We start from the raw sequence: 68,866 nt of genomic DNA on the forward strand, positions 1-68,866 counted from the left end.
AGACCCGTGTACGTTCGCTGTTCCGTCTTAAACGCAAACGCTACGGAAGTGCTACGGAAATGGTACGGTAATGCTACGGAAGTGCTACGGAAATGGTACGGTAATGCTACGGAAATGGTACGGAAATGCTACGGTAATGCTACGGAAGTGCTACGGAAATGCTACGGTAATGCTACGGAAATGCTACGGTTGACGCTCACAAATAATCGACCGTTTCTGAATAAATTATCTGGTTCTTATAAAAAGCGGATCCTAGACGAAGCGAACACGTAGAAACGACAGTGCAATGGTGTTTGATGGAGTGAATGTTGTATCGGGAAGTGGAAGAACGTTTTATCAAATTGTACTACTATAGAAAACCTCCGTATGCAAAAAACTTTACAACTTTTAGAAACCGGAAATATTAAGGTCATATAAGGATCTTTCAAATTTAGGAAAATTTATTATTCTCGACAACAAAAGACGATAGTATTTAATTTTAAAATAAAATCACTCTCTACACTAGCGCTGCGGTCGCGTATGTGTTGTCTCTGTGTGTCCGAACTTTATTGTTTTGTTTTTATGTATTGATCTATATTTTCACTGCATTTATTCACTGCATTTGTACTGATAAACCGTAAGGTTTAAGAAATCAACTAATTGAATTGAAAAACTTGTATCAAAGTGTTAATTTAGGTACAGGTAAACAGATCAAGATTTCTGAACACAGATTGACCAGGCTATGAAAAGACCCCCTATAGGGCTAATTGTAAAAAGGAGAAACTGACCAGGTGTGGTGATGACTTATACACCTGAGCCCGATGGCTTCTAATCAAGTGTATATCCATGGCCATCAGGTGAAGTTGACGGTGGTGGGGAGGGAGATTAGTACCCATGGCAACAGGTTAGGGGGACAATTAATTATATAAGTCAAGTACATGTACATGTCTGGCAAGTCTATATATAACAATCACTGGTACATATTACTGGTGTGTATGCATTGACGATTTGTTTAAAAGTCTGATGTCGGATCAAAGGAAACTCTGGCAAGGGAGGGATAAAAACTAAAAACAAGACATCAATAATTATATACTTAAGAACATACAATGTACATGTGCAATCAGATACGTGTATATCACACGTCTGCAATGGAGCGGACTCTGTACTGTGTTTACTTGATAATGGATAACACTGAAAATCTTTATTAATGGACTTGTGTTGTGATCTAACCTTCAGTTGATTGACAATCAGTAAACATTTGCACTCAAGGAGAAGTGAGGAGTGCACGATAATTAGTTCACAACTGTTTTTTTTTTTAACTTATTGTCACAAAGGACATAACCAGGTAATACATTGTTTCAATATATAAAGACTTCAACAGTGTAGAGTGAAGAATCTACCTTTGAAATTAATTTGATGTTGTATGCGATCATTTTAATCATTTACATGCTTCTATTAAAACACATCAGTTTGTGTCAGAGGCCTAATAATGGCTGACTCAGGTGTACATGTACTTCATGTAAATATTTTGTCGGACAAAATATTAATATTTTAATTTTTTATTGAATGTTAATTCACTAAAGTTTTGGCTTTTACATTGTGTTTCGAAACTTGAAAGTTTCTTTTACAGTACATGTCATCTATATGGTTTATACATTGTATGTTCTGTCGACAGATCTTGAGACATGTACAAATAAATGTACATGTCAAGGCTACATGTACATTACATTGAAGCCAAACATCTGGGAAAGGCCTGTTGCCAATGGCCAACTGGGCGCAATATGCAACCCTACAGCCTTGAGGACATGCATCCTACCACACCTTACCTGTAAGATGCTGATCAGTCTAGCTCTTTTGTGTCTGGCACATGGTATACCTGGCCAGGTGACCTGTCCCCAATTAACCCCCGGGGTCCTATTATGGCTCATTCTCACTGAGCCAACATATAGAAATTTACCTGTATTACCAGGCCAACATGTCAAATTTTACACCTGAGTGAGTTTAAACTAGAGCAGTAGCCTGTTCTTACTTTCATGAGAGAAAATATAAAAATGTCAAATTGAATATGACTTATAAAATGATGACTCAAATGATTCACCCTCTCTTTTACATTTTTTTTTTTTTCAAAACTTTCTTTTTTGCCGATGATGGTAAATTTTGTAAAGCAGCACGTTATATTCAAGACTTCTATCCGATATTGACAGAGTCTACGACGGGTGTAAAACTTTAAAATGTACGTTTTATATAAAAAGAAATATTGTTATATAACGTTTAGCAACAAAAGATATACAACTGAGTATCCCGACAGCTTGGGTGAGGAATCTCTAAAGAAAGAAACACATGCTAAAGACTTAGGTGTATGGGTCACTCCGAATCTTAACTTTTTATTTCATGTTAGATAAGTGGTTGGTAAGGTCATGCCAATCTACATATTTGGATTTTCAAAATGTTATTCGCTCTCTGTACATTAGTGCAGTCAGTTAGATTACTGCTCTGAAATATGGTCACCATAGCAAGAAACACTCGTAAACCAGATTGAAGTTGTACAGGTTTTATTTCTTATTTTATTATTTTTTTATTTCTATGTTTTAAATCAAAATTAAACGATAATAGTCTATATTACATGTAAATTTGTACACAATTCAACTTACCTAGTCTGGTATGAAGGCATTAATACATATATATTTATTCAAATCTGTACATAGTCTGCTTAATCGAACTTTTACAAGATACTACTTTTTAGTTCCACATCTTTTTTTTTTTACTAGGTCGAGTATCTCAACCTTGCTTTATCCCTGTAAATGCTGGATTATTGTAAGAAATTGTAATGTTCTTAAAAGAGTCCTAATTAATTTTAACTACCTTCGTCATGTTCCCGACAGTTTTTTAACGTTTCACTTGAGAGATTTATGTCGAACGAAGATTTGTTTTCAGAATTAGGTCTCTTGTTTACTGTTCATAACAAGACTTACTTGATTGTCTGGATGATTTCTATTTTGGACATCAGTTCTATTTCACATGTGTATGCACTTTATATACCGTATTTGCTCTTACTATGTAATTAATTTACTCTTGTTATACTTTATCAGAGACATATATATATCACACATGTAATATATACGTCTCTGATTTTATCAATTTGTTATCAATTCTGTGATTAGACATTTGGGTTTTAAAATTGAAATAAATAATGAATAACTCCAAAGATCACGATGACATTCTCATTAAAGTTGTACGTTTTATGAATCAGTTGATAGCCTTACCTGTAGGCTATAATTATCTCTTATTGTTCTACCTTTCACACCTATATCACTTGGTCCACAAAATACCTTACCTTTAGTTTACCTGTATACAATTCAACATGCTGTGTTGTTTGTATCATTGCTGACAATTAAGTCTAACTACCCTAGTTTACCTGTGTGATACTGTCTGGAGCATTTGTACCCTATACATGTAGCCTGACCAGTGCATATTATATGAAACTGTTTTAAAGGTTAGACTATAGCACAGTAAAGGTAATATTGTTTATTTAACACGATCTTCATCTTGGTTTCCATCGTAATGCGTCGACTACTACTAGGACCCGCCATTTTTTATTACACTAAGATCGATGGACCATGTGACTTGACTTGTTTTTTGTGAGAGTGTTATTTTTTCTATACAAAGATACAGACAGATTTATAGCCGTATCTATGTAATTCTCACCTCCTTACATGTATAAAATTATTTGCTGTCGCTACATTTCTTTTTTGACGTTCGGTAAGTATATTTAACTAAATTTCGTTTCGATAAAAAATACATTCCGCAAAATTTTCTACCAAACGGTTATGAGACGGTCTGTGAGAGAAAATAGGTAAACGCAAATGCTACGGTAATGCTACGGTGAGTGGACGCAAACGGTACGGAAATGGTACGGAAATGGTACGGTAATGCTACGGAAATGCTACGGAAATGGTACGGTTATGCTACGGTAATACTACGGAAATGGTACGGTAATGCTACGGAAACGCTACGCTTAAATCGGAACTGCGAACGTACACGGGTCTGTAAAAGGTCATAATTATAAACGAAGTTCTAAATGATTTGTCTTTTTTTTCTAAAAAAATCTCTTCTTTGATTACGTGTATGTAATATAATCCTATGAATATTATGTTTTTGTACCTGGATTGTTTATTCATATATATGTACGTGTGATACAATGTTAATGTTCCTCATGTAACACATTTCCATGTGTTATAGTATCCAAATAAAACTGTGTGTATGGAGACCACGTGGTTAAAATCGCGTCATTTACAAATCATGATTGGAGTTAATCAATGTGATATAGATAAATCCTCTATACACAGGACAAATACCGGTCGTGTACAGTGTAGTTAACGTTATAGAAATGTTTTCACCTGCTGTTAACATCTGCCAATCACAGATTTTGATTACAATAGCGAGTATACCTGTATCGCAATGACCCCATCGGACCCCTACGGCTTTTTTTTTTACCTGCGGGCAGAATGTTGTTACATAAGGATTTAGCCTATGCTCCATGTTTACTAGTCTACCTGTATCTCACCTCTTACATTTAGGTCTTTTAGAATAAGGCACCTGCCGTTTTCCTTTTGAGGCCGTAATAGCGGAAGTAAAACCCGTTAAATCCGTATGCGATGATAGTTGTATTAATCATTTTTAAATCATATATATATTTCAGATTAAAATAGGTACGTAATTTGTATTGTTGAAAGTTATACATTTATAATATGTACGTATTGTTTTTTTTTATGGTGAGTGTAGGACAAAAGCCCCCCCCCCCCCTCCCCCCGACATTAGCCCCCCCCCCCCCCCCCCCCCCCCCCCGGACATTAGCCCCTAGGACAAAAGCCCCTCCGGACGAAAGCCCCCCCGGACATTAGCCCCCCCCCCCCCCCCCCGGACAGAAGCCCCTTCTTTAGAAATTTAGCTGGTATACTTTATATAAATCTGTACTTTTGAAAAACAGAAATTATATATATATATATTGTTGTTTTTATCTCTGAAACAACATATCAAGATATACACATGCATTGAAATAAGAGCAATTACTTTCACTATATCTTTATAAATATATATATCCCCCCTCTCCTCTCTCTCTCTCCCGCTAAACCAATTTGTAAACATGTTAAAAAATAATATTATATTAAAATATTATATTATGCCATCTTGCTGTATTTTTTTCATGTATACTTGTGTCGGGAAAGGTGGTTTTTGCCCAATCCCTTATATACATATAAGTTACAATAAAAATATGTTTAAATAAAAAATCAGGGTAACTATTTATGTCAGGTTTCGTAAGAAAATAGAACACTCAGTATCCACATTTTTAATTTCAACACATCTTATTGACGAGATGTTAAGGGTAATAGGTAGTGGTGTAACATTGAAAGTTTTAAAAAAATGATAATTTGTTGCATGATTGTATAACATACACATTTTATATATCAAAACGATTGTTAATTGAAGCTGTACACAAATATTAAATGAAATAGTAAAAAATATGGTGGGAAATTGAAAATACTTACTTTTTGTGTCTTGAATAGGATTGAAGCATACGAAATTGTAAAGTGTTGCAACTGTGAAAATAAAAAGTTGATATTATATTTCAGAGGCTATTAAAACCATAAGGCTATATAAAATATTCAAATAACAAGAAACAATTATAAACCTCTTGTGTTATCCTATTGCAAAAATTGTTCTTATACTTATTATTATATTTCTGGTATATTTCTTCACTATTGTAATATCATACTTAACCATTTCTTTAATACATGTACTATGTAATAATGTCCACATAATTGACAATACAATAGTTTAAAATTGAAACATAAACATCACAATTATCATGTATAAGATGTGTTTTTTAAATATGTGTGTCAATTTTAAATCTTGCTTATATTTGTACCTTTACATTCATTGATTTATTACTTATAAATCAATGAATTTCACTGCTGAAGCCATGAAGTCACCATAAAGGTTGTCTACTTCATAAGCTTCCTCCTCCCCCTCGTATAACACCTCATACACTGCATTCTTTGCGCCGTCTTTTCCTTTCAACACATCCGTCACGCTTCCAGTATACCACTTTTTAGTGCCACTATCATCAACCACTATGTAAAGGCTACATAAACATGGCACATTCTATTAAACAATATGTAAATGTGCAGTGTTCAAATACTTATAAATACATAAATGTTTAATACGAAACCTTGCACTGCTGTTGGAAGAGGAAGGACCAGGACTTGCTGGGGAATGCTTGTCACTTCTGTCGCATGTCTTTTTTGTCTTGTTGGCCGTCTGGGTTTTCCTCCTTTGCTCTTGATAGTTTCTTTCTTTTCAAACTGTAAAAAAAGTCAATATATATTATATTATACTGAAAATTATCATCATAAATTTTTTGCAATCAATCTTGTTACATTTTCATGACAGACTTGCATTGTATCAATTTAAAACAAAAATAAGTACACTTACCTTACCTATGAATTTCTACTCTTGTCTGAAATTCTTTTCTGTTCCCCATAATTATGAGAAATATATCCAATGCCAAATTATTTTGTTTTTCATTCATGAATATGAAAATGTGTAGCTTACCTTACCTTAATAAATGATACTGGTATATTATACAGGTTCCCTTGACAAGTGGTTGTTGGTTACCATATTTATCAAACTTGATGAAATTAATTTACAAACTTTCAAAAGACGGACATTTAGCTAAGTGTTTTTTCTACTTTGTAAATTAAGTAACAAGAGTTTCATAAATATGATAACAAACAGTTTATACAGTTTTCTATCTAATGACTAATAAACCTACCCAGAGTCCAGGTTCTCTAATACTAATAAACCTACCCATAGTCCAGGTTCTCTAATTCCTGTAGTAGTTTTATGCCTTGGAGATGCCAATTCTGGTAATATGGCTTTAAAGTAAAAACTTTTCAGTTTTGGCAGCATTGTATTGGTCCATAATTGTTTGTCGACGTAAATCCTTTCCACGTGAAGTTGGTATGGATTTGTCGTGCGTACAATAAAATCTACCCAACAGTAGTTTGCTATATTCATTTGTCCCTGTATCTGGTAGTAGTAGTTGTGGTTTTCTTTTAAGGTAAGTTTTGAATTCACAGTCTCTAAGCAAAATGACTTCATTTCCTTACTTGCTTCATTTAGATTTATTGGCTTTTGATGAAGCAAGTTTTTGATCTCAATCAATCCAGTCTCACCATTTTTCTCTGTAACTTTTCCATCTGGACTGGTTGCTAAATATGGGTGTTCCTTACTGATTACTAACCCTACTGGTTCATGGCTTACAATTTTGTTATGGCTTGTTTTCATGTAATTCTTGTATTCCAATATGGTAATTCCTTCTTCTCGAATTCCGCGTCTGGTGTGACAATTACTAAATGGTTGCCCATGAACAAGCCTTTCCACAGCTTTAGTAACCGGTTAAGTGGGGTCTTTCTTCGTAATCAAACCGAAGTTGGATGATGTGATCCTTTTACTTCGTTCGGATTTCCAGACTTGTGATTCTGATTGCGATTTGGTTTCTTTCTCAATAAGAGCTATCTGTTGGACCGGCAAATCTACATGTTTCTGGACATAATCCGTACACTTATTGTGAAGTTCTTCTTGCGTAATATCGGATACACATTCAAGGACATCTGGTCCATATTCTCTTTTGGCCCTTTTTGATGAGGATTGCTTCCAATTTTCATATTTTCTTTTATATCTCTTTGCTTTATTTTCTGGTTTTTCTTTGGATCTTTTAGTTGAATTCAAAGCATTCTCCCTACTTTGGTACACTCTTTTGAAGTGGTTTCCTGGTTTGGAGGTTGTGCACTTTTCCCATACAATAGGAGACCACTGTGGACCGAAGTTTTTCCTTAAACATCCTCCAAAACATCTGGTATTCCATGATCCCCTATTACATCTGTTGACGTATTTTCCACCATCAAACTTCGCTCGAATGGACATGAAGGATTCCGCAAGGTTGGTAGTGAAATTTCCTATCAGTTGACTACTCTTGGCAGCTATTCTGTTAAGCAGACGAGAAATGTCATGCAACATTAATTTGTCAAGGAATGATGAATAGGACACGTCACCACGCGACTCTTCCTCTGCTTCCAAGGATGTAGTGTCATGCCATATATCTGACAGCTCCTGCAAAATGTTGGTAGTTTCCAATACATCAGATGGTGATGAAGATGAATTTGAAGATGGAGATGGAGATAAAGGTGCAGCTGAAGTTGAAGGCGCAGTTGAAGATGAAGGCGCAGTTGAAGTAGAGGACGTAGAAGTAAGACATGAAGTTGGATTTTTGGACTTACAAAAATCAGTACAATTTGAGTGATCCCCAAAGATATGGTGTACTGAATTAATAATGTCATGCTTCAATAGCTTCACTTTCTGATTGTGGCTCATTGTATTGTCATTTGACCTTAGTCTGATGGCACATCTGACTGAACTTGTAAGACGAAGTCTCACGCGTTTTGTCAGTTTGTATTTCCCTTTGTATTGGGGGTTTTCATCAACCAGTTTTTCAAGATTTGAACGCAGACATTTACAGATATGATTAGCACATTCTAATTTAGTAATGTCTCTACCCCAAACCGGCACATTTTCTTGAAGTTTTTGAAAAACAGAACTATCACCATCTGCTATTACCTTGGTGTATCTAACCCCGTGCAAGCTTTCAGCTTTCATAAAACCTTCCAGAATCATATCAGACTCCATGGCTTGTGAGGATTCAGTCCAATTTCTGAAACACCGATGAGGTTTTGGAACGGTATTGGATGTGGATGTCATACTGCAAATAGAACTATGCTTGTTCCTAACACCTAAATACAACAGTTTACCGGTCTCTGCCCCAATTATAACGGCACAACCTCCCATAGCATTGTATGTGTACTTATGTGTCCTTTTACTCCACCCGCCATCACATATGACAGTAATGCACGGTATCCCATTGCTATAATGGCCCTTTTCCATCGCAATCCGCCTTTCTTCTGCTCCGGCCTCTAACAAGTCTTGGGTGGCCACATTCTGCCACATATCTCCAATTTCTTGCTCAAGTTTACTGAAAGTCTTCTGTGTCATTCCTGGACTATCAAGGGTACCCATCATCTCATTGAGCCTAGACAAACCTCCACCAGTTGCCATGTTGGCCCTCACAGCTCTCATATTAATGTCATAATGGTGACTGGTTGGGGTGTGTAACACGGGGCTAGTTTTGAAATCAAATTTCTTTTTACATCCCTGACATTCCACCAATATTTGGCTTGCAAGGCCAAATGTAGCAATCTCTTTGACTAAACGAATGGGAGATACATCTTGGGATACTAATCTGCCCGCTTCTTGGCATAGAACAGTGTGTTTTGTGATGTCAGCAATGTGATTTTGCAACATTTGCAAATTGATGAGTCTATATCCTTCATTTGCAACATTAGAAACTCTGGCAAATTTGAACTTCAAACTACTCTCACATGATGTCCGGGTTAATTTGTACAAGTCAGACTGACAGTTAGATGTAAACAACAGTGTTCTATTTCTGTGTGGTGTAACATTTTTGGCTATTTTGTATTTACGCAGAATTATTTTTCTGAACACCTTCAATATGACTAATAAATTTGATTTGGTATTGACTTTCACTTTGTATGTTTGCTTTCGTAAACCATATAAAACCTTCCTTTGTGCACCCTTGGATCCTCCTGGAAGTCCAAATCTTTTCTTTTTTGATATTGACTTGTTAGCCATGGCTAATTACATAGTTGTAACACGCGTACGAAAAACATCTCCCACTACCTCTGTGTGCCTCCATATTTTTTTGTGACGTGTGTCATGCAAATAATTACAACAAAACGTGCATAAAAATATATTCTTTACTCACCTATTTTCATATATAAACATGTAATTTGTTCCAGTGCCTGTGTATTCCAAAAACAATTATGATAAAAAAGCATCTTACCTTCGTAGACGAAGTTCCCCGAATCGTGGAAACTAAGTAAGTTGTGTTCACACTCTTACAATATTTCACAAATTTAACCTATATATTGAAAGATCGGAAAACCGGACGATTGTCTATCTGTTGATATTAAATTAAGCTAAAGGATAGCGTATAACAAATAAATGATCAACGATATAATACTTACAAACTCAATGAAAACTAGGTGAACTTCGAAGCAATGGCAACTACCGGGACCGAATGGCTGCTCAGGGAGCAGTTTGAGAAATAGCGTTCTGAGCGAGGAATTCGGCGATGTTTTCACGGATTATTGTGTTTTGGATGTAACAATTCGTATTGAGTGGCACGGTAGGTTAAAGATGAATGTTTTCTGATGACGGTCGCATGTAATGTGCGCCGTGTCAGTTTGAATAAATGTGTTTTTTAGTCGATTGAAGTGAGATGGGGTGCCGTTTCGCTCGTGGCGTAGTTGCCAACCTTCCCTCTTACACATTACACATACCGCTGTCATATCAAAAAAAGATCGAAAGTGATATTTTCTATGCAAGCGCCTGTGGGTTCGATCCCTAGCGGAGGCAGTGATTTAAATTTGATTAATCATGCGCTCTGTTACATATATATACAATATCCATGTGGAGCCTCTCCATGGGAAGACCTGCATGGTAGGACCCTAAAGCGGCCCGGTGCTTCACTCTAACCTTCTTGGATCGGTTGCAGACCTGACAGGATTTAACATAATTCCTACAATCCTCAGACATCCCATACCAGATATCTGAATTCTTCAGTCGCTCCAAAGTTTTTGAACGACCGGGATGTCCAGCTGATTCAGCATCATGACACTGCTTGAGTGCTACATGCGTCAATCCTTGAGGTACCATGAACAAGTGTTTCACCTCGAAGGGGTCCTCCCAGCGATAGTACAGGATTCCCTGTCGGGATACAATCTGTGATCTGCAGGTCCACCAATGTCGAACAGCTGAGCTAGAAAGATACAGGTCCTGCTTGGTTGGAATAGAATCTGACTCCAGCCAATCTGAAACCCTCCGGAGATCAGAGTCCTCCCTCTGTTTATTGTGTAGCTCTTCCGAGGTATATGCATCCATCCAGTTGGAACTGGGTGGAATAGCATCCTCAGGGACTTGTACCTGCCGGATAGTGAGAGGAACGACATAATCTATATCTTCCTCAAAAGACTGCCACTGTTGGCGAGCTCTCGTACAATATGGACACCCACCACAGGGATAAAGCATTTAACGAAACTGAGGGGGAGTAATGCTCACAGGGAGATAGCAGATCTGGTATCCTTGATGAGCCATCGGCATCCGCACGGCACTTACCAGGACGATGCTGTATCGTCATGCTATATTGTGACAACTCCTCGATCCATCGGGCTAACTGTCCTTCAATATGCTTAAAATTCAGTATCCAGGTCAAGCTGTTATGGTCAGTTCTGATAACGAAAGGCCGTCCAAGTAGGTAATGGCGGAAATGTCTGGTAAAGGTTATGATTGCCAGTAGTTCCTTCCTTGTGGTGCAGTATTTCCTCTGCGGAGGAGTCAAAGTTTTGCTGGCGAAGCTGATCACCATTTCCTTCCCATCCTGCACCTGACTCAACTCAGCACCAAGAGCCCTGTCGGAAGCATCCGTGTCGAGGATGAAAGTGCCATCGGTCCGCGGAAAGGCCAGCGTAACAGCATCACACAAGACTGTTTTCACCTTGTCAAAAGCTTGCTGCTGTTCGTCTGCCCAATGCCATTCCCTTTTCTTACCAGTAAGCTGGTGAAGGGGCCATATTATATCTGCAAGATGTTCCAAATGATCCCGATGATAGTTAATGAATCCCAGGAAGGATTCTAACTCTTTCTTATTCTTTGGAGTGGGCCAGCTTTCCACACAATTTACATGCTCCGGATTTACAGATATCCCATCGGCAGAGACTATCTTTCCCAGGAATTTGACACGACGCTGGAATAGGTAGCACTTGGAGGGTTTAATCTTCAGGTTATACTGTCTGAATCTCTGGAAAATCTTCTCTAGATTAGATAAATGATTATCAAAGTCTTATCCGAGAACCATTATATCATCCAGATAAGAGAGGCATTCCTTCCATGACAAACCTGATAGCATCAGTTGCACCACTCTACTGAAGGTGGCTGGGCTATTACATAAACCGAAAGGGAGTCTCTTGTGCTCATACAAGCCATATTTGGTTATAAATGCCGTTTTGTGGCGGTCTTCCTCAGTAATTTCCACCTGCCAGTACCCAGATGCCATGTCCAGCGTGCTCATGAAGACTGTATCCCTGAGGGTATCAATGCACTCTGAAATATTGGGAAGGGGGAATGCATCCTTCACAGTGACCTCGTGTAGAGCTCGATAATCTATACAGTACCGAAGTCCACCATCCTTCTTCCTCACCAGGACTGGAGCCGAAGCCCATTCGGAAGACGAAGGCTGAATGACATCCCTGTCTAACATCTGTTGAAGGTGGTTTTGCTCTTCTTTCTCAAATCCGAGAGGGGTCCTACGCAATGGTTGCCGTATCGGTTTGGCGTCCCCAGTATCGATTCGGTGCTTAATATCCCCATTGAACTTGCCCAGATCCAGATCATCCTTAGCAAAGATATCTTGGAATTCTGACAGAAGCTGGCCTAATTTATGTTGTTCTGGTGGCGACAATTCCTTTGTGGACCTGGCATAGAGTGCCTCGAGATGAGAGGGCATTACTGGCTCCCCAGTAGAATCCACGCCCAAACTACGAATGGTAAATTCCTCCACAGAGTCATCCACTATTCCCTCCAACCCTATGCCGATGCCCAAGTATGTTCCCTTCTCGATTGTTACAAAACTGGAGGTCGGATTCCGGATCATTGGCTTCATGAACCCTTCAGGGTTTAGCAACTGATTTGGAGACATCTCCGTGGCACCGCTCCGTTCCGGCTGAAATACCATATCCTCGGTACCCGGGGAGTCTGCCTTTACTTCTACAAATTTTGCAGAGAACGGGGGTATGACTGTACGCCTTACAGCCATTATTCGTTGAACCTGCCAAGGAGGCACAGAGGATCTCCCATCACCATAACACAAAGGAACATCTTGATCCTGCAAGATGAGATTCATATTGACCAAATCGATAATGGCCTCACAATCTCGCAGCAGATCCATTCCAATCAGGATCTGGTCAGAGATGTCTGCTACAACAAAATCTCGAAGCAGCTTAACCTTTCCCAACTTAACGGGAACCTGCCTCACCAGCTGGGCAACTAGTCTGGAGTTCTTCCCCACCCCACAAAGCGTGATCCTTTCAGGATTGTCGACGTCCAATCCCAAACGTTGGCAAGTGGAGACATTCATTACAGAAACCTGAGCGGCGGTGTCTACAACCGCTTGTAGTCCTATATCAGCAGGGTCTGTGCCCAGTGACACCGAAACATACAGTGTTGGACGATTAACCTTTTTGTCCTTGTCATAAAGATTTACTTCCAATAACTTAGGTGGCGGTTGGCCAGTGTCTTCATCTTGGGATAAGGGTTGGCCTACTGCCTTACCTCTTGGGTGTTTAAAGACCCGCCTCTTATTGGTGAAGGTGATCTGTTAAAGTCTTTCTGAGGGGATTTATTCGGACAGTCTCTGGCGAAATGCCCTTCTTTGCCACACTGGAAACAATTATTTCCTCTGGGTCGGTTTGGACTAGAGGATCGTGATGGAGAGATATATCGTCCAGAGCTTGTTTTTTGTTCCCTGAGGATGCCTAAAATCTGTTCGATGGAGACCTTAGTGTCCTCTACTGCTTTTTCTGTCCTACTCAATCTCTGGTCAAGCTGGGCAATAGTTGGCCCTGTGGCGGTGACAGATCTCACCTGCACGTGACTCCCTTCTCTATCATCCTCAAAGCTGACCTGCCGCACTTCTGACTTCCTACCACCAAGAATAAGGCGTTGGTTTGTGGAGGCCAGTTTGACAAGCGTCATAGCCTGGTCTAGGTTAACTGGGTCCTTGTCCATAGCAGAAAGAGCTGCTTGCTTCTCAGTGCAACCTCGTAGAAAGGTATCAACAGCAATTAACTAAAGAAAATCCTCAGGAGCAGCTGGGTAGCCATCAAGTACCAGTTCTTGAATCCTCTCTGCAAACTCTTGGAAGCTTTCCTCCAGAGACTGTCTAGTGTCCTGCAGCTGCCTCCTCACAAGATTTGGGGGGTCCTTGGTACTAAACCTTTCCTCCATCTTATTACAAATCGACTGGAAATCTAGTTGCGTAGCGCGTGGCCTGGTTGTGAAAAATTTAAGGGCACTGCCTCTGAGGCATTCTATGAGTTTGTCCAACTTTTGGACATTAGACCAATTGTACCGGTTAGCAATGTGAGTAAACTGTAGGAAGTATGGCCGCCAGTCACTTTTGCCATCATACAAAGCCATTTTAGGCGGGGGAGGGCCTTCCATCCTAAAACTGGATTTGCCTGAGTTCCTAGGCGTACCCTCATTTGAGGAAACCCGATTCCTCCTATACCTTCCACCTGGAGCTAGCTTCTCAACCATATCCCCAAAATCAGGAAGTCCTTCTGTGGCTGGGGGTTTTGTATCTTCCACCTCCTCCTTACTCCACAACGCCTCCAATTCTTCCTGATGTTGTTTGTGCTGCTTTCTCATCTTATCTGCAAATTCTTTCCTCAATTTTTCCATTTGAAGCTGATGGTAATGCTCCCTTTCCTTATTCTCATTCTCAATTCTAGCCAGGGTTGTCTCATATTTGGCAACAATGGCCTCTGTGTCTTTTGTCAATGCAGCTGCTTGATCCAATTTACCCTCCTCCTCCTCCGAGTCTACAGCATCGAATGTTATTACATCTGGGTCCAGATGGTACAAAAATGTATTAAAACAGAGATAACCCGAATTGCAGTTGTGATCATACACAGTGCAATGTCAGACAGCTGCAGCTGCAGTTACAGCTTCGATCAAAAACGAATACAAAAAACCTGCCATGTGACATATATGCAAAATCAATGAAATTAGTTCTTTGATGGTCTGAAATATCTCGGCTAAGCTATGCTCATTGACCTGCTGTCTGTCGCGCATATTGCACACAAGGTCGTGTGTCATTTGGATAGATATATCTGTGTGTATCAGTATAGAAGTCCATCACTTTGATGTGGCGTATGGTCTCATATATATGTATTGAACATGTTTTTATATCTCGATTATCAAGAAATATATTCATTTCTTACGTTTGTAGTGATGTGAAACTGGATACTTATCTGACAAAAAAATCAGTCGTGTGCATTTCAAAATATCAATGGGCTATTGAATTTATTTTTATGTGATGGAGGCACGTTTTGAATAGTTTGTTAATCTTTTTTGTTTGTTTTTTTACTTTTTTTTTCTTGCTTTTTTTTTTTCAAAGTTATATTTTGTTAAATCTTTATTTCAGATTATCGATTGTCTTCTGTTGTAAGAATCAACATAAACATTAGCATTATCCCTGCCAGGTGTATGACGGGGACAATAACATCAAAACGTCACGAATCCTCTCAGCTGTATCAATACAGAACTCTTTTATCCCAGAAAAACCAAAAATCACATCCGCGACATCATACGTGTGATATGACTGGTCATCCTCCTTTGTGGAGAGCTCTCAGTCCCACCCATCGAAGACGAGCCTAATAGATGAATCTTCTTAAGAGCTCAGGTTGACATGTAGCCTATGGTTTATTGTAAACGCCCAACAGGAATATAATCCGGAAACTTGTGTTTTATACCGATAAAGTATGTGTTACAAACACATGTACTGTACAGATTTTTACGATGGGTTTTGAATTTCTTCGATTTTTTTTCCATCTATGTATTGATTTATTTTCCCTCTGAATTTGATATAAAATGTGTGTATTTGATTTCTATACGACGGTATACGTAGATTATAATATGAGGATACATTCTTCATCGGATTTTATGACTTCATTTTGGGCATATTTTATTTTACGACCCAATGCAAAATCATAATGGTAGAAATAAAACAAGAAAGACAAACATAATTCATATTACTTATAGAACTCGAATTCCAACGACTATAATGTGTATGTTAAAGGTCTATGGTATTTACTTGATCAAATATAATTAAAACATGAATCATATAGATAGATTTCTAACCGTTCAATAATGTCTAGTTGTTAAGCTAATATTTCGCGGTTGCTCCAGTCGGAGAAGTTCTCAGTTAATAAATTCCATGCAAACACGCCTTCTCAACATTGCTTTTCTTCGCGTTATGTTAAAACGCCGTGGATATACGGAAATTAAATCCATCGCGAAGATTACCAAATCTACTGTAATGTGAAATTAAAAACATTTACCGATAACGTAATGTCAAAAATAACCGTAATATCCTATAACAGAACATGCTGTTTGACGTCACGGGTCACACTCATATTTTGCTCAGTTGTCATCGTTGTAAGCTTCGCAACTTGTAGATATGTACATATGTATGCAAAATAGATAAATGTTGGTGGTTTGATCTCTTAATCTTCCGTATGCTGCATAAACTGATGGTTTTGTTTTCTATTATTCATGTAGTTAGTCGAATTGACATCCAAACTTAAATATTTCATCAACTACGTCTTCCCCCTTGTTATTGACACCAGCGAATATCAAATCTGAGAACTACTTTTTATTTGAAAATGGTCACCTTTAGGTGGAAACAGGCCAAATTGCGTCATGTTCCTCTTTCATACGATCCAGCTAACATGTACATGTATGTATGTACACCAAAAAGACAAAACAACTTAGAAATATATCAGAATACTCAATCTAATTAAAACCAGATGTACATTTGCATTTTGCACTACGCTACTCTCCGTATGAACATTTTTAGATACAAGATGTTGTTTAAAAAATAACTTTGTGTTTAACCTTTTTCTATGATTATACTTTAAGATCCATAAAATGTATTTTTGTTAAACTAAACTTCATTACTTACGCTACCAAATTACTCTTGATTTGATACTTACACAAGCAGAAAACAACTCAAGCAAGTGAATACGAAAAACATTTTGTAAACGTTACATTACATTCTGCGAACGTTTCTGATGAAATAAATATGAGTTCCTTCTTATTCATCGTTATATTAAAAAAAAAAGATTGCAGGATTTCTTGTGTCCATGTTACGGGAGCGGGATCGCTGGCAGAGCGGGTTTGCTGGCCCACCGGAGCGGGATCGCTGGCTGAGCGGGTTTGCTGGCCCGCCGGAGCGGGATCGCTGGCTGAGCGGGGTTGCTGCCTTGTCAGAGCGGAATCGCTGCGTGAGCGGGATCGCAGCGACATCGCTTGCGCGGGATTACGGCGGGATTGCAGCGGGGTTTTAATCCCCATCGCTCGACGGGCGCAAACGCGCTGTGAGCGTTTGGGTACCAAATCACCCTCCTCGTACTGTACTATATGATATTTCAGCAATTATGTTATATTAACTCTTTCCATGCCGGAAGCATTGCAAAAAAAAAAAAAAAGAAATAGACTACGCATACTCACTTTTTATATATACATGTAATGTTCATAAAGAAAATATGAGAAAGTCTACATTGCGCTAATTTAGTATAACTTTGTGCATTGTTGTAATGCACGAACGCTGACCGTGTCAAAGTATTAATTTATTGCGTCAATTACTATTATATACAGGACGGTGTCCTGAGATTCCTTTAACTATTATTGACTGTATCAAAATATTATAGAAAACGACTGGCACTGAAGCATATTTTACACCTTTATCAGTTTCATGTGAACTATGAACTCATTAACTTGATCACATTATGAATTTATTAACAACAATATTTCTACTTAAAAGTAAAAGTTTTATCTTTCACTCTTAATAATCTCATATGTAGTATCTGCAAGAGAAACATTACTTCTACCTACACATAATTTGTTTCATTACAGAGTGCGACCACTGACAATGGGATTCATTACCGGGGTCATTGTTTTCATCTTCATTGACTTCACCTACCAAACTGCAATTTTAAGTCGCAAGCTGCACAGGTTGGCCCTTGAATTGAGGAAAACAAACTATGGTTTTGAGAACGTGGAACTGGACACATCGTATGCAGAGATGTATAATCCTGAGCAAACTTCAGCAAAACCATACCAAGGAATACCTACACGTGTTGTAATGTTTATACAGCACTGGTGGTTAATACGTCATCAAATTTATGTTCACATTTACAGAATGTTTGGACATATTATTCAAGGTAAAACCGAGTCTTGATGTCAAATCAATGTTCCTTGGATACATCCCCTTTCCCTAGCGAGTTACTTACTAAGCGTATGATTTGAGCTTGCTGCCTTGCCATTTGCGGATCAATTATCGTTTATGAATACAATCGATAATAGTGTTTAATGCCGTTACCTTAATATGCTGCAGCAGTAAAGAATTGAGCATTTTTATTCAAACATTATCGCTTTTTTTACATTGTTATAATGCGATACTGTGATTTAGGATATTCTGTGGTGTGAGCATTTTTTTCTTTTGTTTTTGACAAACATTATCAGTCCAAGGTTTTCTTACTTGTGTTTATTAAATTAGAATCGATTGTATTGTACTCCTCAATTGTGTGACAACAATTTTTATATGTTTTCATGTGGCGGAGTTCCACTTGCGTCAACAGAAAACGCGAGTATTATGTTAATTATATTCTTATTTAACAGCTCTTATTTATGTACTTTCCTGTTCCCAGTTTCCAGTTAATTTGAGCTGTTCTCCTGTTGAAACCTTGGCAAAATATTGCCATTTCTTAGTAGTAGATCAATGCTAGATAAGAAAATGATGAATGCTAGATAAGAAAATGACTAATAATATGAAAGTAAACAATTATTTTTTGTAAAGCATATTATCAGAAAAATTAAAAAATTGTTCTTGAATATCTGTACCATGCAATTTATTATATCAATTCAATACAATGTCCTAAATGTGATCTTTGTGTTTGTCTTCTATTTGATAATAGGAACTAATTGTCCATTCATCTAATGAAGTCAATATATTTCTTACGAGTTATGTCCCCTGAATATGTAACTAAATATTGTGGAGCTCTACAGTAGTGGAGATAAATATTAAGACTGTCAGAATACATCTGTGGCTAGAAATATTTACAGTGTTCATTAAAAAATTACCTCAACAAAAAGCCCATCCTTTCCACCCATTTTATGGCTAGTTAGGCAATTTGATTGTCTTGCACTTTGCTGTCCTTTTTTCCTTATTTTTTTGTATTTTTAGATTAGCTGTATTTCTATTAATATTCGTCATGGCTTCAACCTGGTTGTCTTTAACCTGGAGTTTTACTGGAAGTGACAGTCAAGACTGTATCTAATTTTTGATAGTGTTATGTAGCGGCTTTTATTTGTGGGATTTCCTGTACCCAGTTTCCACTTATATCAGCTGCTTTCTTTGGGCGGAGTTTCACTTGCGTCGGCAGAAAATGCGAGTATTGTGTTAATTATAATCTTATTTAACAGCTTTTATATATGGAATGTCATGTTTCAAGTTAAGTTGAGCTGTTATCTTGTTGAAGCCTTGGCCATATATTGCCAATTCTTAGTAGCAGATAAATGCTATATAAGAAAATAATGAATGCTAGATAAGAAAATGACTAATAAAGAAAGTAAACAAATATCTTTTTGTAAAGCATATTATCGGAAAATTTAAGAATTTTTCTTGAAAATCTGTACCATGCAATTTATTCTATCAATTCAATATAATGTCCTGAATGTGATCTTTGTGTTTGTCTTCTATTTGATAATTTGGTTGATTGTATTGTACTCCTCAGTTGTGTAAATATATAGCATTTATCACTCGAAGAGATTCTGTCAGTCTTTTCAAATACCACCCCTAAGTTGATAATACAGAAAGGTCTCCCATGTAAACTCTTACAATTTAGTGACATTTATCTGGCATTGAAAAGGAAACAACGCTGATGTGTTTAAAGTATGGGCGGTATAATTGTGGTGAAAGTTTCTATATAGATATATGTAATAGTAACCTTAGCATGAATTCAATATCAAAATACACAAAATAATTACTTGGAGAAAATGATGGAAACAAAAGAAGAAATTAGGAAAATTAAACCGGGTCAAAACAAACGACAAAAAGTAAAGGAAGGTCACTTACATTCTAATCCAATTGGTAAATTTTGAGCCCTGACTAATTTTATGAAAAGATGCGTAAAAATATGCATATATTATTACAAAAGCGGCCTATTACATGTATCTAGATAACATCAAAATTGAAAATAGGCGCAACAGTATGGCTGTTACCGTTTATTTTTTTGTTCCATTTCTTTTCTCTTTTATACTTAAAAAAAGACTGCGGGTTTTCTGAATTATGATTAAAAACCTGACGAAGAACCGTCGGCAATCTCCACTTAAACCATGTGTTCTATGTGTTCCCCTTTAAATTATATCACGACGAGCATGCATGATGCCGTGTGAAAACCTATAAGCATCAGAATCATTGTTTCTTGTGCATTTTGAACAACAAAATCTTGGTTGAGAAAGTGGAAAGACAAACGAACAAGTTTGCAATAACAGTACAGTAAAGTAACATGAAACAGTTTTATGATATGAAACAATAAAGAGAAATTTCAGCATTGCTAAAAGAACATTCTAGCTTTTCAAAAAGAAGTGCTTCAAATCGCGTCACGTTAGTTGGTGCCTTTTGTATATACATGCAGATAATCTTCTTAGAATGTTTGAATTTTTAAAAATAATAATAATAATACTAAATCCGAATTTGACCTCAATTTTTACCTTGCGGGTGTCGTCGATGCAGCAGAAGACGCATATATTTCCGGAACCCTAGATATCATTTTCCTTTTTTTAAATGACTCCATGCAATTCTATTTCTTTTCTTTTTTTTTCCGTATTAACTATCACTTGTTGATCATAAGTTTTCTTGCAAAAGTGTGTAATCAGTTCCAGCATTTGTAACTTCACGTCCACTGGCAAAGGAAATAAATTAATGACTAGAAATTAGATTCAATGTTGATCACGCTTTTAAATCAATTGTTCTTCATACATATTGGAATTTATTAAATATAAACGTGTATATGAAATTGACGATTTGATATCGTGATCAAATATTACTGGATTCATTCTTTTTCTATCCAGACCGGTAACAATTGTTTTCTAAGACATTGAAATAACGACACTGAGAAAATAACATTTTATTTCTAGAAATTGGATATACTAAGATATCAATATCTTAATTAGAAATGTTTATTACTGACAAAAGACCCAGCAAGCTAGGATATTGCTTAACGTTATAGTAATACATGGGTATTAATGAAGATTCCAATACAATATCACCAGTTTTATAGGAGCGCCAGAAAACATAAAATCTCTAGACACTTCCGACAGTGTTAACGTCAACAATAGCAGGTTACCTTACCAGTATCAGATAGATTCATTCGAATGAGAAAATCAGATACCAGATAATTTCTTGAAATATTATCTTTGATGTTATTGCAAGCAAGGGGGAGGGTGAGTTACGGATATATCACTATATATATAATGATGATAAAATGTGAGGGTACATTAGAAAGAAGATTGACCGTAAATGTACGTGTGGAGTGTTCCGAATTGCTGGCAATCAAGAGTCATGACCAGGTGAGAACGTGAAAATTTAATACATTTAATCAACGTTTGAATTCATATTAATAGTAACACTGATTTAGAATGTCAGTTTCTATGATCTTTTAGATGTATGTTTAATATATTAGTTAGCTTTTAAGATAAATACCCTATGGATAATAACTAAATATGATACATTTATGAGGTTAATACACACCTTTTATATTTTAATTCCTATTCTGTTCAGTTTGGGTTTTCTAGCAGGATTTCACTCGTCTGCTAAGTCTTTGAAAGACAAAATGACTAATTATTGCAATATTCATTATTTCTTAATACTTTATAAATTACAGTAATTTTACAAAGTAGTATTGTTACAGTGCGTGTTTCTTGTTTTATTTGTATATACCGTTCATTGTTCGTCGAAAATGGTATCCCTTCAAGTAAGATTTCTGAAAATTCTTTGTATGATATATCTAGCTAGAAAGGGTAATATCAAGATGAAATCAATTATTTACTATAGCTCAATATGATTAACGATACGGAGCTGCTATTTCAAGAGGAGCAAGGTTTTCCGACTGGTCGTTCCGAAATGTGATCATTATGATTCATTTGCGTTCACAAGTAATTATCCCTGGTTATCCAGCCTTTATCTAAACAACAATTTCTTTCTCAACACCTTGGGGAGCATGTTGTTGATTTAATCCGAGTACTTTTAACTTCGAAAAAAATACATTGTAAACATGTATTTGAGTTATAAGGCGCATTTTGCAGTTTTTACATTCATATTTTACCTATCATCAAACAAATTGAGGGATAAAACAATTGAGAAAAAACAACAACAAACAAACAAACAATTAAATAAGCTGCCCCACTGAAAACTGTTTTGTGTCCATTTAATTCAATAGCACATGCCGCATTGCAAAATGTGACTTTGGAAGCGATAAAGATGCCATGGAAACGGATGATATAAAAGAGAAAATCAAGTCTGTGAATGATGAAATCAATGTTGCATATGAGAAGTCAACAGTTAAAACAATTACTCTGGATGACGGAATCATTCGCAGACAGGTAACACAAGTTTGAGTTTTCATTATTGTGGCCAAAGTACGAATTCGCTTTCTCTACAACTTATGTAGTACCGATCTGTAAGATAAAACGATAAGTTATAACTGTAGGTCACATTAGGGTAAATCAAGGTTTGACGACTTGGTGCCGTAGATCGTCAGTTCGCGGCCTAGTCAGTTGTCTTCTTTTGTCATTTGTGTTACTAAGCTATTTAAGGAATGAAATTTATTTTTTTACATTCATGAGATATGTCCAGAAGTCAATGTTATTATGACCTTATAAATGTTAAAAAATGAATTTCATTCCTTAAATTTACATTATGATTATTCTCTATTTTTTTTCTTAAAGCCCCTATGATAAAAAGAGCAATTTTTATGATTTTACCCGGGAGAAAGGTCGGAGAGAGAACAGCTGTTTTCACGGGAAAGTGTCAGGCAGTTCTTGGCACGGTCTTAGCAAACGTCATTACAACGACACAATCAAAATGTAGTTCCATCTACGACACTTATTCTGTGAGATTTTCGGGGTGATTTTTATGTTTTGAAAAATCCGACGGCGGAGAGTACTACCCGCGGAAACATGGTCCCCGGTATTACTACACACAGTGATGAGGCCAATGTTGTTATGGAACATGAATACAATTTCGCCAATGCTTTCAAGCCTATTTAATGTAAATATATATACAAATGTATACACTATACTTTTGAATGCCTCAAATTTTATGTAGTTGTAAGTTGTCGGTCTTTGTTTTATGACGTCAGTGCTGTTCTGACGTCATACTAATTATGACGTCATATAAGTATTCAAAATATTAAACAGTCTGAAGACCTCAAATATATCTTCTTCTACGAGGACACTGTTATTTATTTTACTTTAAATATATATTTGTTTGTTGGACGCTTGACTGCTTGTTTATTTCTGCCAATGAGGTTAGAGACAAACATTGATGACCATTAACATATCGATTGCTATATTTGTGCAAAATAGTCGATATTGTGAGCAAATGAACAGCTTGGGAACAATGCATTTCATTTGGCATCTGTCACTCATTTGTTTAGCAACATTTATCTCCATAAAATGTCATTGTTTGAAATGCAAATATACGTGAGATTAATATATTATTCGCAACACATGTCATGTAACATGCAATGGTCATACTTAATGTAAAGTATCATAGTTTTAAAACATACGTCATGAGAATAAAGAATGCTATATTACCGTAAAATACGTCATATAGGAACACCATGAGACATCGCGTTTATCAAACGTCACGTAGGCATACCAAAAGCACCCCAATAATGTAGGAAACAACATATAAAAAGGCAAGAATAAAATAATAATATACATACAACATGACAACTTAATATTCGTCATAGTAATTTGTCATAGTAACATGCCATAATAGCATATCATAGTAACAAGCCATAATAACATGTAATAGTAGCATGTTATAGTTTCATGTCATAGTAACAGGTAATAGTAACATGTCATCGTAGCATGTCATAATAACATGTCATAGTATCATGACAAAGTAACAAAATATCTTAATCTATAGTAGCCTGTCGTAGTAACACGTCATGGTAACATGTCATAATAACATGTCATATTAACATGACAGAGTAAAATATCATAGTAGCATGTCATAGTAACATGCTACAGTATATTATTATATAATGTGTATTTATCCATATTCTCATTGGCTAAATCGCTAACACGTGACTTTTGATAAATAGCGATATTAACTGGTTTCCAAAGCAAAACCAGTTAATATAAAAAAAACAGTTAATAACACCGGCGCTAAAAATAGATTATGAAAAACCAGTTAATAACACCTCCGCTAAAAATAGATTCTGGAAATACCCTACCGGAAGTTACGTAATACCATAGTAACGCATAGGAAATGGCTGCGTCTGCTGTTTCGCCGGATTCGAGTCCTAAAAAATGTGGTTTGCGTCTCTAAACGATGAGAACATTAACAGGTTAATGACAGAAAATGATTCCATAAACACAAGAAGAGCGACAGACTCGGCTGTAAAAAAAATTAAGGAATATTTAAAAGAAAAGAACATGGCAGAGGACGTTGAGACTTTGGACTTTGAGATGAGTACGTTTATCATTTCATCATACATGTATATACTTTGATTATATAATAAAACAGTTATGGACTTTTTACTTGGTTAATATGCTCTGATATTAACCAGAATGTAACCATATTGACCTCGGCTTCGCCTCGGTCAATATTAGTTCCATTCTGGTTAATATCAGAGCATATTAACCAAGTAGGCCAAAAAGTCCATAATTGTATAATATCATAGTACCATGTCATAATATGTTATAGTAACATGTTATATTAGCATGTCATAATAACGTGTCATAATGTCATGTCATAGTAACATGGTATAACATGTCATAGTAACATGACAAAATTACATTCCATAGTAACATGTCATAGTAACACGTCATAATAACATGGCATAGTAATGTTCAATACGTCATGGTAACAAGCCAAAGTAACATTACATGCGCTGTATAAAAAGGCAATGTAATGTAAGAACAATTACTATAAACATACCAAAGCAACGTGGTCAGCATCATGCTAACATGGCATAGTAGTGTAATGTACTAGTACACTAATAAAGATGTCACAGTAATGTTAAATACTCAGTAAACAAATCACGTCACTTAACATGTCATAGTAACGTTAAACAGTTTATTGTCACAGTAAGTAAATAAACGTTACATATTTTTACATAACGACTGTGACATTTCCCCTACAGAGACGTCAGAGAACAACATTTACGCCATACCAGTTGTCCAAAATGGAGTCTCTCTTCTCAAAATCCCATTACCCAGATATATTCCTCCGCGAGCAGCTGGCGTCCAACATCAGCCTGTGCGAGGCTCGAATACAGGTAATGAATCAGTTGATTGTGATATGTTATAGACAAGCTAAATCTATGAAAACACAATGTAAAAAGAAGTAACTTTAATTTATTGTTTACTTTACAGTAGAAATGTATAGGATTTGAAGGTAATTCATACTAAAACAATCGCTATAGGGATGATATAAATCAATATCAAAATCATCGAGAAAATCCTTGTCGGACAAGTCGTTACATGCATTATGGATATTTCAATGGGTACTGGTAGGTAGAACGTTACATTTGTAGATTCAGTAGCAGTTTGTACATCAAGTCACAACCTAGATACTGCAGTATGTCGTCGATGAGATTGCTTATATATATCGTCACCAAAAATGTGAGTAAAATTTTATGAATTTTTACACTTGTGTATCACTTATAAAAAAATATTTGTTCTTGCTATTGTAGGTTTGGTTCCAAAACCGTCGAGCAAAATGGCGAAAAGACCTGCGAAATTCCAAGATTCCCACCTTCACGCATAGAGGGCGCTCGTGCGAGTTGAACAGAATTATAAGTGATATGCATTTCCCGCTTCCCGTAGATTCCCGAGGCCTAACAAGTATCCAATCACATTTCCACTTGACCAGAAGTCAATACGATCGGCTAGCCCCTTCCGGCTACTTCAGCTCTTTCCAGCCTCAAATAGAAATCCCAATGAGGAGGTAAGAGGCAATTTGTGACAACATTTATTTATGACGTCGTAATGTTATTGTTACTTATTTGTTTTACAATTTCCAATAATGTGTTTGGATTTCTCGACAGAAGAGAACAGCTACGTAACTTAATAACAAACACGTACATTGATACACTGCATTGAGACAATTATCCGTCAGAACATGGTAGTCGTTGATGTGTATCAGTGTCTAACGGGAAAAGAAGCATACTTTGCTTTACTTCATGACTTAATGAATACAATAATAACTATATATATACATCTTGTAAGCGAAATCTGATACACTTTTGATAAAAACTATACAAAATTACATTGGCGAAAAGTTTCATTTTCGACATCATGTGCAAGACAAAAAAAGTTTCAAAAATAGACTTTGGTTAGCGCCACCTAGAGAGAGTACATTGACAGATGATATAAAAAAATACCTCACTGACTGCCGTGACATTTGTAGTCCTAGCTTTGGTGGAGGGATTCTAAAAATATGACGCGTATTACATAAACGCCATAGTAAGGCAATCGAAGTGTACCTAGGGAAAGTGGGATTAGTGACTTTTACATGGTAAGCTGGGGGTATTTAATAAGACTTAATTAGAAAAAGTATCATTATGAAATACAAACGTTAAAGACTATTGACCAAACCAAAAAGTTCGACGCTCTCTAACTACCCGTGTCGATTTGTGTTGTTTCTGGAAGCTGAGAAACGGACCGCTCCGTGTTCTCATTGTTATGTCCTTGGCAAGGCCTTTTTCCCCTAATTGCTCTGGATTGCATGCGACGGGCATCCCTATGTTGTTTCGTGCGGCAGTCACCAACTACTAGTTTAGTCTGTGTATATTTTCTCTAAGGTCAATATGAAAGGATGCATGCATCAACAGAAAACCATATAAATCGATACTTAGATAAGGAAGTGAAAACAGTTATAAATGTGTTAACTTTATCTATCTAATTAATTTAAATTTAATCCTTTTTTTTTTTTGCAGGACCGGAAGTGATCCTTTCCATCGATGCAATGTAGCCGAATATGAACGGCACCCGTGCATCGGATGTTCTTGTCCGCCGAAGGGGAAGTAACTCTATCTACCGTTCGTAGAAACGGCATCGACAGAGAACATGGCTTGATGTCCGGTGTATCTCATACTAGAAAATGAAATAGCGCCTTAGCAAATTCGCTAGATACAGTAGATGTTTTCCATAGTTAAGACGCTATGTATATTTCAATGAAATAAACACACTTTAATAAACATTATATTGCCATTTTACGTCGTTTTTATTATTTCGTCAAAGAGAGACTCCGTCATTCTAAAAAGAACCGCAATTTTGTTAATCTGAAACGATAAAACATCAGAATATCATTCCAGTCTTTTTTTCTTAAACACATGGGAAATAGGACCAGAGGCCAGCATATGTTACTATTGTGGACACACCGCGACGCGCATTCGCGGATATCTGGCTAAAAGTGAACACATTACCTATAGAGTATATAGAGACATTTAAAGATACCATTTCTGAATAGGAAAAAAATGTATTTCTTTGATCACTAACTTTGAAACTGCTTCATTACGAATATATTAAGTCGAAAGTTAGTAATGTCAATTTTAGTTTGAAACCTATTCCTAAATCTCCTTCATTAGTTGTTTTTTTAAGAACAAAACGATTATTTTGACAACTTCAATGTTAAATAAAAACATTAAACACAAATCTCGAAACTTAAGGGTAGTGCCACTTTCCAATACCTTGATATCTATTTAAAAAAAAAAAAAAACCCAAACAAACAAACAAAAATAAATAACTGCGTCAATTTAAGGTGAAATGGAACATAATTTTAGTTCTCGAAAACTTGGGAGACGTAACAAACGATATATCATAAAAAAAAAACTGCATTTATTTCAATAATTTTCTAGAGGAAACTCCTTAACTTAACATCTATTCCGATAGACGTTCCCGGGTTCGATCCCTAGCGGGGGCAGTTTTAAATTTAAATCACTGCCTCCGCTAGGGATCGAACCCGGGACCGCTGGCTTACTAGTCTTACGCTCAACCGATCGAGCTAAAGAGAAGATCTCTCTCTAGCCGAGCGGTGTATTGCGGCTAGTATTTACCAGGGTTACAAATACACGTCATGTCATGTTTTGAAAATAGGAACCATGATACGACAACGCAATCACCAGGAATCGTTCAAGTATACACTGTAGTAGATGTCGAACCTCGCATAGCACCGGAATATGTGTCCCGACGAGATCACCATGGTATCCATCATATACACAAATCTCTTTAACTTACTGACCAATCTCTTTGTCATTTGACATACCACTAAAATATGTTTAAACTAAACACCCATTCAAGAGTCATCGCCATTCATTGCATTATCCATACCTGTAGCATAATATAGTATGGTGTACATGTATATGTATATAGATTTCGAATCAAAACGTACAATATATTAAACTCCACCAAAAAGTATTGTAGATAGCAAAACATTAGAAACATGACTATGGTTCTTTTTCATTTTATTTTTTTTCTCTCTTTATTGATGTCTAATGTTTCGGACAATGTAAATACACTTAGGTAATATTGATAAACTTTCATTATAAAGGTATTGTATCTAGAGTTAGGTCAACGTCTAAACGGTCACTTTGGAACATATAAATAGTTTGACTCTAGTCTAATTAACTCTAACGTGTGTCATCTGTTGGTGTCTTTTCATTAAAACTATTTCTGATCCACTGTGGACCGCGAGTTATCTCTCTTCATACATAGCTTAAGTGTGTGACAGATTGACTTGTGCACCCCGATAGTGTAAAGGTTCTTGTCCAAAAACACACTCAATAAAAACGATGTCTCGCTCTTTATAAGATAAGTAAAGTTAAAATATCAACATACACGAATCTCTACAAAATAACGATCGCGTTATAAATGTAGAGAATTTAGATTAGAACGAAGGAATGGTGTTTTTTTTTTTAATCTTTTATATAAGTAACAACTCTCACCTCAAGACCATAATTTAATCATAATTCCATAGTTTAATAAAATTCATTTTGAGTATATAATCATTTCGATGGGGGAGAGTGGGTAAGGGAGGCGGATGAATTTGGAGTAAAATGCGATGAGCTAGTTGAAATAAAATCGTTTGAACTTTGAACATACTTGTATATGCGTGTTTTTCGGATTGTGATTTGGGCGGAATGACAGTCCTTCGGAATCTAACTTCTGTATAAAATTTACACAAACTAAGCATGTTTACATGTATTTGTTGATTTTTTTTATATAAAGAACCTACAATAGTCTGTATATTGTCATTTCCTCCACAAGTATCAATACTCATAACACAAGGTCTCTAAAGGTACAAACGACAAGCCACTGTTTACAACCTTTAAAAACTGGCACTTGCCAATAAAGATGAAGCACACAACGACAAACAAGCTATATTTTCAAGCGAATTTATTTGAATAATTAATAAATATCCAACAAAATCATAATTGCTTAATTTGAACGCCATCTCGTTTTGTCTCTCTCTCTCTCTCTTTCTTTCCTTTTTATCTTCTTTTGACTTTCAAGCAAATTATTTATTAAGATGATTGATAAATATATCCAACTAAATTATAATTGCTTAATTTCAACGCCATCTCGTTTTGTCTCTCTCTTTCTTTCTTTCCTTTTTTATATTCTTTTGACTTTCAAGCGAATCAATATCCAACTAAATTATAATTGCTTGATATGAACTCCATCTCGTTTTGTCTCTCACAGTTACAGACATTGCATTTCCGACCATCACATCACGAGGACTGTCTTCCGTCCGGAAAACTTCACCGATATCTACCTAAAACCACACGGACGATTCCTTTAGTTCCATTTGAGAGACCATTATGCAGCCAACTGATATCACAGTGTCGTCTCCCGAAGCTATATTCGGAAGGTTTTCCGTCACCTACTTAACACCACAGGCTCAATTCGGAAGACAACGTGAATCCCGCCATCTTTTTAGCAACAATGGGTTGACTTTTCAGCTCTATTCAATAGACTACACTGTCATATACTTTAAGTCAGAGGGTCGTCTCCCTTAGCTCCATTCGGAAGACTTTCCGGTCATCCACTAAACATATCACAGTGTCACTCCTTCTGTCCATTCTGAAGTACAAACCGAATTCAGCGAAAACGACGAGCTCGCACACCACTTCTTTAAAACCGGAATACCTTTCGCGATCCAAAGAAGTTCACCACCTCCTGTTTCAATTATGTTAGTACAGTATATAGTGGATTTGGAATGCTTTTATGATGCGTGGATGCAGGGAGTGGCTGCTACATTTCTATTTACACGGCGTTTAAGTGTTGGTTGAATGTATCAATTGGATAGCGCTTCCCTAATTTATTCCAATAACAATCTATCATAATTAAGCATTTAAGTCATAAATACTTATATTATATTTTGCGTGTAGTATTTCAAATTCCAAATGATTTTAAAGTATTATTTTCAAAATATTTTTGCTGCGCGTGATTGTGCCATATTCTAAAAGCTAGCAATCTACCATTGGTAACCCTTCGTGACTTTATAATATTCCTTATGTACGCTTCTGCTGGCAATTGGCATTGCGCTGACCTTCAGGGGCGGGAAGCTGGTCACTTTCTTTGTAAATATTGATGAACTGGACAGTTGGGGTAAAGGTATGTGATGAGTCTGAGGTCTTTGGGGCTCCCCGGATCGCAGGTAGTTCAATACTGTCTGTTGAAGTAGTGTCCAGCGAAGGTGAATCTTGTACCCACTTTGAAGATTCTATGAGTTTAAGAAGCGATCCATATTTTAGGCTTGACGATTCTGTTATCAAAGTGTTTTTTGGTGTTGTTTTCTTTCCACTGGGTTTGAAGCCTGGTTGTGGAATCCATGCCTGACCAGGTCCAATGGAGTAATCAGTTTCCCTGTTGTAAGTGTATTTGGAACGCTGGAAATGACACGGCTTTCTCCCTTTTGTCCGTGTTGAAAATTGGCTATTACTAACATTACCAGGGGCAGCTTTTAATGGTGGCAACGCATATGATGCGTTCTTCTTTTCTTCGGTTTTACTATTCTTCCATTGTGAAGAGGATTTCTTTCCTTTCTTTGATAGAACTGTTGAAACAGAAGAAATGAAAAAAATACACATCAAAATTGTAGTAGGTATTTTTTGGGGCAAACATTGTGTTGCCCAAAGCAGAAAATTAGATGATGAGTCTGCCAAAGTGGGATCCGTCCCAAACAATCTAGTGTCTCTATATAAGAGGGTGTTAAGTCTTCAATGCCACATCTATACCATAAATGTACGTCTTGTATTTTATCTATGCTTGACACATAAGTTACTACTTCATATGGCGCAAAATACAACGGAAATGAAGATAAAACTACTGGAATGCCACACAATACGATATGTACCAAGTCGTTTAAATATTTGAAGAAAAGTCTGGGCATTGTGACATAATTTGTAATATGTAGACATGTTTTTCTTTCATTTACCTTCAAATCTCAATAAAAAAACCCAAATAACATCGACCTCGAATTTATTAAATATTCAAATAAGATGTATGTTTTGAACTATGTCAATAACACACATATACATATATACAAATGCATATTCTAAAATGTTTTTTTGTCGCTCACCTTTTTGTTCAGTCTGGGGAGGCATCATGGTTTCCTTTGGACTGTCCGGGCAAATGTAGGTGTTCTTGGCTTCAATTCCTGGATTTGGAGATCCCGGAATAGGAGACAGGACTTGGACGGAACCGAAGTTACCGTAGTACATCGTTGTTTCTCCGATCACCAAACACTTATCCTTCATTGTCTTCTTCAGGCGATTGCATTTAAGTGATCCTAGATTTGAGGTCACATTTTCCAACTCATTCAAATCTCCGTCGCCCATTATATATCACACTTTCTAAGATAACAATCTCTCTGTTGAGTAATGATAGAAAAAAACAGCTGACGTTAATGTATCAAGCGTAGCTATAGAAGGAATTATGGGTTGTTCAATTATGTCGTACTTAATCTGTGACGTCATGAATATTGTGACGTCATCGATACTGTTTAGCTGATGCCAGAATCACAGCATAGTTCAAAGTTGTTGACGTCCTTGTATGTTTCAAAGTTTTTTTCTGGCGAATCTTTTAAATAATGCTTACTCGATTTCACGAGTTGCGCAGTGGATATTTTTGTGCGTATGAAATATTGACATTTACATTTATAACAAGCTTTACACGCTAATAAAACTTACTGACCGTAAAATGTGACTACGTCTTAAAAATGTAAACATTTTTTGGTTCGGTTTATTTTGGTGCTCAATTCAATTTGCAATACTTCTGTCCATCCACACGTATGTACCGCTTTCTTTGTGCGACGTCAATGTACAATGTATCTAATAAACGTATGTTTTCGCGAAAAGTTTTACTTATGAAGTGATTATGGCAGATCGTTAATGAATTTCAGAAACAGTACCGGCCTTGATGACCTTCACAAGTTTTTTTTTTGTTTTGTTTAAGCGACTGTTGACAGTTAGTGTCTTCCTGTGTTATATTGCTCCCAGAGTCCTTGATCCTCCCTATAACATCCCCACTGATACCATATCCCTCAAATTTTATTAGTTATCTACTAGGAAACACCATAAAAAACGCAAGTCTATATATATTGTGAAATGCTGTTTATTTTGGTTAAGTGAAGACAAAGGGTCTACTATTCAGGGAAAATCCACGCGGCCGGTCAGGTGTATCCATACTAATATTCCTTTTCAAGTCCAGTCGGGGAATCGAATCCGATCGCCTAGTGACAGACTGTGCCACTCGACATCCATGCGACAATATAAATTATTGTATCACTCCTTTCTCCAGGTACTCCGGTTTTCCCATTAAGAAGCTTGCGCTCTCTCATCCAGGCCAACAAAAACGATTAATACATTTTTACTTTGATGTGACTTGTAAAATTTAACAAAAAAAAAACAAACAAAAAAGAGAAAAGCTTATCATCAACAATTTGTCATAATGAGCATTTAATGAAGATGGTGACTCTAATTAATCATTTTGCTGAAGAAAACATTCTAAATTTTTATTTTCACAAACTGATTGACAGAATTTACCCGTTCTGTTTTGCTTCCCTCTGCCAGAAAAGTCCAGATGAAAATGATGCCATTTTGACAATTTTGCTATTTCCGAAATAATATAGATATCCAACTGAAATCAGGTCGACATTAATCATCAAACTATGTCTTTTTTAATTAAATAACCATGGCTTTGTTTTCCTAGCTAGCATTTGTTCTGTCTTTAAAATGTTGTTATTTCAGATTATTTTTTTAAGAAAGACAGTTCACCTGTAGCTGAGATAGCCTATTTACACACGAACACCGGGAGTTGTCGCTCTTAGAACATCATAGTCAATGGTATTCATGGTATTCTGCTAACCTGTACAAACCATCTTATCACACTACACTACATTGTACACAGAATAAGGAATTATCCAATATTTTCCAAGTGAATTAGAATAACGTTCACTGTCTCAACTTTAATATATATTCTATGTGTAGTTTGGTAACTCGCACGTACACCATAATGAAAGAGTCTAAATTATGATTTTGAAAAATATGAGTCTTCTAAAACAAATTTGTGCAATGGTCCGCATTAAATATTCGTTCTCGTGATCCTTTGCTTTATCTACAAGGGGCAGCAACTACGGGTACATTTCCAGCCTGTACATAAGGGAGATAAACCTTACTGCTTGTTATTAGTGAATATAAGTGCAAGCGTTTAGCTGTCCAATATAAAAGCCGTAAAACAATACAAACCAGACCAAACAATTCAAACTCAAATATGTATACTGTAGTCATGGCTATATTACATTTAGAGACTTCAATGATCTGTGTGTCCTCTATATTGTATGTATCATTGCATACCGAATATGTCAGGATATGTTCTAATCTATACTTTTTTTTTATTTCTTTTTATGGAGATAATTGATTTAAGTTCAATTATATATTATATTCAATTTGATATAAACATACAAATGTATTAATTAATGCCGATTTCTGACCTTACATTTTATGTTAACTCTTATCGGTATGCTGTGGCTACCATAAAAGGAATGATATACATAGATTTATTCGTTTCAATTATAAATGCATAATGAGGTAAGAAAGGTCATTGTAGCATTAAATTTCATACAAACAAAATCCCAAGCTTTCCTATAAAACATTTCTCTAACCTGACCAAGAATGAAATATATGTACCTGTGGAGTAATTAAAAGTATGAAAGTTTCAACATAGCATGTTGGACTTTTACTGGAGACAGATATCTACATGTACATATACATATGTCTGGAAATACATCTACATGCGTTGAGGCAGATATGTAAATGCGTCGGAGACAGATATCTACATGTTCGGGTCAGAGGTGTATGTCAAAACAGGACTATTTACAGCAGCACCAGATACAATAAGAGTAATTGACACACCGATTACGAGAATGTCCTCTGTAGATGTTAGTATTAAATGTGTCGACAATCAATGAAGCTCTATAAGACAGGTGATCTTGTCTCATGGTTCATTTCGCCGGTGTCATAGTAATAATAAGGCAACAATAAATCGGTAATATGGGGAGGGGCTTACCTCGACATGGCCATCCCTCTGGGAACCAGACAAAAGGCAGCAGCTTCCGGAAAGCCGATCACCTTTGACGAACATTGATTTATAATTGTTGTTTATCTTGACCCTTTGACAGTCAGCTTATTTTTCATGGTATAAGACAGGTATACATTTTTCTCGTCTTTCCAGATATGTAAGTAATTTTATTGTCGGTCACCGAGGGGAAAAAAAATTCTTTCGCCATGTTGGATCGATTTCCCCATGCATTTCATAAAAAAGATGTGAGAAAAATAGTCCATCATATGTTAGGTATGTGGGATAGGGATTCTACCCTTAGGTGTAGAATTCCCCTATCCCACATGACTACATATGATGGACTCTATTAATACTTTGCCTTCAATGTAGACGGTTGGGGTTCGATTCCCCGTACAAGTATATGTTGACACGCCCGACCAAACGGTTCCCTCATACAGTTTGACTCCTCGTGCGCTTCCTTCCGGGCCAACATAAGTAATTAATGTGATTTAACTGGTTGTATTTAATAACATCGTTGTGAAATATACCAAGTATACAGGTTACAATACTGGTAAGCGTGCACAGGAACCCAGGAATTCGAACGGTACGGTCCATGTGTATTGGGAACAACTTGCCAGGTAACTGGTCCCACTGATGGATAAAACGAGTCCGTGTAATTTATAAGGTAAATAGTAAGTCTTTAAGTTTTGTGGAATGTATCGATATTATTCTTATACATGTATATAAAGTGGGTTAATTACACTAGTTCTAACAAATAATACCGCTTATATTTTAAAGAATTAAAGGTATTCTGAAAGGTGACACTTTTACCCAAATATTAATATAATGTACACTGACAGATGCCATTTTTACCAGATGTGTATATTAATGGACATCGACGGGTGTGATATCAATGTAAAGAAAGCCGACCGGTTATTAAGTGATTAGTACATGTTCACATGCTATCCCTGCTTTTCTTTGAATTTCTATTACAGGTACAATGTAAAGCAGTAAATTCGATTTAAAACTATTTATTGGTAAACATTTAACAAAGGATTAGACGCAGGTCATATACATATAGAAGGCCAGTCAGGCATATTTCTATTATGATAAAATATGTGTTTCTACAAAATTTGTTTTTGGGTTTGAGAAGTTTTTATAAGTTTGCACATATCTGAAGACATTTTTATTCAGGTCCACTAAAAGACGTGGGTTTCCAAACAAAATTGTTTTAGAATCAAACTCAACATCTAAACAGTTAAAATTTTAGATAAGAGCGTCCACGACATGCTTTAAAGTAGTGAAAGACAAGCTCAATTAAAGTAATCTAGGGAGAGAATCAATAAAGGTGAGGTCATGCCTGTTGATTAGAGTGAAGCAATGTTTAGATATAAATATCACAATTGGACATCTAACGGCCAAATATTGACTGCTTTATATCTCGACTGGTATACAATGGTTGCCAATGTCGACGAATTCTGAGATAAATAGATATATTTTAAATTCACGAATAACAGTTTTTTTTATCGTTGATGCATTTTGAACTATAAATTAAAACCTTGGTTACCAATACTTGTATATTTTCGTTAAACTTTTTCCAAGATAAAAACAAATATTGTTTATTTGAATTCTAAGCGACGTTGCCGTTATAAGAAACAGTGGACATAAACTTTAATTGATACACTGAAACAATATCTCGAAGAGCCTCGTTACGTGGACATACGTGTATAAGTCATGTCAACTCGGTGTGATTGTGGGATTTTTTTTATCCATTTTCTGATTGGTTGGAGACATACTGGGGTTATTATTATGTTCATCCCATAAGTCTCACAATCTAACGCAGCTCAGCTACATGTGAGAGAAATATTTCAATATATATAAGCGCCGACAGGACCATGACCTGGGTCCCTGTGGGCTTTACCAGAGTTTATTGTCGTGCTAGAAATCTATTAATGGAAGCTTTCTGTAAATACTTCCACAAAACCTTAGAAAATACAAGGATATAAATCAATTTGCCTGTCAATGAAAATTTAGATATGGCATATGTATTGTCCTCTTAGTTATGGCGGGAGGTCGATGGTCTTTGATTTCCCCTCTGTGCTGCACTTGTGTAGTGTCAAGGTATCCTTATTACGATTATATTTACAGCTCTCACTCTTCAGCTTAGTAAACTCTGACACTGCCCTGCAGGTAGGGCGTAAGAATTGTACCTGCTGTCCCCATTGCATGATCGTAAGAGGCGACTAAATTTGGGATATTATCTTTTCTCTTCTTTCTGAACAACTTTCTTCTTCCTAATGTCTCTCTTGACAATGCCTCACTTTTGGCCTTTAGTTGAGCGTTCGCCGCTGTGAGGAAGGCTTTGGGTTCTGTCCCCTGGCCGAGACATACAAAAGTCATTAAAAATGGTATTTGCTACTCCTGCTTAGCGCTCAGCATGTTAGGAGTGGGACGACTGGTTCGCCTGTTGTCAGTATAATGTGACCGGGCGGGGTGTCCTGCTGGGTGTCTTCGGCAGTATGCTTCAGTGAGGTAGCACTATAAATCGGCAAAAGTTCCGGACTATCACAAGGAGACTTGATTTGATTTATATTGGACGGAAATTGTAAATGGACCAGTCATATTGATAGTATTTGTAAAAAGGTATCGAAACAGATAAGTGTTTTGCGTAAACTTAAATATATATTAAATCGCCACACTTTATATAGAATATATACTTCGTATATTATACCATTATTAGAATATTGTTGTGAGGTATGGGATGGGTGTAGTCTCGGTGACTCAGATAAACTAGAAAAACTTCAACTAGAAGCTGCACGTGTGATTACGGGATTACCATCTTACACTAGTATACAGTCATTATATTCTGAAAGTGGTTTAGAACCTCTTGCTATTAGACGCTCTAGGCGAAAATTGCAGCTTTTTTATAAAATTAAACATAAATTATCTCCAAATTACCTAACATCACTTCTTCCACCATTAGTATCAGAAAATTCTCAATATAACCTTAGAAATGCCAATAATTACTCGTTACCAAATTACCGTTTACATCTTACTAATTCATCTTTCTTTCCCTCTACTATCCAACTATGGAATCATTTAGATAACGAAATCCGACAAAGTGTTACGTACTCGGCCTTTAAACATTCTCTTCAAAATTTTACAGACACAAAAGTTCCCTTCTACTATCAAATTGGTGACAGAAAACATAACATTATGCATGCAAGATTAAGAAACAGATATAGTACTCTTAACAACGATTTATTTCATGCAAATTTGATTAATTTTAAACACTGCCAATGTGGACACCCTGTTGAAGATGCATATCATTTCTTTTTTGAATGTAATAATTACTCTGTTCAGCGTTTGCAACTGTTTCGTGATCTAAATTATTTCATCCCACTAGACCTGCAACTTTTGCTATTCGGAAAAAATGAACTTTCTCATCAAGAAAATGTAACTATATGCCAATCAACCCAACTATTTATTAAAAATACAAATAGATTTTAAAAATATCTTAATTGGAAATTAATGTACATTGTATTTTTGTCTTTGCGGACTCGGGTGACATTCGGGTGTGTGTGAAATGTTATAAATGAAGGACCAGAAAAGAAAAGGAGGAAGACACCACTGGCATGGATTATCATAGACATTAGACAAGTTTGAACGAAAGGAAAGTCGAATTGTGTACCAAAGTGATTGTTGCCCGAGTCCGCTTAGGTCTACCACAAAACTATTTGTCTTTTTGAAGTATTTAGATATACATGTATATCCCATATATATAAGATTATTTGTATCAATATCTTATAAAATCTCTTTCTGTCTCTCTCTTCCTTCCCCCCTCCAACTCCCCCTCTCTTCCCCTTTCTCTCCGTCTCCCTCCCCTTCTGTCTCTCTCTCTCTCTTTCTCTCTATTTCTTATAAAATTAGATTGTAAATATGTAAATAAAACTACCATCATGTGAATTTTTTCTCAATGTAAAATTGTATCGGGAGAGGGCTTAATATAAGTTGGAAAACTTGTGCCCAATCCCTTTGTAACAAATAGTAAATTACAAATAAAATATGTTTAAATCAAGCATACACGCAGTGAAGAAAGAGTCAGCGGATTAATAAGCGCGGGAAACGGTAACATAATCATGACGTCGTCTCTTTGTGACGTTAGCGGAACGTCAACTAGACGGCGCCATTTTCAAAGGACTGATCAACTTTCTCCTGTTACCCGATGATCTCTATACAAAAAGCTAATGTGAAGTGAGCATTTTGTCAAAAACTTAACTGAAGATTGCAGAAATGGGTGAATACTTTACTACTCCACGAGGTAAGCTTACAACAGATGGCGTACACTTCCTAGAGAACATTCGACCATGCCCGCTGTGTTTGACAACCATATTGGAAACGTGTATTAAACAAAAATGTTGAGTTGTTTCATTTAATTTTGTTAACAATACTGGTGTCGTTACGTAGATTCACTGGAACTACATTATCTTAGCAACCACGACTGTCGTGGTTACCAACATCGCAACATATCACTACCTTAATTTTCTTCGTACGATATTTCAACGATTTGTTTTATATAAATATATGCACTGAACGGTGTTGTATTGCGTTTACGGTGTATGAACGCACTGCTAACTCGCTATATGGAATATGTATGTATCCCATTGCGTTCATACCCCCGTAAACGCAATAAAACACCGTTCAATCCCTAAGTAAACTTCAGTGTTGTTTTTTTTTATTTATGTTTCTATACACTTATTTATTTGTTTGTTTATTTCAGTCAAAATTGTTTACGAAAAAAAATTTAAGCCTTAACAACCGCGACCTGAAAATGAGAACAGAAAAACAGCCATACAGATCTTATTGTAATTAATGAACTAGTGCTATACCGTTTAAAATATGAGTAAATACAATTATCTGTATAAATAATCAGTTTATGTGTGTACTTTTCCGACGTAACTATAGAACTATTCAGTTATATATTCTCACAGACCTTAGTTTAAACTTTCTTTTATTCAGACATTTCAAAACATGTATAGTTACAAAATTGAATGTACAGAATAGGAAATAGAAACAAGTGTCTCAGACACTTATGTAAATCTATCACCTTATCATAAACAGCAAATATATTGAGGATGGACAACATATTATTGGCATATAAGACTATATATTAACAATGAATAACAAAAGTTTAAGTAAGGAGAAGAAAAGGAAAATGGTGAATACTTGGTGTAGAGTTCAGATTGTTGAGACAGACAACTTGAATTTAAGTACAAAAACATGCTTTTGGAATAAATAAAATTTTATGAAAACCTGTTTGTTTTAAGTATATAATCTTAAACAGCTAAGACGATGACCTTATTTTCTTGTGGTGAAAGTGTTTGGTTCCCAAATAGTAAGATGTCTGTTGTAATATTAAAAGGTAAGGAATATAAATACTGCCTTCTTATGTGGTCGTACCTGGCACATTCTAAAAGGAAATGGGTAGCGTTTTCAACTTGGCCGCACAGACAAAGCGGAGATTGAACAATGTTTTTATTATATAAATAGCTGTTTAGGGAACTACATTCCATTCGTAGACGAGCATGATAAATTTGACCCTTTCGGGTTCCAAATGTGTAGTGGATAGGTATGTTCCTGCTTAACTGTTGATCGAGGTAAGATTTTAGAGCAGAAACAGATGGGTTTGATCGAACGTGCGGTGGAAGTTTATTCCATTGATCTATTGTAGAGGGTAAAAACGATTGTTTATAAAAAGCAGTTTTGCAAAATATTGGAGTGACAAATGTTTGGTCCGAGTTTCTTGTATCATAGTTATGTCCCTCCGAAACTGTGTAAGACCATATAAATATTGAGGAGTATATTGATAGAACATTTTATGAAATTGAAGAATTTTTCGATTTTGTCTACGATCAAATAAACTAGTCCATCCTACCTCATTGAACAATTTATCAGTACTGGTTAGCTTTGTTGCGCCAGTTACTATACGTGCAGCTTCAATATTAAAATTTTCAAGTTTTTTTTCCAATTCTTTAGGAATATTTCCCCATACAATATCGGCATATTCAAGTAGTGGTCTTATAAAAGAGAAATAAATAGTTTGCAAAGTTTTTCTGTCTAACTGAAATTTCAACGATCTCATCATATTGATTTTAGATGAAGTTTTGGCAATTAAGTAATTTACTTGATCTATCCAACGACCATCTCCTGAGAAGAACACACCCAGGTGTTTATGAGAAGATACATTATTTATAGGAGTATCGTTCATATATATAGAGGGATGGTTAATGGGATTTCTTTTTCGACTTATTAGCATAGTTTCAGTTTTTTGGGGATTGAAGTCTACAAGCCACTGACGGGACCATATATGAATTTTGTTGATATCTGACTCTAGAGTGGCATGTGCCGTGATGGGATTTTCAACTATTATGTACAGCGACGTATCATCGGCAAATAACTTGAATTGATATCATAAACAATGTCATTTATAGACACAAGAAATAGAAGAGGACCAAGGATCGAGCCCTGAGGTACCCCAGCCTTGATGGAGGCCCAATCCGATACACAATTATTTAAAATCACCCGCTGTTTCCTTCCATTGAGATAATTTTCAAACCATTTAATTAAGCTCCCAGAAATACCAAATTTGGAAAGTTTGAAGAGGAGACCTCGATGCCAGACTCGATCGAAAGCTTTACTTACGTCGCAGAAGACAACTCGAATTTCTTTGCCTACATCTAAGGCTTTACCAACATCATCAGCTATACTAACAAGTTGGTTTATAGTTGAATCTCCAGGGGTAAACCCTGATTGACGACTAGTTATAAATCAGATTGTTGTCACAGAAGAAGCTATGTATATATTTAAAAACACAGCGTTCAAAGACCTTCCCAATAACACTCAATAAAGATATTGGACGATAATTTTTAACATCAGCACGATTTTCTTTCTTGTGAATTGGAATTACATTCGCTTCCTTCCATTGCGATGGTATTTTTGACAAAGAAAGTGATTTGTTAAACAAGAAGGCAAGAGGAACACATAAGGCTGACGCCGTCTCTTTAAGAATTCTAGGACTAATCAAGTCGGGTCCCACGGCCTTAGAAACATCAAGGTTACCCAAAACATCTTTTACGTCATTGATTGTTAAAGTTATTTCATTAAGGTTGTTTGGTGTTATGCTGGAATTATCTTCTGGAAGAAGTGAAGCAGAATCGTCCACTGACGATTGACTAGAAAAGTAAGTATTGAACACGTTAGCTTTGTCAGTGTCATCGTCATATCTCCCATCAAACACTACAGGAGGAATTTGATGAGGTTTAGGGTCTGGTTTAATGAAATTATGAACAACTTTCCACCATGACTTATTTCTATTATTTCCCGTTAATTTGGAAGTAAGTTTATTGAAATACCTATCTTTCGCTTGTTTTATCATGTTAACACATTTATTACGTACACGTTTAAATTCCAACCAATCTATTTCTCTATTACTTAGTTTTGCCTTATTATGCAGTTTTTTACGTTTAGTAATTTTCTTTCTAATATCATAACACATCCACGGAAGATCTCTACTTTTAACTGTAACAGATTTTTTTGGAATACAGATACTCCTTATTTCGTTAATTTTATCAGTTAACAAATTGCATGAATGATCTATATCATTAGTGTCAAGACATGACCAGTCGGTCTCTTCTAACAATGTTCTGAACTGCTCAAAATTGGCGTACTTATACATCCATATTTTACGTGTAATTGACTTTGATAGAACTTTTTGAATATTAAAAATGCCATATACCGGACAATGATATCTCATTGGTTGATCCAGGAAGGATTCTCCAACGTATGTCCGATTCAATATTGAATTGTTACTTACAAGAATTAGGTCCAACAACGACGAGCTATTTTCTGTATAATGTGTACATTCGTCTACTAGTTGGGTAAGGTTGTACGTAGTTATTATATTAGATAGGTGACCTTGATGGGGATGATTTTGTAAAACATTTACATTGAAGTCACCCGTTATTATTATATCGCGGATATTTGTGTTAAATGCTTGATCAATCGATAGTTCAATTCTATTCCAGAGTTGAACATTTGAATTCGTATAAAAAGTACCAAATAAATATCTTGACTGTTTTTAAGCTATTTCAACCAACACACTTTCTACGTCCCCCACTTCAAGATCATTTCGTCTATTTACAATTAATTTGTCTGAAACATACACAGAAATTCCACCCCCTATTCGATTATCCCATACCTTGTCTGTATTCGTTTGTCACAATGTCATTGTATCCATGCTAATCACTGTTGTAACCTGAATATAGCTCGGTAATAAGCCTTAGTAAATCAAAAGGAAACGAATAAAAAAAATTGGATCCGAAATATCCGAATTAATTATACATAATTGGAGTTATCTTTCCTTGGATAATGAAATAAATGAAGATCATTATAGCAATAACATAACGACTGATTCTCCTTATTTTCTAGTCGACTGTTAGATAACGTATAACACGATCGATCAGGGTTTCAAACTGCCTACACTTTGTCGATCTCTAAAGACAAACCCTTTCGTTATAGAGTACTGTATATGTAGGATCTATCATTGTTATGATATTGCCGAAGAAATGTTGATACAATTCTGCACATATTGTAACAAGTCGTCAACGAACTTTCAACTATTTCAAATAACGCAATCACGATCCGTTTAATTGAAAACTCTTGAATAGGAACAATCCCATTGCAATATTGTGCATTGCCGACAGGACTTCAAATGGATTTCGCCATAACGACAACCTGCAATTGCTTAACACAGAATACTTAACAGAATGTGTGTGGTAATATAGTACATGGATGAGAAATACATAATTAACGGAAATTCTAACTGACTGAAATTGTATTACCTTTCGTTACCTCTCGGAAATGTTGGCTTCAAGCCATCCATTAGTTGTTGTATTTGTTTACGTTTAACATTATTGAGATAAAAATCAAATATAGAAAGTAGCTTTTAATGAAAACTGGATCTGGCAGGTTTAAAATTACATCGATATCTTCGAGAATACCCCATATAATTATTCTCTCTTTTCAAACGTCAATATGTTCATATTTTGTTTCAAATTGCCCATGACATTAATTACACAATTAATCTAAAGCATTGCCGACGTTTACTATAACTTTAGTTCAAACAATTTAACGGTACACGTTATTGTTAATCCAATGCCAGTTTTACAGTGAAATCTAATCAGCACATTTACTTAAACAGATTATGCAATTTGCTATTGTTATTTTGAACTATTCTGCGACATGAATGTATAAGGATCCCTGTAGGGGAGAGAATTAATTGAAGAATATGTCGTTGCTGAAAGATGTCACATTTGAATACAAAAACGGTATTATTTGAAGAGATAAGCGTTTTGCATGGCAAAGGATTAAACAAATAACAAGTACAGATAACCCAATTTGTCACCGTATTCTTTGTCCATTTTACTTTCTCTTTTCGTACAATGTATCTACCCTTTGTTCCCCCTTTTTATCTCTTTTTTTCAGTTCTCTTGTCCCCCCATTCCCCCCCCCCCCCCAAAAAAAAAACCCACACCCTTCCACCCTTGCCCTCTTTCGACAGATAGTAATACATTGATGCTGAATGTCCAGACGGATATTTTGACTGTGGAGCCTACACTGTTAATTTGTCTATGTGTGATAGGTTGCTATTGTCTCACATCTGCTGTAAACTTGAAAGATAAGGAAAAAAGTCACGAAAACCATCAAGTTGGAGTTCTTTTTAACATCGGTCACACAGACCCGACAGGAACATAGGAACATCCCCGCCTGGAGTCCCATAAATCTTTGACCTTTAGAAATTGGTATAAAAATTTAACAATCTCCACACGGAACTGAATAGGTCTCTATTAGTCACTTAACCAATCTAATTCAAGCTGGACAAATATATATATCTATATACCAGAATCAGGTCCATATAAAGATAAGACACCCAATCAGAGGGCCAAAGAGAATACTGGCAATTTCATCAACAGTAGAACATGGTTTTAAACAAGCAGATGTAGCAACTCGTCAGATACATTGTTCCTACTCATTGTCCCAGAGTATACAGTAAAGCTAAGTATTTACATCTGTATTTATTCAAGAAAAACATCATTTGTAAAAAAAAAAAAAAAAAGAAAGAAAAAACAACTTTTATGATTTTATATCTCATAAGACACCAAATAGAAGACGCCACGGTTTTACAGACCTCCTTGTTGGTTATGCATCAAATGACAATTGGATAAGACGCAAATCTAATTATGACGTCACTTTGCAACAAATGTCGCATACATCTTGCATGGATACAGTATGTCATCAAGTAGACGGATTATCCTATATATGATACCTCAGCTGAGATTTTCTAAATTTTGCACCAGGAACGCCTGAATATTGTTCAACCCAGTGCGAGGGAAATTCACTAACATAGATGTATGAAGACAAACATAAGTCGTACAAAACATTAGATATTTTCAGATGTTGAAATTAGCAGAACGAAATACTGCTTTTCTTCTGTTGAAAACAAATGTGTTGAATATCGACTTTTAATTTTCTAGCCCTAGAGAGTCCCGTCTGATAAAGATGTGGGACCATAAATATTCAACCGAGAATGTACTTTTCCCGTACAGTATCATGGGAGTTATATTAAAGTTGTGACGAGATTTAAATTACAAAACAGACGACACGTGTTTATCTTTAAGAGGAAGGTTATACTGATTTATTTAAGATATGAGTGACACCCTTTAATTATTTTCTTTACGTGATTTCTGTCGAGACACCACTGAGGTGATTGAAACTAACATGAGGTAATCCATTTCTTGATAAAGTGGGGCTCCAAAGGGGTTTGGCAATCTCAGTATTCTGCAGACTGTATACCTTGTATCATTTACGAAAATATCACTTTTAATCTTTTGTTACATCACAAGGTCACGTGAAATACTTACGATTATTATATATTTAGTTAAGTTTGATTGATTTTTACTAAAAAGGCTAGTTGTTGATCTTCACTTCGTTATACTTGGTCATATAATGTCATCAGTATCCATACGACATGCAATAGTCACCTAGCAACTGACGAAATGGTAAACATATCACCAAGTTGTCTGTGTTCAACTTGAGACAAAATTCTTGATATGCTTTTTACAGCTGTTTTATATTCACTTTGGCTTGATTTTTTTTTTCACATTTAATTTATCACAGCACCTATTTCCCGTTAACCAGATCATATTCACATATTTATCCCATAACTACGCTTGTTTCACAACTGATATGGCACGTGATAAATTCCGTGTGTAACCACTTTCTAAGCCTCCGATTGGTCATTTGTGACCCCCAACAAATTTGATTGGCTAACCTCTGGCCTCTGACCATGGACTATTTTTACTAAAATGTACTCTCTCTTATTCTTTGTTTGTCGTCTGTCTTCAAAATATCAACATTTTTGTGGATTTGACTGTGGTCAACATTAGCATAAATGAGTGAGAGCGGTGTCCTCTTTGAAATGTCGTTTAATCTGGGGTTTGAGTCGTACGAAATATAATTTGTTGATGGTAAAATAGGCGACGCACGGAAGCAAGATATTGCATCGATTATTGCGAACCAAAACTGAAACCCCACCTCCCCCTTGATTCTCGATATATAGTGGACTCCGATAGCCAGGAATGAATTATCAAAACAAGAAACAAATGTAATACAATTACATGAAATCTGTACTTAGCCTTTCATTCTCTGACTCGCTTAAATCATTAAAAAGTAGTTAAAGAGAAAAATATAAACTTTGAAAATACTATCTTGAATTCTTTTCGAACATCCTTCAAATCATTGAATAAAAAGATATGCATATTTCAGATTTATCACAAAAGTCTCATTTTATTGTCATTTGTAAAGATCCCCATGCCAATCTTCAATTTTTCGTATGTGACCCTCGTTGGTAGAGTTATGGTTTGCCTGTTCTCAGCTGATTTTATACAGTCTTGAATGTGAGATATGTGTGTGCTTGAAACTCCACAGATAAACTTATATATAGCTGATCTATATGCTTGAAACCCCTATTGGTGCCCCATATCTATGACGTAGGCAAACGTTGATGAACGTCATAAGTTGCATGAACACGTTTTATTGTGTGTCATGATTGCAGCTTTTAAAGAGAAGTAATCGATATCAAATCAAGAATTCCATTCATCAAAGCAATAATTGGCCCTAACACGTATCGTGACTGAGTATTAAGTTTTTGCGACCTGATAAACGGTAAATTTCTCCCACAAAACCCGTTCAAATGAAGCAGAGCCATATTTAGCGGACGATAATCGACATTCTGGTTACAAGCCATGATAGTAGATGTCTGTCGCTATGTACTCTTGCAACTTAAGAGCTGGTAAAACGATATCGAGGCTTCCATTCTGGCTGGTATAAGTACATTCTGGGATCAATGACAAGGTCTTATTGAATCTGGCAATTTTCGTTCGTTTGTAGCATTCTTATATCTTCTAAACAGCACTATGATACAGGTTCGGTCTCGTGAATAGAACATCGGTCGATTACCAGTACCGATGATCAAACATTCTGGACTATTGCAGACACCCATGATATACCTGTTTTATTACATAATCACTAAAACACACTTAGAATCACTGAAATCTTGACTTTCCTGTCGGCCAGGAAGACTGTCGTCTGGCTCTATTGACATCTGAGTGACTTTGACGCTTGAAAAGGTAGGACTAAATTTCGAAACGTCACGTGGTGTTCAATAGTTCGCACGTGACCGTGAACTAGTTCATTTTAGCCATGCAATGGTATACATTTGTTTCATGCTTAATCGGTCAATAGTCAAAACTCTTCCACGAGGGGTTAGGACCAACTCGATGAACTGCTTCCCGAGGCCGCAGGCCGAGTGAAATAGTTCATCGGGTTGGTCCCAATACCGAGGGGGAGTGTTTTGACTGTTGACTGATAAGGCAGGCAACAACAATACTGTTCTGTTACCTCAATAATCTACAAGATTTCATATATATGCTATTTCATTAGGCTGAGGAACGCGTTTAAAGTATTCAGTAAACCCTTACTCCAACGTTGACGTTCCTTTAGCCTCGCAGTACGCTGTAAGAATTCATACAAACCATTTTATGACATTTTAGGTGGTATCCCTGTTTTCAATTAGATACAACAAACATTGGAGATTTCTTCGAACCGTTCTGACTTCGAATCTAGGCGTTGCTAGAGATACTGTCTAAAATTAAATTCAGAAAGACGCTTCATCGTAATCATTAGGGTGTTTGGGCGGTGCGGGATGTTTCTCGCAAGTCAACAGTCTAAAATATTGACCGGCCAACAGTAGAAAATACATTGTACTTAATTTACATTTACATAGAGATACGGGTAGCAATTCAAAATATAGCTTATGCGTAAGCAAATGAAAATCAATCGCATAAGAAGTAAATTTGGATAAACATTAAGTTTTGATATTTCCGTAGGGTCTTCTGGATTCGTGCATAGTAAAGGCACGCTAAAACCACCATTACAAATTCCAGATTGTCAATTCTCAAGAGGAAAAAAGTAATGAGAAAAAAAATACGTCAAAAATGAAATTCTACACTAAATTATTGTTTCCATTTCTGTGATACAACAAAAATAGGCATACAAATTATGACGTTAACTATCGTATAAACAAAAACAAAGATAATGGTCACCCCCGTTCTTGATAACGAGTTCTCCCTTGTTGTGTACATGAATTGAAATATGCTAATTGTTTATTTTTTTGTTTTTTTGTTTTGTTTTTGTTTTTACAATCCATCAAGCTACTTTGCAAAAATCGTTCAAGTAATATTAATCTGATATAGAATTTTGGGGTCTTTGATTGTCTTGCCCTATAAGCAGTGTATGTACTATCGAAGGGATTTGATACTGCGGAGGTATTATCGTAAACCTTCTATTTACGTGTATTGTATTACTACGCTCACGACTACCTACCATATCCTCCACTGGCAGTGATGATAGACCCAGCCAAGGTTATTGAGCAAATAACAACTGAAATAATTATGGATTATAACATACAGACGTCAAAATCGACGACAATACAATTTATCATTGGCCAATAAAATCCCTTCAACTTTTCATTACAGATTTCTAAATATAATGTGTCGTTGACGTCATACCACGCACGTTCGCGATAACATTAAATGCTAATTGGAAAATTTCAATGTCCTGTCATTCACGTGGTTTGAAACGTGTTTTAAATTACAACGTAAGATGTGGGCGCTTTCGCAGAGAGTTAGTGAATTGGTACATGCACTCTTTGTAGATTTATAGTTCCGACAGAAGAGCTTATTTTGATACTGGCGGCTGGGCTTGTTAGAATTAAAGACTGTAAGTTACGATTAACAAAGCGACATGGGGTTCGGGTAGTAAAAATCGGTCATTGGCGTATGTTACGATGGTTAGAATGGGCCATACATCCAAATCTAGAGAGCGACTTGGGGTTTAGAGAGTGACAATGGCAACACAGGACAATGACACACTGATTAAAATTCCGTGAGGATGTCTACACGTTTTTGACCTCTTGCATTACTGAGGAGTACCGGAGGTTCAAAACAACTGTATATTTCCTGTTTTGTATTTGTCGGGGTCATATATGTATGATTGTCAAGGAGACACAATCAGAGGAAAATATACCTGGTAAATCACATAGAGGCAAAGGAAGAGATAGGGAGAAAGACATGATCTGTGATTACTCGATCACCCTGTGTGATAGAGCGACTGTATCCTTCCCCGCTCCTGCATATACTGTACCTATGACACCACATTTTCATATATAAAGGTTTCTTGTACTTTAACATTCATTGTAGAATACCTAAAGAGAGACATTAAACCATTTTGTTCATTTCTTTATTTCCATTTTCCCCATTTATTACATCTGATGGATTCAATGATTAGGGATACCACAACTGTTGTCATTTAAATTGATATCTCTGGCACTAATCTGTACTTTAATCTAGGCTGTGAAAAGCGTTGAGTATTGTACATTGTGATTCTTCTTATTTCCGATAATGTTTTGAGAGAAAGAAAAAAACTTGTTCGTCTTTATTCCCTTGTCTTATTTGAATATTCGATCTTGCCTGTTTTTACCAATTCCTATTTCATGCAAATTTATTTGGAGATTCACTGATTTATTCACAGACCAATTCAAATAAATCACTCAATCATGATTGAAAACTCATTTGATGCATGTTGTTTCATCGGAGTTTTTTTTTACTTTCGTAATGGGATGCGGATTTAGCTTCTGGTGTGACAGTTCTGGGCATTCTGAAGTTCGGCTTCCTTCATTTCTGTACTTTATATGTGACACAAGGGTGCCGTTTGACTGACAATCAAAATTTTCAAAGCTGGCATCATCTTTTCATAGTACTGATAAATCAGCATTTTTTCTTATTCTTTAACCATTATTTACGTAATTCTCAAGAAAGTGATTTTGTTATTGATTTTTTTAGCATGTGCTTATTTTGCTGTGTGTTAATTCATGGTAATAAACATTTCATAGACTTTCAACTTATTAGGATAATTTTGTTTATCCTAAAAATTGGCAAACAATAACAGATGGGTTACAACTTGCAATGGGTCCTACCATTGTAAACGGACATACTTAACGCTTTTCGGGCTAAAATACCCCGTTTGATGTTGGATATTGCTTTCAATAGCAAGTGTTTTGATTGCGGCATCTCATCATTACGATAATCATTTCAAATAAAGAGATAGGAGAACACCAAAAATATACGTTTACTGTATCATTTAACACCTAGTATATTCTATATTTAGATTGTCGTTATCATCAGTCATTGCCGATATCATTAGTCATTGCCGATATCATCAGTCATTGTCGTTATCATCAGTCATTGTCGTTGTCATCAGTCATTGTCAATATCATCAGTCATTGTCAATATCATGAGTCATGTCGTTGTCATCAGTCATTGCCGATATCATCAGTCATTGCCGATATCATTAGTCATTGCCGATATCATCAGTCATTGTCGATATCATCAGTCATTGTCGATATCATCAGTCATTGTCAATATCATCAGTCATTGTCGATATCAACAGTCATTATCGTTATCATCAGTCATTGTCGATATTATTGTCGATATCATCAGTCATTGTCGATATCATCAGTCATTGTCGATATCATCAGTCATTGTCGATATCATCAGTCATTATCGATATCATCAGTCATTGTCGATATCATCAGTCATTGTCAATATCATCAGTCATTGTCGATATCATTAGTCATTGCCGATATCATCAGTCATTGTCGTTATCATCAGTCATTGTCGTTATCATCAGTCATTGTCGATATCATCAGTCATTATCGATATCATCAGTCATTGTCGATATCATCAGTCATTGTCGTTATCATCAGTCATTGTCGATATCATCAGTCATTGTCGTTATCATCAGTCATTATCGATATCATCAGTCATTGTCAATATCATCAGTCATTGTCGTTATCATGAGTCATTGCCGATATCATCAGTCATTGTCGTTATCATGAGTCATTGTCGATATCATCAGTCATTGTCGTTATCATCAGTCATTGCCGATATCATCAGTCATTGTCGTTATCATGAGTCATTGTCGATATCATCAGTCATTGTCGATATCAGTCATTGTCGATATCATCAGTCATTGTCGATATCATCAGTCATTGTCGCACTCATCAGTCATTGTCGTTGTCATCAGTCCATAATTGAAACCAAGTCCAGAAAACGTTTGTTTTCCAACATAAGCCATGCGTTCCTAATCAATTACAAAGCTTAATAGATTAAAGGTTATAATTATAGGTCATTATTTGTTAATGAGTGTATGGAGGATACCACACATTTACAAAAAAAACTAGCTTTAAGATATATTCTATTTATACTGCTCCATATTTGTGTAAAAATCAATGTCAAATGCCTTGTCTTGGGATAGTTTAATTAATCAATGTTTACTGTCCCGCTTTCGACTGAGCTTAGATAGATCAATGCTTACTGTCCGACTTGTGAGTGAGTTAAGATAAATCAATGCTTTCTGTCCAGCTTCCGACTGAGTTTAGATAAATCAATGCTTACTGCCCCGCTTCAGTAAGAAAAAAATTATCTACGCATATGTTTTTAATCTTTGAAGTTTTGATCTTTACGTTATAAATCAGGTAAAAATAGCCACGATTTTGTTTACCTCATAAAAGAATACAGAAGACGGATTTGTGGAAGCCATATCCTGTAAATGGTAATATTTTGCTTTGCTTGTGTAGCCGTTTTGATTAAATCTTAACACATATATATGTTTACAAACAAGGAGTGTCTACAAGACTCACCACTTCTAATCTAATTCATATGTATTTGAGGTGTAGTAACATAATCTTTCAATTGTAGATTCCTTGCCAGCGTAAACGTTGTATGCGTCCTCGCCCACTCACAGGATCAATAACTACGGTATTTGTCTATTTTGTTCCTTTTGTATCATAAATGAGTATGCATATTGAGAGAAATAAAACATTACTCAATGTTAACAATAAGTTTTATCTAAATCCACATACACCGAACATAAACCAGAATAAACCTGCCGCTCCCAATCAGAGCTAGTAAAACTAAGGGACTTTATGTGTGAATGTGAATTACGTCATTATAAGTCTCACCGGAAACTATTTCAGCGTGATGATTGCCCTTTGTCACGTGACATCTTGTCATGTCAAATGAACGCGACCATTACAAATATGGCCGCGAAATGTTTTGAAACCTGGAATTGGATTATGAAATGAGTGGATTGACACGTTTTTATATGGTGACACGTACATATCTGTATAATCAGGTAAATCGAACAATGATCGAGTGGTGTGTTGCGATGGTGTAGAATTTTGTGCCGTCACAAGAGTGTTGAAAAATAGTATTTCAACCCGAATGAGGTTATCTAATTCAATGCACCTGTACTGTTTAAAAACTTCTCATTAAGTTTTATATACACGTGCAAATATGATATCCAACATTGGATAATTAGAAAAAACCAGTTTAGGTTTAAGTCTGGATCATTTTTTTGAATGTTTTGTTTTTCATTTATATGTATAAAACCAGAATTATATCGATTTGAACTCTATTGGCATATATTAGATAGTAGTTATTCAAAATACAAGTGTAATTTCGGCAAGGAATATTCATCCTGAACACCGACTGACTCGTATCAATGCTGTAACTGAGGATACGTTTGCTTAAAATGTTAACAAAATAACAGGACATTCACTAACCAAGTATCATCATAGTTTAAAGAACACAAGTATACACGTCTTGCAAACAAAATTGAAGCAATTAGCTTTTACATTAATCACAAGCAAATAGGTATGCAGAAAATAACTCTTACCGGGAATGAAGTATACGACTTAGGACTATATTACAGGCATCAACAGCCGTCCACATTGTCAAATTCCATCAACAGGTTCTGTTACACTCAAACACCTCAATTCAGTTCCAAACTTAAAAAAAAGATCTACTTCCGGTTATTGTAATGACATGACCAGATTCCGGTCGACCTGAACGGAAGTGATGAATATACCTTCTTATCTAATTGTCGATATATTGTTCATGTTTCGTCTCGCCATTTTGTAACCGCTTTCACCGACAAGTTGGATTAGGTCACGTCATCTATCTTAGCCTCGCAGTCAATTGGATTAACCTCGCTATAAAATTGAGTTTACAGAGTATTCTCTCTGTTCGGTTCGTATTAGCTTTAACGTAAGTCAGACCGTCTACACTCTGCGTCAGATTAAATGCTCCCAAGTACAAATTGATGTCATTTTGGCGAGGCTTTAACTAATAGTTCATGGGTATGTAGAACCAACACTCATGTGACAAATGTAGAGAGCATATCGTTTGGTGGTTAGGGTTTCTGTCTTAAGGGCTTTTCACATAATTATAAAATAAAACAAAACCGACTATTTCAATTTTGGCTAAGATAGTTCATGACAGTTTGTATAGCTACCTCTTGTTCATTAACTATTCCAGTCTCATTTGGTGCAACGTTACAAAAGGAGTACAAAAAGCTGTGACGAAACACATACGAGGTCACCTACACATTAAAGACCTAATTGCGGTCTTGACGTTAGTCATTGTGTACATATAGAGACTTGAAGCTGTACTGATCCAGCAATTTAATTATATAATAGACTTTGTACATGTATATATTGTAACTATAACTCTGTTAAATCTGAAATTCATGATGTGATTCTAATTATCATTATGGAATTAAGGAATCTCTTTGTACAAAAGCTGATGATGTGACCTGATTTTTGCATGAATGAGGCATCTTGAAGAATTTTATAGCTAGAGTAATATTTCATGCATGAGGAAACGTCGTTCTTTTAAGCATTGAACGGCTTTCAGTTGGCATTCATATTGACTATGAATGCCAACTGGAAGCCGTTCAATGCTTATATTTACCATCTGCGATTTTTTATTTGTCGTGCGATTTTTTTTTTGAAATTTTCAAATTCAAATTTCAGTTGGCAGTTCATAAGCTGGTGAACTCGCAACTGAATTGGTAGGGTTATATAGTGGCAGTGCCATACAATGGTAAATATTTAATTATGATTGGCTAGTCTTAATACGTTCTGTGCTTCGTAAACCAATATACATTAATAAGATGTTTATTATTATGGTAATGAAGCGAAAGTAAAAGGACTTTTAAAGATGTTATAACACTTTATTTGTGTCATTGTAGGCCAAACGTATTTAAATGTGGGAATTGTTTTTATTAACGTCCGTTTTAAATGTACGCATTTATTTATTTAGAAGTACATGTAATAAATCACTGCTATAATTTTTCATTTTTAATTGAAATGCGTACATTAAGTAGAGTAGGAACCAGTTATTTCGTTTAGCCGATACAATGAAATGATATTTATTCTATGGATAGTACTGAATACCTTATGTTGCTCAAACGTTTGGTCCTTTATTCTTGGAATATTACAATTGTTAATGTAAGTGTCACTCTTTTAGCGCAGTATTCGAAGGGTATCACTGATTTATGTACATACAACTGAACCTCCTGATCTCGAAATCAGCGGTACAATGAAAATACTTCGAGATAACCCGTGTTTTCGAGGTAACCGAATCTATGTTGTGTTATTGTTTTACTGTTGTTACTCAAGTGGGTTTTTTTCGAGTTAAGCAGGGTCTTCGAATTATCAGAGTTCGATTAAAGGAAGTTTTATCTATCACTTGATGCAGTAGCCTCCGAATTGTACAACTGTTGTATGAAAATACCTTCGTTTAATCCTGAAATCACGAACAATTTGAAGTGCTGCATATTGATTGATTTAAAACCCGCTACCTCAGAATATAGAAATATTTGAAGACGGTAATATTGATTGCTGTCCGTGGTTTGATATGACTTGGTGGACTTGACCATCACAGAGAAGCCTGTTAAAAGGAATCATTAATGCTTAAACGAAGGGCTAGATGACATAGAAGACAGTTTTGCCCTCAAGATAGTCTCTTTTGTAAAATCGAGTTTATTAAAATTGCAATGTTCTTTAAATTACTTGTCGATTGGTTCCAAGCCTAATGCCTTATGCTCAAAGTAACAATTTTCTTGTCCGGGTGTTCTTATTAGCAACCGGTCAAAAGATACGTGTGTCTGGTTTGGTCGGTATCAAATCAAGATGTAACGTCGTGATAACACAATACAAAACACTACAGAACTGTATAAGTCTTTGTTCAATCTTTAGCGTTAAGTTTGTATACCAAACCATCCCTGTTATATACAGCGTTTGATGTTTGATATATATTAAACTATGAATTGTACACAAAATTGTAATGGATTGTTAAAGGAACAGATCTACTCTGATGGAGGTTTAAAGAGCATATCGTTTCCTTGATAAAATTAATCTATTTTTATGGAACTTATTTGAGAATTACGTTAATATAGATATGCTCTGATGTGAGGGATGATGTTTTATTTGCCGTTGAATTTGGATGAATGCATTTTAAATCATTGTATATTATATATATATATATACTCATGTGTAGTATATTGATAAGATGTTAGTCATAGGATGAGCACAATAATGTAAAAAGGGATATAAAACAGCATTATACAATTGTTTATTCTTTCTAGTTGTATTCAACAGTTGATGTTATAGGCCAAGGTGTTGACATTCAGAGTTGCTAAATGCCTATAATTCTACGCAAGTATCTCATTTGAAGAAATGGATCCTAAGTATGCTTCAGCACGCACGCAGACAGGCTCGGTATCTATTGAGAACTGCGATCGCACGTTGTACAAATAAATCTGTGATGTATTGAGCTTTAACGTTAATTAATAGATAGCGACCTTTTAACGGACGGTCTTCATTACTCAGGGAGAGTGGACACTCATCGTATGACCCATATTGCATTTTCAGAATTGTTTCCAGAGGACAGCTTACTTATTTGATTGGTCAAGTTGAACGTAACGTTATCATCTGCTGACTAGAGTAACTATCAATAAATTAACATGTATATAACTAGAACGGACACGTGTCTAAATGTGTTCATCTTATACTCTATATATTCGATAGGTACAGTGTAAAACACATGTTTGAATGGTGGCTGATACAGAGCAGGACTGAACCTAATTTAACACTCAGTTTGATACATAGGTTACATGAGCAACACCAGAATATGTACAAATAATTAACAATAAACAAAAGGTAGCACTGGCATAGTTGATATTGTGACTGAAAAGATATATGCATAATAAAACGGAGAAAAGCACAAAGTACTTTTAATAATTTCACATCAGTTGTACAAAATGATTCAGGGCATTTTATATTTTTGGGATAGGGCAATTTTGTGATTGCCATTACGAAAACGTTTGTGGGGCTTAAAAAAATATCACACATTTCAGTCGAAATCTACAAGAGTCGATACAGTACATGTTGATACATTGTGAAAGAAACATAAAACATATTGTCATGCTATTGTCTTTTCTTTTAAAAAAGGCAGTTTTTAGTCTGCTTTCTAATTAGGATTTGGAAGTGTAGTGGTAAACGGGTGGGGAAGAATCTATATGTTCTAAAAAGTTGTAAGATAATCCAAGTCCTTTTATCAAGTTAGGCCCTCAAATGGTGTGTAGTAATCCATTGCATTCTCTTTGTATTAAATTCTACGCCATTGTGTGAAAGGTGCTTTCAAATTCCTTTACAATGTTTCAAGTAATTAGATATGTACTTTACTTGACGATAGAGTGCAATATGTCAAATACCGAGAGTTTTGCATAATTGAATCTGTAGTGGCGATGACTTGCCTGATTTAGTATTTTTCGGTGCTTATACAAAACGTCAATATGTGTAAGTTCGAAATGTGTTTATTGAGTTATGTATTGGTCACATGCCCAGATCTTGTGAAGTACAGGGGTACACAAAAGGAGTAATTGGCAGAATGTCAAAACATGGGCAATACTGAAGATCAGACCTTGTGTTTAGAGAGTAAGCGTTTCTGCTTCATTAACATCACCCGCCATATATACATGTGTATCTAGGACAAATAATGTTTTTGAAAAAAAAGGAAAAATGAAAAGAAATATATATATATCACCAAGAATGCGCAATCTTCTAGTTAAACAATATGGAACAACTGCAATGTTTAATCATTAGGGAAACTAAAAGAAAGATGTTATCTTAATTATCTGTATAGTAAACATGTTGTGACGTGTCCCATTTCTTTTGTTCAGCAGTTCAAGATGATTTTTGCTGACCTAGGAAGGTAACCATTCAAGTTTGTTAGTTCTTTTTACATATGATTGTATATCTGTTCTAACACAAATCCATTTACTTCTTCACAACAATGATTCATACAGATGATATATATGATGGTACGAAAAGTGTCGTTTTCAGAAATGCAACCAAAATCTCCAGAAATGGACAATATTTGTACTTGACGAACAAGAAACATAATATGTGGTAAATGTCATGTGAAACATTAGAACACAAGTCCTTTACTATTGAATGAACTGTGACATGTAAATACCGTGGGTAGGGGACGTACTAATGTTACTACATGGATCAGGAAATAGCAAAGTTAGCAATTGGGAGAAAACTGTCCATTCTGGTTGTTTGGATAATTGGACGGATAATGAACATTTGTATAACGAGATACATTGGAAACATTACCTTCATTTCTACCACATGTTTTATACATGTATCTATATATAGACAGTCATTTCTATTTGTATTAATGGAATGTTTAACATGAAGAGCGAGATTCCTATAATCAAGCAATGAATATAAGTAGTACTTAATATATTATTCAATGCTTTTATGTCTCGTACATAGAAGGTTGACATTACCCAGGTCAAGCAATATTACATTTGATTTAGTACAGGATTCATTTTATTTTGTCTGATCATATTGATTGCCGAAATACGTTTGCGACTTATCAGTATTTCTCCTATTTTGTACAGTTGTAATTTCTGTGCGCCATCTTATTGACAAACTCACAGCCTCGACTTGAACGCTTCTGCTGTCAACATTACTCCTTTGAGACGTTGTGATGTGCCAGCAATACGGCTTGTGGAAACTATTCAAACCTTGTGGCCGATTAATGCTGCTTCGATAACGCTCAGTGAATAAAAATTGAGAGAAAAAATAGGAACGGCAATGATTACAGAATATGACCCTTACGGTCCCTAGAGGACGCTGCAATTTATCCGCTCATGAATTGCAATGAACAAAACCAACGCCGGGAATGGAAATTATCGGTAACTACAGATCCGGAATTATCAACAGTGTTCATGCATCGATTCATTACACGTACAAGTCTGCTGATAAAGTGTTGATGTGCCGCCCGACAGTCGAGTGCTAACTGGTTTTAAGTGATGGACTATGCTGTGTGATTTAACATGAATAAAACGAGACGTTTTCTTGAAATATCATATGGTTCATTACCATAAGATAAAAAATTGTTTTGGTTTGACCTTTTATTGCATTGTATATGTCTATTGTCGTCTATGTTTCCATGAATAAGATGTTTTTAAAACTATGCACGTTCTTTTGATACGCATACATTACTTCTTCGTTGTTTCCATTATGTTTTATATCGATCGCTCGATTCTGAATTACTTCAGATTAAAGATAATACACGTTGATTCCTTGTTGACATTCAGAATTCAAAGGACACTTTTTTTTTCTTTAAACGCACAAGGTCAACGATATTTCTCTACGAACACAGCGTTCGTTAAAACTGTTTGTTTGTAGGCTGGGTTTGTCGTCCCTTGAACAGCAACGGTCACTTTTAGCCGGGGTCTCCTTGTAGTAGTTTGTGACTACCACACTGGGCAACATACGGGAGGACCGTCGCATGCTATCCAGGGCAATTCGGGTTAAGTGTCTTGCCCATGGACACAACTACAGCAGCATAGACAGGCCCGTTTCTTTGCTTCCGTAGAAACACAAACTGACAAGGGCAGGGCGCGTCGAACCACGCACCCCACGTCTTATAATTTTACGGTTATAATTGACTGAGTATATATAACTATATAATGTGTAATAAAAACAAACTATGAATATTTCTTTTACCTCGTAAATTAAGCGAGGAACGCAGATTTTATGTTATCGGTACGATAATATTAATCAGTTAATCGTCAAAACATCATTAATATATATATTAAAACTTATTTCTAAAATATAATTTAATTTATCATATGAAGACCGCCTTATTAATTGTATGGCTAATTTGATATGCATTTATAAAATTCCTTTTTCTAGTACGCACAAGAATTATACGACTACATGCAGTATTTCTCTTCATTGCTTTGTGCAGTGTACCAAGTTACCTCCCATAATCTTGGAGTTATCCCCCTTTGCACAGTATATCCGGTAGGCATATTTGGTAAAGCTACTGAGAAAGGCAAATCCCTGAAATCGGATTGCATCCAAAGCGTTAGAGTCACCATTTATCATGATCGTGCTGGGGATTGGCATTATAGTGATTTGTTTGTTGGTTGGTTTGTATATTGTGGGTTTCCGAGACGTTATTACACGTTTATTCGGTGAAAACAAAAAATGTTGCCTACGCATGGTGTGACTGACCGGTGACTTGTTCATGTGCAATTACTCTTCCGGATATTTGCTGGAGTTTGGCTTCAATTAATTTGTAGTTTCATTTCATTTGTCAAGCCAGTCAATATTTTAGTATTATGACGCTCTTAATATTTTGTGAGTTACATTTAGCAAGGTTGTTCGCACGCAAACATTTCCAATCATACTTATTGTGTTGCGATTCAATTTACTGCATTCTTACATTCTTACACACATTAATCAACCCGATTATATATCCCGGAACACATTTTTGTAGACAATAGTCTAGTATTGAGTGTGTTTGACATGCTTAAGTCATATAAATTGTATATCCATTTTATTTGATAGTATACAAAATTATATCAATTCATCCAAATAAGCTATTCAGCCTTGGGGCTCGAATTTGTGCCTTACAATAGCTGACGATGGAATTGTAAATAGTAACCAGTGCTTTATAATAAACATTTTCGCATTGGTGTAACGTTATAGAGATTGAATCAAATGATTCAATGATTCAAGGTAAAAGTAACTTTGGTTGTTTATTTATAATTTGTGTCAATGTTGATGTCGTTTTGATGAGGATTTTATAAGTTGCAGTTGTATGTGTTCGATCACGAGAGGTAGAGATGTCGGGCGTCTCAAGATGGCTTCCACTAGTTCATATGCAGGACCAGAAGCTCACCAGACACATTGTAATTACTGGTGGGGATCAAGGGACCAATATGAGACTGTCGGCATCAGGATTGGAGGAGGTTGTGACGTAATTGGCAGGTAGGGTTACCCCAGGTATTGTGGAAGATGTGCAGCAGGCCATATTGCCAGTTACAGCAACTAAACCGAAAGGTATTGTGTTGAGCCATGTTAGTAATTCTTCCCCAACCATGACTTATCCCTCACAGTTGGTTGGGCCTGATCAGAATGACACCAGACAGTTTCAGGTACAAGTGTTACTTCAGATTTAGGCTGTAAACTCTCTCAACAAATCAAACAAAAAGATAGGCAGTAAAGAGTTGTTGATTTAAGTCAAATGTTATCGAAGCCATCTCGGGTAAACGATAAGCATTTTTCACTGATCAGTGGTGAACTGGTTGTTAAAAAAAAAATCCCCCAAAATAGTCCCCATAGACATGTTGACTGATGCATTCATAGTATATAGTTCTATATACACCTCTGTCCATTCAGGAGAGAAATCTGGTTTTTGTTAAAATACATCCATACTGTAGGCCTAGGTGCCAGACGTGTTGGTGGTCTTGGGTGGAAAAGCTATGATGAGCAGCGCGGGCTCAAGAAGGCACAAAACAATTTTATACCTTTGAATGTAGTGGACCAGGAGTTGTGGCTCATTTATATGGAATATGGGGGTTCAACTTCAGTGAGTTCAGCAAAAACAACTAAAATAAGCAATAATGTCTATATATAGCTGGTAGTGTTTTGATTACAATAATGGGAAGTGTAATAGTTCTCACTGTTTGTGTAGACATGTTTGCCTTCTTTGTTTAGGTAGTCATCAAAAGTTAAACTGCCCCAATCAAACCTCACATTGAGATAATTCAACTGAAAATTATTCTTTTAGGGCAAGCAATTCCTCAAGCAGCCAAAAGGGCCCCCACCAAGCCAAATTTGGGACAAATAGCCAATTTAATGGACCTTGGGCACACCCCAATTAATCTGTTGTACTAGACAGACTGCTGCAGTCACATCCAGATAGATTACTATTTGAGGAGTTAGTTTTAGTTTTTAAAACTGGGCTTTACATTGCACTAGTAAGGCCCAAGGGGCCATACTAAATGTGGGAACTTGCTTTCTATTAAAAGGTTAGAAAATTGGGCTTTGTTTAAGATACTGAAAGAAATAGATGCAGGAAGGGTGGCGGGATCCTTTGATTATCCCCCTTTGCCTAGTCCAATACTGTCTCCAATTGGATTGCTTCCAAATAAAGATGGATCTTTCAGACTCATTCATCATCTTCCTTCCCCTAGTGATAACAGCATTAACACCTTTATAGATAAAAAGAAATTATGCATGGTATTGTACACAAATTTTGACCGCATTATTGATATAGATCAATACTTAGGACCTAATACTTTGATAGCTAAAATGGTCATTATGTCACTTGAATGGATTGTTTGAGACCAACACACATATTAGTATTTTGGGGTTTAGAAAATGATTCTGTTAATATACAAATAAAAATTCCTCTAGATTCACTTGAATTGCTGGCTAGGCTTTCAGTGAGGTTGGAAAGAAAAAGAAGGTAACTTTGCAACAGTTACAAACTCTCACCGCGTCTCTTAGTTTCTGTGTTGGGGCCATTCCAGTTACCCACACATTTATTCATTTTTTTAAACAATGCTATGTCAGGTTTATAGAAACCACACCACTTTGTTTGTGTCAATTAAGGTATCAGGGAGGATTTTACACCTAGCTCGAGTTACTACAGCACTTTAATGGTTATTGTACTTTTCCTGAGATAAATTGGGTAGATAGTGCTGATCTTCAGCTCTTCACTGATAGTGCTTGGGGGTGGGGTTATGGCTCAAAAGGTCGGGTGCTTTCCTTCACTGTAGTTAGGCATACTTCCCTTGGCCTGAGGCTTGGGTCGGAGATGTTATAATTCGAGACATAACATTCCTTGAACTGGTCCCTATTGTCTTGGCATCTTTTATCTGGGATTCTAACCTGCCTAACAAAAATATTTTTGTGTACACTAATAATGAGTGGCTAGTGTCCATTTTGAACAAGAAAACATCTAAGAGTCATGGAACTTGTTTGTCCATTTGTTTTTAAGAGTATGTTGCACAACATTAAGTTTAGGGCTGTTCATATTTCGGGTAAGTTGAGTTCAATTGCTGATGCTGCTTTAGTTCTTTCCAAGATCCCTGCATCATTCCAGTATTAAATCTACAACATGAAACTATCAGGCTCCTGAGGGCATCAATTTCAGCTTATTCATGACAAGTTTTTGATACCAACATTGTTCGTTGTTTGTTTAGCTTATAGCTCGCATTTGGTTTGGGCTCCTACTCAACAACAGGTAATAAAATGTATAGCTTATTTGTCTTCTCGGGGTTTGCGCTGGCAACTCTTAAACCATTTGTTTCAGGCATAAGCTTCAAATGCCAGATTTTGGGGTATTTAGATGAAACACAGTTTTTATTATTTAAAAAAATGTATTGGGGATGACCAGGTTAGATATAAGGTCAGACACGCGTCTTCCCATTTCCCCTGAGCTTCTTACCAAATTAATTAATTTTACCGCTTGTGTGCAGCTCATCCTATGAGGCACATATGTTTGCTGCTCTTTTAGTAACAGTATTGCTTGCCCTTTTAGGTGTCAGGGAGTTGGGGGTTACCAAGCTGGGCCAGTTTGGTCACGCTCTACTGTTTTACAATGTTTTGGTCTGCCAAGCCTGCCTTAGATTAAGACTACCACAAGCAATTTTGAAAAAAAAGTCTCTTGTTTTTTGTATTTTACATGGTCTCTTTAAATTGGTAAATTTTACTAGCACACCTAGCTTATTTTAAGCTTAAGTTTTCTGAATACAGCATACAGATATGGATTGTTGGCGCTTCTATTTTATGGCACCCTAAGGGTGAACTACTCTGGGAGAATTTGGTAAGGGATGTACATATTTTGTTCCCATTTGAAAATCCGCTTGATTTTCTTGTTACACATTGTGGGGGGCAATGACATAGCGCAGTGTAATTCAGGGCTTCTGAGATGTCGGATACTTGCTTCCTTTAAAACATTATCTGTTCTGCTCCCAAACACAAGATTAGTTTTGTCAGCTTATTTGCCTCGTTAAAGTGTAGAGGGTTGTGTATCCCACAGGGATATACGTAAAATCCCTGTTAGAATTAACAGTCATATAAGTGCATACATTATGAAACAGGGGGGTGGGTACATAAGATATCCGGAAATGACTGACTGTAGCTTAGGGAATAACATTTTCCTGTATAGGTTGCAACAAGGTCTTCAGTCAGTATTGTCGTCATCAGCTGCTTCTATTTTGCCCGTAAAGGGTGAACAGGGTCCTTGGTTATGGCTTTAGCTTGCATGCAGGCGAGAATGTTTGGTCAATATTGCCTTGAATTTTGATTTATGGCCATGTGGATTGGTTTTCTAAACATTTGCTTTTGTGCTAAGTATGCTTTTTGAATATGGTGTGGTGTATTTGCTGAACTTTGAGGGACGCCAAAGCGCCCATATTTTTGTCTGGGTCGGCTCCCTATTTTTTGCTACAATTTGTAGATTTATGTAGGATTTGGCCTACATTTTTCAGCCGGGTCTTTGAAGCCCCCCACCATATGCATTTTGCTTTGAAATCTTGCCTTTTGTTTGTAGCCGGGTAAAATTTGTGGTCCGGCTACCTTTACTGTGGCATAATTTTTCCCCCGGGCGAGGGGTATTTTTGTATGCTGTTAGTATTGACCGTACATTCTTCTCGCATTCTGTTGTGGCGGTGGCAACTCTTTGTTTGCGCAGTGTTGCCATTTGGCGGTATTTTTCTGGTAGACAACAGATTGCTTTGCTTTTTTGGAAAGTCTATATCATTTTGCATCACATTATAGTATCAGCTTTTGAGTCTGGAGGAATATCCTGTTCCCAGTTTCCTCCAACTCTTTAGCTGTCACGTGGTTGAAGATTTTGGCCATCATTCGCCATTTACTTGTAAGTTTAGGAACAATTAAAAGACATAAGTAGTAAAGAAATTGTTATCTTTGTTCTTTGTTCAGAGTGTCTTCTATCTGATAAATGAAAAGAAAACACTGTGAAATATCTTTTCAAATGAATTTATTAAATTTAAGAAGTTTTTTTAACTGTAAAAACTGAAACACACGTTTATCATAGGTCTTATAACTCAAAGTATATTCCTGACTAAATCCCTCCCCTCCCCTCCCCCTTCCAAAAAAAAAAACTGAAAAGTAAATTTCCATTCAAAATTGAACTCGCGAAATTTAGTTTGATATGATTGTTTTCAACAAAATACAACAAAAAACTGTTTTGTTGTTAATTATCTTTTTATCTTTATGTTTCATAAACCGTTGTTTTAAAACAAAAAAGAATAGGATTGTACCGAATTTTAATGTAAATGTACTGAAATGTTCGTATTGATCATTAAAACTGATTTATTTAATAAAAAAAATGACTAATCACGTCATACACATGCTGATTCAGCACGGTTGAATACAATCAGCAATCACAATTGTTGCTCCTTAATCAGGTTCAATCCTATAGTAAGAACATAAGTTATCAAGCATCTAGTACATAGTTAATTATTTTCTTTGTGAGTTGGTGACCTGATTACTATATAACTATTTTCGAGGATATTAAATCGTGTCCAATATAGCCAAAAACAAATTTGTCTATAAACAAAGAATGTCTACAACTGTTTGCTGGTACTTTAGTAAACTATTGATGGTAATCAAATGCTATAAAGTAAAAGAAAAAACAAAAACAACAAAAAACCTAAAAAAGCAGCTGAGTATACTTGTATTCTATTGACAAGATCTTGGATGTTTCGTCCGATCCCAACTCGTGGTAGTTTGTGTTTCTCGGGACGCTAGGATCAGGAAACAGCATGCGCTACCGTTGTTGTGGCCTTGGATAAGACACTCTAACGCATTCGCCGGACCAAACTTACCCTGGTAGATCACATGATGTTGATAAGTGTGCGTATTTTCACATATTTCAGAATTTAAAACTCCGATAATCTTTTTTTAAAAACCAGCAACGCTTACCCTGATGTTAAAATGTAAATAAGAATATATCATGTACAAAAGAAAACCTCGAAATCTGTTTCCATTGCTTGATATGAAATGAACTAACATAAGTACTTCATCGTAAATGCTAATTAGGTGACATGCATATTTAATTATCTACGAAAATAAATCAATATTGATATTTTATTGTAAATTAAAATGAAATAATTTGGATATTTCATCACCAATGAAAATAAATTGATATGAATATTTCATCGTAAATCAAAATGAATTGATACGTATATTTCAAAAGAAATATGAAATAAGCTGATGTGGATATTGCTTTTATCATAATAGAACACGACGATTTCCGTGCAGGCCAGACATTCTCTCATGGAATGCAAACGAAAAGTGTTTGATGCGATTATCGTCGTCATTGTCGGTACAGGACCAGCTGTGAAGGCACGTCTTGCCTGAATGATATTACTTATCCTGTCTATCATCGGCTTCTTACATCAAATTAAACACAACTGTCTGTGTTTGAGGAACATTGGTGACCTTGTCATTTGTCATGTTGACGAGACCTATCCTTGACCAGAGATTTGGTAGTGATGTTGACTAGACATCTCCTTGGCCGAAGATTTTGTATTTTGTTAAAAGCATTTGCGATCAATGTAAAACATTCGGGATTATCAGACGTTCGCTGGATACCATTTAGAGAATAGCATCACCATTGTTTAACCACTTGAGTTATATAACCGGGACTAAGTTTATTGTAATTAACGGTTAGACAAATGCTTACGTTCCCGACCTCAGGAATAAAGACATTGGGCAGGTCTACTTCGCTCAGCCTCATGCGCCTTGATCATTGGCTGTCGGATTTGTTTATTGCATTTATTTGTCTTTTTCAGAAGTCTGTAATTCCAGTCATATTGCATTGTCTCGATATGGAATGCCTTCACGAGAGTTATTAGAAATAACTAATATAATAATATTTATGTAAATACAAACGGATTAAAATCAATTGTATTAATTTCGGTTGAATATAGATAATAATGCAATAAGGAACATAAAGAAGATGTCATTAACTAACCAAACATAGAATTTTCTTTTTTAGTTAGTTTCGAAGCCATCTGTATTAACACTGGCGTACTATCTAGAAGATAGCTGGTCAATATATTATTATCTTAGATATGATATGTTATGAATGATGTTTTGTGCCGTTTGCATTCTGAGGAATTTGAGGACAGTTCAAATACTGTACAATTTGTATGTGATGCAGAAATATGTGAATTATATATCATCGAGTTTGCTAAGGATGGGAGGGGGGGGGGGGGGGGGGGTGTCGTTGGGTGCAGCCTCGAAAATTCAATGCTCTCTTATCATATAAAGCTGATTATATCGAAGAGCTTGTGTAGTCCTTCAATTTCACTTATAGGTATGTTGAAAATTTGTTATCTTTAGATAAAAAAAGCTTTATCGAATATACCCTTTAGAACTTGCAATCTCTTTAATATCAGCCATCCAACTCGATCTTTACTCATGACGTTATCGTAACCAACAGTGACAGATTACAACTTAGCTGTATGGTAAGCGTGCCTATGTCAATTACCAATAGTTGATTTTCAGTTTCTCGATCATAAAATCAACACATCCCTACCCACCGTGTTAACATGTCCCAGTTGATTCGCTATTCAAGGGCTTGTATCACTATCACGAATTCCGTGACAGGTGTCGACTACTGACGGATACTTCACAAGGTTTCGGGAGATGAAGTTTGATCAAGGCTATGGCGAAGCTGTATTGTCAACAGCATGCTCTCATTTTGAAATATATTATTCCCTCATGCGATTTGAAGTCAAACGTATTTGATGCTTGCTGATATGGTTTGCGGTTCCATTGTCACAGCCCTAACTTCTATTTGATATTGTAACTTAACTTAAACTTAACCCCACTTTTACCTAGATTTGTAGGCGAATGTCATGCATAAAGCTATTTTTTGTTAATATTTCTCCGTTTGATAGTCTTTAAGTTTCAATTATTGTGTCGTTATTATGTCAGTATTCTTTTGTTCATTTTTTTCCCATGACTTTTGATATTGTAAAACATTTCCGTAATGTTGGAAAGTGCGTGTATAGGCTTTCGTACATTTATACATCACAATTGATAAAGGTTTTCATGCATGACGTTTCTGTGATTACACTCTGACACCTACATCAGACAAAATTAACACTTTTTCACCTTCATCAGACAAATTTAACACCCTGTCACATTCCTCGAACAAAATTCTGTCCACTGAAGGTGACAGAGTGTAGACACCGAGACATCACGAATACTAAATATTTAAGGAATACACAATGTATTCAATGGTTCCTCCAGTACACAGCTCAACATGAGTTGTAATTATGACTTCCGAGACCCATGGTATTACTGTTTAGTGATAGGTTACATAGATCCAGTGTCCATATTGAACCATTCTGCAACCATTACTTATCATCTTGACCATATCCGAACTTCTAAGAGACAGAAACGTGATATTAGAACATAATTGATATATATTAAGCTGATATTTCAAAGCAAAGTAGAATAATTTAGTGTTATTGCTTATAAAATATTGTTTACACTGACGGGGTTACTTCCTTGTATCATATATCTATGGCCATATACCACATTATGTATGGATATATGTTCCTAGGGGATCTGGTCATAGCAAGCTCTATAATTGTCCTAACGGCGGTCTGTTATTATTGTTGTGTGTGTTTTTGTTGTTTTCGTTTTTAAATCGGCGGATCATGTGAACGTACTAGTACTTCCTGCATTCAACAGTAGATATCTTAAAGTGAAGACATCATGAGATTTGCGACAACGCGTGGACACACTTCCGGCTTTTGTTTGGGGCTTAAAGGTAGTCACGTGTTTTAGCATTTGGTTTGGTATGAGCCTAGATATTAGCATTTCTCGATGTTTTAACGTTGAGACTGGATTTACCTTATTTTGGTAATATAGTGTAAAGTTATCTTTTATTAAATTTATTAAATCGAGTTTTCACAAGTGTTTGCTTGCTAATTTAATTTTTAAGCAGAATTGACTCGATGTATTCGTAAACAAAAACAACTTTATATCGCCTTAAGTACACATTCAACTAAATTTATGAAGTTTGAATTTATGAAGTTAACTTCAACAGTGATCAATGTCGTAGTTGTACTTTGAGACCGTTGTGTGCCATATTACTAGATCATACGA

General features: G+C 36.0%; 2 protein-coding genes across 2 annotated transcripts; one reads left to right on the plus strand and one right to left on the minus strand.

Annotated features, from left to right (window-relative positions):
- Positions 1-25,397: 25,397 nt before the first annotated feature.
- Positions 25,398-27,459, plus strand: LOC117324809 (homeobox protein aristaless-like). The gene is made up of 3 exons (XM_033880640.1): positions 25,398-25,526; positions 25,944-26,197; positions 27,189-27,459. Exons 1-3 carry the CDS (start codon positions 25,434-25,436, stop codon positions 27,277-27,279), a joined length of 438 nt encoding a protein of 145 aa, XP_033736531.1. The 5' UTR covers positions 25,398-25,433; the 3' UTR covers positions 27,280-27,459.
- A 2,180-nt stretch (positions 27,460-29,639) lies between these two features.
- LOC117324810 lies at positions 29,640-32,144 on the minus strand. The gene is made up of 2 exons (XM_033880642.1): positions 31,835-32,144; positions 29,640-31,309 (listed from the first exon to the last, which is right to left on the minus strand). The coding sequence occupies exons 1-2, from the start codon at positions 32,091-32,093 to the stop codon at positions 30,765-30,767; spliced, it is 804 nt and encodes a 267-aa protein (XP_033736533.1). The 5' UTR covers positions 32,094-32,144; the 3' UTR covers positions 29,640-30,764.
- Positions 32,145-68,866: the final 36,722 nt, after the last annotated feature.

This window comes from Pecten maximus, chromosome 4 (genome assembly GCF_902652985.1).
Source record: "Pecten maximus chromosome 4, xPecMax1.1, whole genome shotgun sequence".
Lineage (NCBI taxonomy): Eukaryota > Metazoa > Mollusca > Bivalvia > Pectinida > Pectinidae > Pecten > Pecten maximus.

What these genes read in the sequence shown, in the direction of transcription:
- LOC117324809 (XM_033880640.1), top strand. Translation starts at nt 25,434, where the DNA reads ATGGAGTCTCTCTTCTCAAAATCCCATTACCCAGATATATTCCTCCGC. An exon ending in TGTGCGAGGCTCGAATACAG is followed by an intron (nt 25,527 to 25,943) that starts GTAATGAATCAG and finishes TTGCTATTGTAG; the next exon opens with GTTTGGTTCCAAAACCGTCG. An exon ending in ATAGAAATCCCAATGAGGAG is followed by an intron (nt 26,198 to 27,188) that starts GTAAGAGGCAAT and finishes TTTTTTTTGCAG; the next exon opens with GACCGGAAGTGATCCTTTCC.
- LOC117324810 (XM_033880642.1), bottom strand. Translation starts at nt 32,093, where the DNA reads ATGGGCGACGGAGATTTGAATGAGTTGGAAAATGTGACCTCAAATCTA. An exon ending in TCCCCAGACTGAACAAAAAG is followed by an intron (nt 31,310 to 31,834) that starts GTGAGCGACAAA and finishes CTGTTTCAACAG; the next exon opens with TTCTATCAAAGAAAGGAAAG.